At 42.8% G+C, this 63,126-nt stretch overlaps 2 protein-coding genes and 2 pseudogenes across 2 annotated transcripts; 2 read left to right on the forward strand and 2 right to left on the reverse strand.

Moving 5' to 3' along the window:
* Positions 1-18,891: 18,891 nt before the first annotated feature.
* On the reverse strand, positions 18,892-24,014 carry LOC136461319 (uncharacterized). The gene is made up of 5 exons (XM_066460662.1): positions 23,578-24,014; positions 22,967-23,425; positions 19,980-20,602; positions 19,625-19,829; positions 18,892-19,538 (listed from the first exon to the last, which is right to left on the reverse strand). The coding sequence occupies exons 1-5, from the start codon at positions 23,947-23,949 to the stop codon at positions 19,347-19,349; spliced, it is 1,851 nt and encodes a 616-aa protein (XP_066316759.1). The 5' UTR covers positions 23,950-24,014; the 3' UTR covers positions 18,892-19,346.
* Positions 24,015-38,700: 14,686 nt separating this feature from the next.
* LOC136459803 (esterase PIR7B-like) lies at positions 38,701-40,051 on the reverse strand. The gene is made up of 2 exons (XM_066459650.1): positions 39,412-40,051; positions 38,701-39,306 (listed from the first exon to the last, which is right to left on the reverse strand). Exons 1-2 carry the CDS (start codon positions 39,904-39,906, stop codon positions 38,836-38,838), a joined length of 966 nt encoding a protein of 321 aa, XP_066315747.1. The 5' UTR covers positions 39,907-40,051; the 3' UTR covers positions 38,701-38,835.
* A 7,673-nt stretch (positions 40,052-47,724) lies between these two features.
* On the forward strand, positions 47,725-51,294 carry LOC136459804 (uncharacterized; annotated as a pseudogene).
* A 2,069-nt stretch (positions 51,295-53,363) lies between these two features.
* Positions 53,364-56,171, forward strand: LOC136461320 (uncharacterized; annotated as a pseudogene).
* The last annotated feature ends 6,955 nt before the right edge of the window (positions 56,172-63,126 follow it).

Below are 63,126 nucleotides of genomic sequence, written 5' to 3' on the forward strand. Positions count from 1 at the left end.
AATATATCAGTAAGCAGCACATTCAGGTAGAGAGTAGCCCTTTTTGATTTTTGCAATATATTGTGGTACAGTCATCTCTTCAACTATATATCAAATAAACCATTGAACAAGCACACCAAGCAAAAACCAGTTCTATAGATCAAGAGCAATCAGATTCAATAGCTGAGCTAACCCAAGAAAAAAAGCAAGCACCATTGCTGACCATAAAAACCATTGCACACAAATAATAGTAACAAACCACCCTAATGCTCAAGCTGCTACACCATGGCGTGTAGCACAGGCCATAGCTAGCTCGCTTAACCCAACATGACAAACATAAACACCACCAATCTTTGACACTATGACCTCCTCACGCTAGAAGATTTTACCAATCAAGCAAATTGACACCACGTCATGTAGCAGCATAGGCAAAGCAGAACAACACAAACTACACGAAAGTTTGGCTTGGTAAAATAAAGCATCCAAAATTTGGCTTTGCTAGATTAAGCACTTAAGAAGCAAGCAGCGTAAATGTCTCCCCACCATTCTCCACAGCCAAATGCCCTCAACTACAAGGGTTGGTGCAGTACGACAGAGAAGGGGGTTGCCCAGTCATTCTCACCACCAATTAGAATTTTAGGGAAGTGATGATATCAGTTCAGTCAGACAAACATTCATATAGGACACAAGAAACATATATAAAGATTAAAAAATACATTTTCTGCTTCACGGCGTGCTTTGCCAGCCGACATAGCAAAGTGAACACTAACAATTATCTCATACTCATACCACAGCGGTTCAAACAGGATAGAAACAATAAATAATCAAGCAAATAGGTTAATCTTGACTTATAACTCAAGAAGATGCTTGAGATCATCAATAGTAAGACAAACTCGTCCAGAGAATTCATTATAGGAAAGAGATCTCTGTGCCACAATGAAGGAAGAAGCTAGTTACCATATTGAACCGCATGGAACGGGACAAACGCAACAGAAAGCAGGATCTATATTCCACGGAAAATGCATAAAAATGTCACACAAAAATCACCAATAGATCATAGGGGTGTGAGTACGAGACGGAGAAATGAATCGCAATGCGCAAATATTGTAACACCACTGGTGTTTTAAACACTAAAATATGCCATGTCATCATATGCATTGCACATCATTCTTGTGTTAGTGAAAACTTTGATATGCATTCAATAAAATAAGTTTACTTTTATGATTATATGTGTTGACTTATATGGGATGAATCAAGTTTAAAACCTTAGTATTAAATTGGAATTCCAAAAACCTAATTTCCAGCATTTAATACTACCCTGGAAAAACCTAATTAAAAATCTAAGCATAATTTGGGGTTGAGCCTAAAAGAAAAAGTGTAGAGCTTATCAATGTATACAAAGTTGGGTTTTAGAGTTTTTAAAGTTGTTATATAAAATTTGAAGTAATTTGAAAGGGGATAAATTCTTAAAGTGTCCCCTTTTGATTTTAAACTTGCATTCTTAAATGTAGATAGATTTTGAGTATGGTTATTAAAGCAAAGTTATAGAACTTTGAATTTGGAGAAACTTTTATTTTTGGAGATTTTTGAGTTACCATACAAATTTGAAAGTAATTTGAAAAATGAAGCGAGTGGCAATTCGATAAATATCTTCAACAGTGCAAGCAGGTACCTCTCACCGGCGGCAAGCTTCCACTGGCTTCCACGCGCGCCCGTGAGTGACACCTCCTGCTTCGACATGTCCGCATTGCCATTATGTGTCAAGCGCACATCTCTTGCCGCTCTCCGCTCGCCTGTTTAGTGTAAGAGCGCCCTCCTATCGCTCTCTCCTTTCCTCTATTTCCCGTCAGCATCGCCTAGCTCCGACGAGCTCGCGTCGGAGTCATAGAGCCCTCCCAGCCTTAGCTGAGCATGTCACCATGATCGCCATCACCTAGCGCCTCCACATCACCCACTTGCATAGCTTCTATCCCTCTGGTTTACCCGGCGTAACCTCGTCTTCTCCAACTCCGGCGAGGATCTGCCGAGATCCATTCCACCTTGGACAGGTAGTTTGGGTGGGCTTCTTGCTTCATCTTTTGCTATTTCTTGATCTTCATTATCTTGTGATGTTCATGAGCTTGATCGTTGATCATTTGGTCAATTGCTTTCCTCAGAACGGAGCTTCGTAGTAAGTTCACGCTGCCGCTATCGTCTCCAACACCGACGACTTAGCTCTGCCTCATCTTAGCCATCATTCTCGCACGCATCAGCTTCAGGGTGAGCCACTGATCATGCTTGTGTGATCTATTTTACCTCCACCATGCCATAGTCATGGGACTATGGGACGCCGGTGAGTTTTGCTCCGCCGTGCCGCTGCGCGCGTCGCTGTTAGTGTTGTGGAGTGCTGTTGGTTCAATTAAGTGCTCGGTTAAGTCCGTTAGGAGGTGCTGAGTATGCCAGAGACCTTAGGATTGCCAGCGAGGTCGTAGATCGCCGTCGCCATCTTGGCAGGACACCACTGTGCCACCATCGTCACCGGTGAGGTCGTTGCAATAGTCTAGATGTTCAACCAGTACCTTTATTCAAAGCGCAGCGTTGGGGAGGTCATGTTGGTTCAGTCCTTACCGCCGGAAACCTCACCGCCGGTGAGTAATCACCGATCAGAGGGCCTTGCCATCATGGTCAGCGTGGGCTGACCGGTGGGGTCACCCTATCAGCGGCTGTTTAAGTGTAAATGAATTTTTCTATTTTGCAGAAATGGTTAAATAGTGCTATGATTTGTTTATTTTGTGTAGAAATAAATAGAGCTACAAAAATTATGAAAATTTTTGTGTGACCTCTCTAAGATGTTAACTATTTAGGAAAAATATTAAATATTACTTTTTAGTACATTTTGAATGTGATAAAAATTGCTCAAATTAATTAATAAATGGGATTCCATGATTTTTCTAGGCTTAAATAATTATCCAAAAATTATGAAAATTGTTTTTACACTTAGTTATCATGTGATGAGCCTTCACAAAAATTTGGAGCTCATTTGGAAAAAGTTGATTTATTTCATAATTTTGAATTAATTAATTAATTAATTAAAACATATAGTAAACCTTAATGACTTAGGTTTTGTTTGAATTTGGGATTGAGTGATGACCTTGGGTCATTAGTATAAAATGATCCTTGGCACTTTAAGTAAGTGTTTGAGTTTATGATCAAGTTGTGATTAAGAAATGTTAATTAGTATAACCCCACAAAGGTCATTAGTGTTAATCTAAGTAAACCCTAGAGAAGGTTTAGTTAGTTGTTAGTTTGTAATTATACCGTGAAGAAAAGTTGTATTCAAGTTATTAACTTTTGTATCCATCGTCAAGCATCATGTTTTATATCTCGCATCATATTAAACATGACATTGTTAATACGTGTAGTAAACGAAAGTGAGAAATTGGTAGTCAACCAAGTTGTTGAGGAAGTCAACCCACCTGTTGAGGTCAGGTTTGATATCTGTGGAACATCTCTAGAACCTGACTATTCCATCAATCAAGGCAAGCCCTGGATGTATTTAAACCTACCTTGTGTTTTACAAATTTATATCACTTTTATTATTAAATGTTGCATTAAGTGATTAGGAGTTGAGTGGAAACCTAATTGGTGCATTACCAACCTTGTTTTTCCATATCAACCTTGTTACCAGCTTCAATTCAAAAATGCCTAATTATGCTTAGCCATGCTTAGACCGATAAAAGTCGGGTGATTACCTGTCACCTACGAGATATAAACGGATTTTTAGATACGACTGGTTATTTATGTTATCATGAGATATAATCATGTGGAGTAATAAATCTAGACTGGGCGAACTCGGTGTATGTGAGCCACAAGACATGGATGTCTTGTGAGTGGGTTCTTTCCGCCTATGTCGATTAAGAACTGTCCATTGTTGAATTGCATGAAGTGAGACTTTATAGTACTGGCCACATACTCCGGTAAGCCTTAACTCGGCTATTCTATTACGAGAATGGCTACTTGCGCACTGGGAGTGGAGAGATGGTGAGAGTAGCATGTACCCACGTGGCAATGGGCTAGATTGGTGGAGTACTGTGCTCTCGGGTGGCATGGACCCGTTCTTGTTTTAGAGGATCTGAGGGTAGGTTGATATAGGTAGGTCAGGGACCTGCATATGTCATGTGGTTGAGAATCCCTAGTTGGGTTATTATCGGTTCGAATCATCGTTGCTCCTCGGTTATGGAGACTCAACTCACTGTTCATCATCGTAGTTAACAAATAGAACTTGAGTAAGATTTTAGAAAGAGTTTGATATGAAGTTCATGATCTCAATATGGATCATGTTAGCTTTATATATGATCTTTATGAAGATTTAAATGTTGAAAGAAAGAATCTTGTTAGAGAGCTTTTACGTAAAAGAACTTTGATTCTTGCTAAAGCCTTACCTTGAATCCCCGAGCCTGCATTCCTAAGTCTTCTCTATTTTTACGCTGGTTAAGTCTTGTTGAGTACTTTTGTACTCAGGGTTCTTTAACCCTTGTTGCAGGTGAACCTCATGAGCAGGTCTGCTTTAGACCGTGCTGCATGACGGTTGTTCAAATTGAAGATGACAATTAAATGTGTGGCCCTTGGGCAGGGCACTTTAATTATGTGTTTTGTTTTATGTTACTAATGCTACTCCACTACTATGGTTTGTAATAATAATTGTACTTGGTTTGTAAGCTTTGAAACAACTGTTTTATAACTAAGTTATTATAAGACTTCCGCTATTTTACTCTGATATAAATTATTGAATAAACTGTTGTAATACTGTAATGACTCTATAATGGATCCTGCTCGGAAGAAATTGTGGATGATTTGGGTTTCTCGAGGACAGCCGATATGCTTCTTAAGTTACCAAGAACATATGCATAGTCGTCTAGGGTCATTAGACAATGACAGATGTATATGGGCCCTATAATTTAGGAGGTTCTGCTACATACTGGTATCAGAGCGACCATTACAAAGATTTTTGTAGTATTGTTTTACAAAAACTTCAAAACGATTTGGGGCAAATAAATTTAACTGTTAATTTGGTCCAAATTGCTTCTGACTTATCTTAATTTATTCTCGCAATTCCTTATTTGATTAATAAGGCTTTATATGGTGGAGTAGTAATCTTATTATGCCCTATATATTGAGAACTATTGTTTATGTACCTTAGGAGCTTTGATGTTTAAGTTTCGTAAGGACGATTCATGCATCATGATTAATCCACTTGTTAATTACTTTCCCTCTTAGTTTGGGTTGAGTAGTATAAATCCCTTTCTTACTACTCTTTAGACTTTTCTCAGATTGTCTTACTATTATTAAATCTTGCTTTCTACAGTATGGCTCGTACCAAGATGACACCACGTAAGTCCGTTGGACCCAAAGGAGTTCCTCATCACCAGCTTGCCCCTAGGAGTGATGGTGCTAGCAGTAGCAGCTCTAGGCCTAATCCCAAGGTTGAGGTATAGAGGCTTTCAGCAGAATTAGCACATGCTACTAGAGATAGGGCCTTGAATGCCATCCAGATGGGCGAGTTACAGGATCAATTGAGGCATCTCACCGCCGCTCATAAGAACTGTGAGCGTATGTTAGTTCGTATAGTGGAAGGAAGAAATGAGGCTTGGCATAGAGAAGATATAGCTAGAGCCCGAGTTCATGAGTTAGAGTTCTATGTGGAAGACTTAGAAGAATATTATACGAATCTGCATAAAGAAGTCCATAGGCTGAACAATCTCATGGATCCAAATCATGAGCCTCAAGCAAATGCAATGGACCCAGGTGTCATCATTGTAGATGATAATGAACCTAAAGAGGAAGAAGAAGAGGATCCAGAAGAAGTAGTGGTGGTCAAGTTTTGAATGTATTTGCTTAACACATTTCCTTTCCATTACTTTATCCTAGGACTTTAAATCTTGGGACGAGATTTCTTTTAGGGGAAAAGGTTGTAACACCTCTAGTGTTTTAACACTAAAATATGCCATGTCATCATATGCATTGCACATCATTCTTGTGTTAGTGAAAACTTTGATATGCATTCAATAAAACAAGTTTACTTTTATGATTATATGTGTTGACTTGTATGGGATGAATCAAGTTTAAAACCTTAGTATTAAATTAGAATTCCAAAAACCTAATTTCCAGCATTTAATACTACCCTGGAAAAACCTAATTCAAAATCTAAGCACAATTTGGGGTTGAGCCTAAAAGAAAAAGTGTAGAGCTTATCAATGTGTACAAAGTTAGTTTTTAGAGTTTTCAAAGTTGTTATATAAAATTTGAAGTAATTTGAAAGGGGATAAATTCTTAAAGTGTCCCCTTTTGATTTTAAACTTGCATTGTTAAATGTAGATAGATTTTGAGTATGGTTATTAAAGCAAAGTTATAGAACTTTGAATTTGGAGCAACTTTTATTTTTGGAGATTTTTGAGTTACCATACAAATTTGAAAGTAATTTAAAAAATGAAGTGAGTGGTAATTCGGTAAATATCTTGAACAGTGCAAGCAAGCATCTCTCACCGGCGGCAAGCTTCCACCGGCTTCCACGCGTGCCCGCGAGCGACACCTCCTGCTTTGATGTGTCTGCATTGCTGTTACATGTCAAGCGCACATCTCCCGTGGCTCTCCGCTCGCCTGTTAAATCTGAGAGCGCCCTCCTGTCGCTCTCTCCTTTCCTCTGTTTCCCATCAACACCGCCCGGCTCCGATGAGCTCGCGCTAGAGTCGTAGAGCCCTCCTAGCCTTAGCTGAGCACATCACCATGATCGCCATCACCTAGCACCTCCACATCACCCACTTGCGTAGCTTCTATCCCTCTGGGTTGCCCGACGTAACCTCGCCTTCTCCAACTCCGACGAGGATCCGTCGAGATCCATTCCACCTTGGACAGGTAGTTCGGGTGGGCTTCTTGCTTCATCTTTTGCTGTTTCTTGATCTTCATTATCTCGTGATGTTCATGAGCTTGATCGTTGATCATTTGGTCAATTTCTTTCCTCAGAACAGAGCTTCGCAGTGAGTTCATGCTGCCGCTATCGTCTCCAATGCCGATGACTTAGCTCCGCCTCGTCTTAGCCATCGTTCTCGTGCACATCAGCTTTAGGGTGAGCCACTAATCATGCTTGTGTGATCTATTTTACCTCCACCATGCTGTAGTCACGGGACTATGGGACGTCGGCGAGTTTTGCTCCGCCGTGCCACTGCACGCGTCGTTGCTAGTGTTGTGGAGTGCTGTTGGTTCAATTAAGTGCTCGGTTAAGTCCGTTAGGAGGTGCTGAGTATGCTGGAGACCTTAGGATTGCTGGCGAGGTCATAGACTGCCATTGCCATCTCAGCAGGACACCCCTATGCTGCCATCATCACCAGCGAGGTCGCTGCAGTAGTCTAGATGTTCAACCAGTACCTTTATTCAAAGCGCAGCGCTGGGGAGGTCATGTTGGTTCAGTCCTTACCGCTGGAGACCTCACCGCCGGTGAGTAATCACCGATCAGAGGGCCTCACCGTCGTGGTCAGTGTGGGCTGACCGGTGGGGTCACCCTGTCAGTGGCTGTTTAAGTGTAAATGAATTTTTCTATTTTGCAGAAATGGTTAAATAGTGTTGTGATTTGTTTATTTTGTGTAGAAATAAATAGAGCTACAAAAATTATGAAAATTTTTGTGTGACCTCTCTGAGATGTTAACTATTTAGGAAAAATATTAAATATTACTTTTTAGTACATTTTGAATGTGATAAAAATTGCTCAAATTAATTAATAAATGGGATTCCATGATTTTTCTAGGCTTAAATAATTATCCAAAAATTATAAAAATTGTTTTTACACTTAGTTATCATGTGATGACCCTTCACAAAAATTTGGAGCTCATTTGGAAAAAGTTGATTTATTTCATAATTTTGAATTAATTAATTAATTAATTAAAACATATAGTAAACCTTAATGACTTAGGTTTTGTTTGAATTTGAGATTGAGTGATGACCTTGGGTCATTAGCATAAAATGATCCTTGGCACTTTAAGTAAGTGTTTGAGTTTATGATCAAGTTGTGATTAAGAAATGTTAATTAGTATAACCCCACTAAGGTCATTAGTGTTAATCTAAGTAAACCCTAGAGAAGGTTTAGTTAGTTGTTAGTTTGTAACTATACCGTGAAGAAAAGTTGTATTCAAGTTATTAACTTTTGCATCCATCATCAAGCATCATGTTTTATATCTCGCATCATATTAAACATGGCATTGTTACTACGTGTAGTGAACGAAAGTGAGAACTTGGTAGTCAACCAAGTTGTTGAGGAATTTAACCCACCTGTTGAGGTCGGGTTTGATATCTGTGGAACATCTCCAGAACCTAACTATTCTGTCAATCAAGGCAAGCCCCATATGCATTTAAACCTACCTTGTGTTTTACAAATTTATATCACTTTTATTATTAAATGTTGCATTAAGTGATTAGGAGTTAAGTGGAAACCTAATTGGTGCATTACCAACCTTGTTTTTCCATATCAACCTTGTTACTAGCTTCAATTCGAGAATGCCTAATTATGCTTAGCCATGCTTAGACCGATAAAAGTCAGGTGATTACCTGTCACCTGCGAGATATAAATAGATTTTTGGATACGATTGGTTATTTATGTTATCATGAGATATAATCATGTGGAGTAATAAATCTAGACTGGGTGGACTCGGTGTATGTGAGCCACAAGACATGGATGTCCTGTGAGCGGGTTCTTTTCGCATGTGTCGATTAAGAACCATCCGTTGTTGAATTGCATGAGGTGAGACTTTGTAGTACCGGCCACATACTCCGGTAAGCCTTAACTCGGCTATTCTATTACAAGAATGGCTACTCACGCACTGGGAGTGGAGAGATGATGAGAGTAGCATGTACCCACTTGGCAATGGGCTGGATTGGTGGAGTACTGTGCTCTTGGGTGGCGCGGACCCATTCTTATTTTAGAGGATCTGAGGGTAGGTTGATATAGGTAGGTCAGGGACCTACATATGTCATGTGGTTGAGAATCCCCAGCTGGGTTATTATCGGTTCGAATCGTCGTTGCTCCTCGGTTATGGAGACTCAACTCACTGTTTATCATCGTAGTTAACAAATAGAACTTGAGTAAGATTTGAGAAAGAGTTTGATATGAAGTTCATGATCTCAATATGGATCATGTCAGCTTTATATATGATCTTTATGAAGATTTAAATGTTGAAAGAAAGAATCTTGTTAGAGAGCTTTTACGCAAAAGAACTTTGATTCTTGCTAAAGCGTTACCTTGAATCCTCGAGCCTGCATTCCTGAGTCTTCTCCGTTTTTACGTCGGTTAAGTCTTGTTGAGTACTTTTGTACTCAGGGTTCTTTAACCCTTGTTGCAGGTGAACCTCATGAGCAGGTCTTCTTTGGACCGTGCTGCATGACGGTTGTTCAAATTGAAGATGACAATTAAATGTGTGGCCCTTGGGCAGGGCACTTTAATTGTGTGTTTTGTTTTATGTTACTAATGCTACTCCACTACTATGGTTTGTAATAATAATCGTACTTGGTTTGTAAGATTTGAAACAACTGTTTTGTAACTAAGTTATTGTAAGACTTCCGTTATTTTACTCTAATATAAATTATTGAATAAACTATTGTAATACTGCAATGACTCAGTAATGGATCCTGCTCGGAAAAAAATGTGGATGATTCGGGTTTCCCGAGGACACCCGACAGGCTTCTTAAGTTACCAGGAACATATGCATAGTTGTCAGGGGTCATTAGACAATGACAGGTGCATGTGGGCCCTATAATTTAGGAGGTTCTGCCACAAATATTAGGAGCTAAATAAACAACATGCAAATCATAGGTGGCCATGCACACCAAGCTGCTGCTTCGTCAATCCAAACTTGCAAATCACACACACATTCTATCGACTCAAGCACCAGGCACTAGCCAGGCCTAAGCACAAAACAAGCGCAGGCACAAAAAACCAGGAGGGATTTTATTGGACACACCAACTAAAAAAGCAAACTAGGGCATCTAAGTTACCTGAAACAACTTTAACAACTATCCAGATGATTAAGTAAATCCGCACTAAAAAAACCAAAAGCCAAATGAAAAAAAATTACAAAAGATGCAGCTACAACAGATACAACTACAACTTTGCCTCCTAGTACACATGCAGCTAGACCTCATCATTGCAAAAAAAAGCAAATAATTTAGCAAAGTTACATCAAAGATAACTATGAATTAAACTAAATCAACAACTGTAAGTACAGTTGAACTCTATTGTAAACTATGAGCAATCACAACTGAGCATGATAGCTGTTAGAATAATAGGCAATTCCATGTCATTTTAATTCCATAATTTAACAGCATGATGATGACATATAAAGAAATATTAATCATTGAAATCATGATATCGATTATATCCATGGTGAAAATACATGCTAGATCATGTATCATGTGAAACATATGAAAATAAAAAATATGTGAACTTGACTCATAAATCATAACACAGAGAAACTGGCATGATATACATCTCATATTTGTAACAAGCATAAGGCTACATATGAAGCAACATGACTGTAACAATAAAGCACATACGTAGAGCATATATTTGACAAAAACAGACATAAGACATCTCTTAAAATGGCAATTCTGGACATATGGAACAAACTGAGAGAAGATGAAACGATCATACCCTCCCGTCCGTGATTCCGAAGTCAACATGCTTTACTCGAGGAAGGAGACGCCGGTGATCGGGAAGAAGACGACGTACGCAGATGGAGACTCTTGGGTAGTCGCGTAGATGCTCCCCAAAAACCTAATTGCCGATCCCCCGTGCAAGGTCCTGAACGACAAGGGCTTCAGAGGCACCTGCCCTCTCGCTCCTCCATGCACGTAGAGTTACGAGATGAGGAAAGCTATCAAGCAACTGAACTTTGTTTCTGGAATATGTTCTCTCTTTTATCTGGAGTTGGAAGAATCGCAAGGGAAGCCGAGAAGCCTCGGAGGCATGCGCCGGGAAGATCGAGAGACTCAGGGAGATCAAGCGTCAGGTCAAGTTAGTGGGTGCTAAAAATTAACACACCACACCACACCATGCTCGCCTGCCTGTCTGCCTTGCCTCGCCTCGCCACGCCACGCAATGCCTTGGCCCGGCCCGAGCCCGGCCCGGCCGGCGGCGGCGCGCGCGCGCATGTGGCACGCCCTTGTCCGTTTCTCAACTTCTCAAATTAGACGGATCCATTCCAATCATTTAAGTTGAGTCAACGTCCTTTTAACTTCCAATCCGGTATAAATAATAATACCCACAATTACAAGCCATAGAGTTATTAATTTATTAGATATATAAATGGGCCTAGCCCATAATAAATCCAATAATCCCCACCAAACTCTAGGGTTTGTAACTGTATAGTTCCAGAATCACAATTCTTTGATATATCAGTGTTTCGATGGAGACTGTTAAGTTGAACATCCACCTAGAACAAGAGTTTCACTCAGTCATAACTGAACAATGGACTATGCCTTGAATTGACAGTTTTGTGTGAGGTGAGATTCACTCAAGTCCTTTGCTGGTACTAGGTTGCAACAAGCATCCCCGTTGTTTGAAGCATATAAGTCACACTTCTATGCCTTTCATGAGTGTTTAGGGATAACCCAGGTCCCATAGACTATGACCAGCAGTCTAACTCATATAGGTGTACTTCTCAAAAGATGTTCTATAGGACAACATCTCATCTTTATAAGACTCTCGAAATACATTAAGGTAAACACCATCCTGCCTTACAGAAAGAAAGATATGCATCAGAGATAGGTTCATAGGGAACTTTCCTCTCAATCTACTTATAGCTTGTTTCACCACTCTACTTCATGGGATCTCCGATCACATAGAGCAGGTTACCACTACAGTAGACTCTCATGTGGGTCTCATACCCATCTCTCTTGATGCACTTTCTATCACATTTCGTGACAGTCCCTTAGTGAATTGATCTGCCAGATTATTCGACGTGTGAACATAGTCCAATGTTATAACTCTGGAGGTTTTCAACTTTCTGACAGTCTTTAATCTTCTTTTAACATGCCTTGTGGACTTCATGTTATTCTTGGAACTATTGACCTTTGTGATCACAGTCTGGTTGTCACAGTTCATTGAAATAGCCGGTATCAGTTTTTCAACTACCGGTAAATCCAATAGGAAATCACGAAGCCACTCGGCCTCAGCTCCAGCAGTGTCCAATGCAGCGAGTTCTGCTTCCATTGTAGACTTCGTTAAGACAGTCTGCTTGCAAGACTTCTAGGAAACAGCGCCACCTGCAAGTAGAAACACATATCCGCTCGTGGCATACAGCTCATCAGCATCAGAAATCCAGTTGGCATCACAATAGCCTTCCAGCACTTTTGGATGTCCAGTATAATGAATACCATAAGTCATAGTACCTTTCAGATAACGCAACACTCTCTCAAGAGCATGCCAGTGATCATCTCCTGGGTTTGACACAAACCGGCTTAGCTTGCTCACAGCATATGAGATGTCAGGCCTTGTCGCACTCGCAAGATACATGAGTGAGCCAATGATCTAGGAGTATGTCAGTTGATCCCTTGCTATTCTTCGATTTTTCCTCAATAGCACGCTAGGATCATAAGGCGTGGGAGTAGGATCACAGTCACTAAAACCAAAGCGACTTAATACCTTTTCCACATAGTGGGACTGTAACAGAGTTACCTCACCATCACCTTCTCTAATAAGCTTGATGTTTAAAATAACATTAGCTTCTCCCAAATCTTTCATTTTAAAATTGCTCGACAGAAGTTTCTTTACTTCCTTAATCACATTGAGATTTGATCCAAAGATCAGGATGTCATCAACATATAGGCACAGCATAACAGCTTCACCCCCACCATATCGATAATACACACACATGTCAGCTTCATTCACAGAGAAACTGTTAGATGTTAAAGTATTATCAAACCTTTCATGCCATTGCTTAGGTGCTTGTTTTAGGCCATATAATGATTTTAAAAACTGCACACCTTGTTCTCTTGACCATCCATAATGAACCCTTCTGGCTGATCCATATAGATCTCCTCTTCTAACTCTCCATTCAGGAAAGCTGTCTTAGAATCTATCTGATGAATGATAAGACCATAAGAGGCAGCCACGGCAATTAAGGTGTGAATTGTAGTCAATCGAGCAACTGGTGAATAGGTGTCAAAGAAATCTTCACCCTCTTTTTGAGTATATCCTTTGGCCACAAGCCTTGCCTTGTACCTCTCAATTATACCATCAGGCCTAAGCTTTTTCTTGAAAATCCATTTGCAACCTATAGGTTGACAACCATAAGGACGGTCAATGACCTCCCAAATTCCATTAGACATAATAGAATCCATCTCACTCCTTACTGCTTCCTTCCACAAGTCAGCATTAGAAGAAGAATATGCCTCTCTAATAGTGGTTGGTATATCTTCCACAAGGTACACTAAATAGTCATCACCAAAGGATTTTGCAACCCTCTATCTCTTGCTCTTTTGAGTGACTATAGTGTCATCCTCCTCAGGGATGTGCACATGAGAATCTTTAGCATGATCTGTTGGAATAGACAGTTCGTGTTCATGGGGAATTATAGTCTCATGACTTGTTTCACTAGGTGTATTCTTCATTGGAAATTCATTCTCAAAGAATGTAGCGTCTCTAGATTCCATGATTGTATCAACATACATATCAGGAACTTCAGATTTTATAATTAAGAACCTATAACCAACGCTGTGAAATGCATAACCAAGGAAAATACAATCAACAGTTTTAGGTCTAAGTTTACGCTTTTTATTGATTGGCACGTTTACTTTAGCCAAGCAACCCCAAGTGCGCAAATATGATAGATTTAATCTTCTCTTTTCCCATTCCTCAAATGGTGTGATCTCTTTGTTCTTTGTTGGAACTCTATTCAGGACATGACATGCTGTCAAAATTGCCTCACCCCACCATTCCTTAGATAATCCCGCTGTACTCAACATGACATTCACTAACTCTGTTAGAGTGCGGTTTTTTCCTTTTAGCAATCCCATTGGATTGTGGTGAGAGTGGCGGTGTCCTCTCATGAACAATACCATGTTCCACACAAAACTCATCGAAGACATTAGAGAAATATTCTCCACCTCGATCGGACCTTAACCACTTTATTTTCCTCTCAAGTTGGTTCTCAACTTCAGCTTTATAGGTCTTAAAATAATTAAACGCTTTATCTTTTGTTTTTAAGAGATACGCATAGCAAAACCTGGTGGAGTCATCTATAAACGTGAGGAAGTATCTTTTATTGCCTTTAGTCAAAATTCCATTCATTTCGCACAAATCAGAATGGACAAGTTCTAGAGGTGCTAAATTCCTCGCCTCAGCAGCCTTGTGAGGCTTGCGGGGTTGTTTTGATTCAACACATACATGGCACTTAGACTTTTTGACCAAATTGAATTTAGGAATTAAATTTAGATTTGCTAACCGCATAAGACAGCCAAAACTTGCATGACAAAAATGTGAATGCCATAAATCTGACTCATCAGAAATATTAACATAATTCACCATTTTATTACACACATCATGCAGTGATAAGCGAAACAAGCCTCCGCAATCATATCCTTTACCAACAAAAGAACCATGTTTCGACACAACACATTTATTCGACTCTAGAACAATTTTGTAGCCATCTCGACATAGCATAGACGCACTAACAAGATTCTTCTTGATGGAGGGCACATGCTGCACGCTCTTCAATGGCACCGTCTTTCCCGAAGTAAACTTCAGAATGACCGTACCAACACCAAGAATATGAGCACGCGACCCATTTCCCATCAACAAGGCGCCAGACCTCTTGACCTGGTAGGAAGAAAACAGAGAAACATCAGCACATACATGATTGTTTGCACCACTATCCATCCACCACTCAGGTGAATTACATACTAAAAGAACAAATGGTAAAGAATTACCATACCCAGTTGCTCCTTCTCCAGTATCAGTAGTGACAACATTTGCTAATTTCTTTTCCTGCTTGAACTTGCGCTTAGGACACTCACTTGCCCAGTGCTGTTCACTGCCACAAACAAAGCAGCCTTCATCTCTCTTGTTGTTGTTCTTCTTTTTAAACTGTGCTGTTTGAACAGGCTTAGTTGTGTTCTCTTGCTTGTTCTGGTTTTTATTCTTTTTATACTTGCGGAATCTAGAGTTTCTCTTCTGTACCACATTAGCAGTAGAGGTCTCAACACTCTTTCCATTGTCTTTTGCTCTCGCTCTCTCCTCAACATCAAGAGTACCAATGAGCTCTTCAACATTGAACTCTTGTCTCTTATGTTTGAGTGAGGTAGCAAAGTCCTTCTAAGAAGGTGGTAACTTGGCGATTATACCGCCAGCCATAAACTTGTCAGGTAAGACACATGGAAAGAGCTCAAGTTCCTTAGCTAGTGCCTGAATCTCATGAGCCTGTTCCACTACAGATCGGTTCTCAACCATCTTGTAGTCATACAGCTGTTCTATGAGATACAGCTCGCTACCAGCATTGGTAACTCCAAACTTTCCCACAAGTGCATCCCACAGCTCTTTCCCTGTAGGAAGGATGATATAGCTTTTCTGGAATTTTGGATCAAGTGCGCTAATCACTGCACCTCGAAAGAGGTTGTCATCAGCCTTAAACTTAGCCTCATCCTCAGGAGGCAAGTTAGCAGGTTTGCCATCAGAGATATGATAACATGACATTGCAGTGAGCCACAATTCCATCTTAGCTTTCCTAACCAAGAAGTTTTTACCATCAAAAGGATCAGGCTTTAACACAGCAGCAAAACCTCTGATAGAAAAATGCCTAAAATTAGGTTTTTGGATTGTTAGAATAATAGGCAATTTCCATGTCATTTTAATTCCATAATTTAACAGCATGATGATGACATATAAAGAAATATTAATCATTGAAATCATGATATCGATTATATCCATGATGAAAATACATGCTAGATCATGTATCATGTGAAACATATGAAAATAAAAAACATATGAACTTGATTCATAAATCATAACAGAGAGAAACTGGCATGATATACATCTCATATTTGCAACAAGCATAAGGCTATATATGAAGCAACATGACTGTAACAATAAAGCACATACGCAGAGCATATATTTGACAGAAACAGACATAAGACATCTCTTAAAATGGCAATTCTGGACATATGGAACAAACTGAGAGAAGATGAAACGATCATACCTTCCCGTCCATGATTCTGAAGTCGACATGCTTTACTCGAGGAAGGAGACGCCGGTGATCGAGAAGAAGACGACGTACGGAGACGGAGACTCTTGGGTAGTCGCATAGACGCTCCCCAAAAACCGAATTGCCGATCCCCCGTGCAAGGTCCCGAACGACAAGGGCTTAGGAGGCACCTGCCCTCTCGCTCCTCCGTGCACGTAGAGTTACGAGATGAGGAAAGGTATCGAGCAACTAAACTTTGTTTCTGAAATATGTTCTCTCTTTTATCTGGAGTTGGAAGAATCGTAAGGGAAGCCGAGAAGCCTCGGAGGCATGTGCCGGGAAGATCGAGAGACTCAGGGAGATTAAGCGTCAGGTCGAGTTAGTGGGTGCTAAAAATTAACACACCACGCCTGCCTACCTGCCTCGCCTCGCCTCACCACGCCACGCCCCGAGCCCAAGCCCGGCCTGGGCGGCGGCGGCGCGCGCGCGCGCGTGTGGCACGCCCTTGTCCGTTTCTCAACTTCTCAAATTAGACGGATCCATTCCAATCATTAAATTGAGTCAACGTCCTTTTAACTTCCAATCCGGTACAAATAATAATACCCACAATTACAAGCCATAGAGTTATTAATTTATTAGATATATAAATGGGCCTAGCCCATAATAAATTCAACAATAGCTACGAGCTACTACAGATAAAGTATGGAAGGACCGAAAATCAATTCAGATAAACAGAGAAGAGTAAACATAAACTGGATCTACGAAAATTAGAAAACAAACACTACAATCATTCAGGATCCATCTATATAGATTCAAAAACAACTACAGAAAGATCACATGGTTTTAGCAACCAATGACTAAATATAAACCATATCTATAAAAATTAGAAAACAGACAAAATAAACAACTCCATTCCCAAGAAATTTGGTCATCTTACCAAGGTGAAATTGTGCATTACCCAGGAATTTACCTTACATCCCATGAAATTGTGCATTCCCCAGGAATTTGATGTAAGCCCCCACCAGGATATGCAAAAGCACCATTTGGTATGAGTGTAACTAGCAGTACATGATTGTTTACTTAAAAGATACAATCCCTATCAAGCTGTCCCTCCCCGTCACTACATCTTGCTGTCTCCTCCTCTATGACCTTTCATTTTTCGACAAATCCCCACTACCTATCCTCAATCAACCACAAATACCCCATCAAATACTAGAACAATCCATCAAACCAAACCCTAATTAACAAGGACTAACAGAACACCACCCCATTTGCAAAAAAAGTTCACCAAAAATCGCTCATCAGTAAAATACAGCACAAACCCTAGAAGCATTCGAACCTCACCCACACAAATCTCCATCCACGTGCCCTCACCATATGTATCCACGAAATCTACACCGCATTAAGAAATCGGATCGAGTACACACATGAGCAAAAGAGCAACAAATAGGAAGGAGATGTAGCGGGCACATATAAGACCTTCAATAGCGCACCATGACGGAAATGTGGGACGACCGCTAGGGTGCACTGCTCCACCGCCGCTGCCCCGCGCACGCTGCTCCCCTGTCGCTGCAGCGCGTGCGCCGCTCCTCCACAGGGGGCCACTGTGGTGCTGAAGGGAAGGAGAAGGGGATGCGCCAGCGCCAACGCCACCGCAACCGGTGCTCCACGCGTGGTGGGGACTGCCAGGGAGCCAGAGGATACAGAGGAGCGACAGATCTGGACTGGGTCACTGGGAGAGTGGGAGGGAAAGCTAGAGAGCAGATTATCCTAGAAATCGTCGGTCGGCCGCCCAAGCAGAGCGGCGCGTCGCCTGGAAGAAGCCGAAACAAAATGGAAGTGGGGGGGTGGGGGGGGACGCCACAAAATCGGACGCGACTCCCAAAAAAATCAAAACTGTAGCGCCGACATCCAGGATCCACAGGTCAGAGAAACAAAACAGAAGCGCCACATCGAACAACCCATGAGACGCACGCGAGACGGATCCGACAGACAGAAAATCCATGTGCCAACGAACCAAGAAACACACATGTGTTGTATAGCATCCCTGATTTTTTTTGGGTACCCAACCAATTAAGCCCTACAAGCCCCTGGCTAGCGTGCGGCTATGACAGCGGAAAGGCGAGGCGCCGACCAACGTGCACAACGATGACGACGCAAAGGCATAATGGTCTTGTCAGGCCCACGGGCCGGCACGACACGTCTAAGGCAGGCACAGGCCATGCCTGGGCGCGCTTGGTGAGCCCATGGGCTGGTTCGGCACAACATGATTAAAGGCGGGTCGTACCTAATTATGTATGTGTCGTGTAGGGCCAGACCGCCTATTTGGTCATCTATACGTATGCATACATCGACCGCAAGGAATTTTGTATATTGTCTACTTACGCTACATAAGACTCCACTAATCAGCGAACATTCACCAGATTAGAATCTAGGGAACAATCAGATAATCCCATTACTTTTCTTTGCTTTTGGAAAAAAATGTTTCCACAACTTTCTATTTTTTAAATGTTATAAAGTTACACTCCAATTTTTATGCATAATATTTTGCAGGACATAACTTATTACTATACCTTATAATTTTAAATTATTTTTAAGTAAAACTATTTGGAGATATTAATGTTGATATTATTTTTCATAAACTTGGTCCAACTTGAAAAAAAATTGTTTAACTTTAGAATTGCATTCATTTTGGATCGAACGGAGAGCAAGTACATCATAAAAAAAACTCATAAATAAATCAACCATTCCGGTGCCGGTTTGAACATTGATTGACCACCATATCGAAAAATCACACCCTTATATTAAGCAAACGTGATATAACAATGTTCAGATTTGTACATCTTATTTGATGATGTGTATGCAAGATTTGTACATCTCTCCGATCACCGATTGAGCAACCATCGTCGCTGATACTATGATCAGGCAGGGTTCAAATCAGAAATGCCTCTCAACTGTACTTGTTGGCTACCTCAACAAGCAGGTCCGAGAGGTCCGTTGGCTTGGAGAGCATGGCCATACGTGCTCTGTTCGCTTTGGCTTATAAGCCGTATTTTTCAACTAACGAATAGTATTTTTTTCTCACAACAAATCAGTCAACGGTACTTTCAGCCATCGCTTATCAGCCAAATGGATAGGGCAATGATCAGCTCCCTGCAGGCTCCTCACCTAGGTGCCGGGGCTCCACGAGGCCATGCGCCGCTGGAACTCCGCCGACCACGACGCGTCGTCCTCGGCGACGACGCACACCCGCCTCACAACGCCGTACCTGTCCGCCGTCAGCACGTTGTTCCTCTTCAGCATCCCGTCGTCCTGGAACGCTCGGGATGGCCTCACCATCGCCTTTGCCAAGGTCAGATCCTGATGCATTGCACTTGCACCGTCAGGCCGGGGAAGCAGGAAGGAGGAGACCAGCGTCGTGTCGCCATTGTTTGTCAGTCGCCTACCTCAGGAGGGCTGAGCTGGTACAATCTCTTGGCCAAGTACTCTGGCCCTAGCAGAAGTGTCTCCACCGGATACTCATGATTGCTGCTGGCGCTGTATGTGCAGTCCATGTAGAAATCTGGCCCCGTTTCTTTCGAAAACTGGCATATACACACAGTAGTAGTATACGTAGTTGCGATAATGGTTGAGCAGCTAGAGCAATGTGTTCTTCAGAGTTCAGACAAAAGAGTGAAAAATAAAGAAAGAACAAGCTAAGATCAATGGGGCCGTTGTCATTTATTAATGCCGATTTTGAGCTTTTTGGAGAACACCGGAATGGTATGTCACATAGGCAGAGCCCACGGATCGGAGGCGTACCTCTTCCAAGACGAGCGCCATGGGCTTGCCGGCGGCGGGCATGGCGGCGGAGACGAACACGGCGACGGCGACTCTGTCATGGTACCTCTCCATGGCCAGCGCGAGGCTCTGGCCGCCGAAGCTGTGTCCGACGAGGACCGCTTGCTCCCCGGGCGGCAGCGCGGACACCGCCGTCCAGGAGCGGCCGGCTGTAGTCCTCGAAGGACGCCACGTCCTCGCCGCGCCATGTCCAGCGCCGTGACGCGGTGGCCCGCGGAGGTGAGGAGGGTGGTCACCCTGTACCAGCACCACGCGCTGTGGCAGACGCCGTGCACCTGCACGAAGTGGTGCTGCGGTGGCCCCCTGTCGCTCTGATCCTCCATCGTCGTCGTCCCTGATGAACTCATGGTCTGATGGCCGGGCGAGCGATCGAGGAAGTCAACGCAGCTCGGCGAAGAGAACAGCAGCAACTCCAGCAAGAGCTGGTGGTGCCGTCTTCTCCTTTTTTTTCTCTCATTAATCCGTCGCAATGATAGGACGAGGACGGACACCGACCCGCCCGCGCCTGTAGCTGTACGGTCCGCATGCGTTGTCGTTCGCTGGTTTGTTCGCGACTTGAAAAATATCAGCCACCAATCCCCTCTCTCTCTCGCGTGCCTCCAGCGTTACTCTCTACCTCTCTCTCGGTGCGGGCGAGCGTCCCAGCACGGCGGCGCAGCGGCGTGGCCTAGCACGACTGGGCCATGACGTGGAGGCCGAAGCGGCCCTCGACACGGCGGCGCAACGTCCCCAGTACGAGCGGACTAGCATGGCAGGGCTGGTACGAGTGGCTCCCCGTCGGATCTAGCTTCCTCTCCTAGTCGTGCGGGCGCTGCCTCATAGCTTGCCGCGTCGCGCAGCCATCGCCTCCAGGCCGCCCGCCTACGAGCATCGCCGGACCGCCGGGCCCGCTGCCTACATGCACCGCAGCCGTCGCCCGGTCGCCGCCACCGGGGACCACCTACAAGCGCTCACGTCGACAAGTCTCTATTCTCTCGAGCAGCAATAAGATGTTGCGCTGAAAACATACGTTGTAAATATATGTTTCAAACACACGTCGTAAATATATGTTTCAAATGTTTCAGAGACATATTACAAGTGTTTAGATGTGAATGTTGTATACATTGCAATAGTTGTACACATATGTAGCAAGCGTGTTTATCTGGATGTTAGGTATATTTCATATATATATATATATGTATATTATATATATATATGTTACAATAGTTTTATCTAAATATTATGTATATTTTGCAATGTTTTCAAGCGTTTCGGGTATTTTTGCAAGTGTCTCATCCGTCTTTTGTATATTGCAAGTGCTGAACGTTTTAAAAGTAGATCGGACGTTGCACATGGAACGATGGAGCCCGAAAAAAAATATAGGTGGGGCAAATTTCAACGAGAAAATGATCCAAAATGCATCGTATTCACAACACACCGATTCACGTGCTGCAATCACATAGATCATGGCAAAAACGCTGCAATCACACGTTACGGCCAAAAGTAGACGAGAAACACAAGATGGAAAATAATTCTTCAAGTCTGCACAAAAATAATTCTTCAAGTCTACATAAAAATTACTTGTCAAACTGGCAATTGACATACTCTATTAATGTCTTGCTAATAATTTGAGATGCTTATGATTCTTGAACTGAAAAAATCATAAAAAATACTTTTTTTTGTTGTTCTTGCCAATGCCACTCTTGGGGACGCCTCTGCTTGAACCTCGGCCTCGGCCGAATCCAGATGTTGGCGGAGCTGCTGCACTTGTTCCTCTGCCGCTAAGCTGTCTGCGGCCATGGCTGGCCCCAGCACCAGGCGCCAGCTCTTGCTCCTCCTCTCCTCCTCCCTCCATCGCCAGGCGCAGCCAGCTCCAGCTCCTGCTCGGCGGCCGGCGGGCGGGCGGATGGGCACCTCGGCGACTCGGCCAGTCGGCCCTGGCGGTGTTTGACAGGCGGACCGCGGATGGGCGCGGGCCGGCCGACAGATGGGGTAGCGCCTGGCGGCGGACGACGGCGACCTCGAGCACTCGATGCCGAGTTGCGGTGGCTGCGCTCTAGGACAGGGGTAGCGGACGGATTGGGAAATTGGGGATTGGGGAACTAGATTGGGCCCTTACTGGGCTAAACTAACTGAACAAAAAAAAAGACCCAGTGATGCAATACACAGGCTCTGCTCGTTGCCTCGTTTCGTCGTTCGCCGCCGTCGCACAGAGGTTCGGCGCTGCCGGTAGCGTCCTCGGCAGCCGGAGATAGGCAAGAAGAAGGGGTTGGGGGGGTCTGAGGCTACGCCGCCGGTAGCTGGGGCGGCCGCCCCACCACGCCCCCTAGGGCAGCTCCGTCGTTGACATGGGATTCGCGTGGAAAGCAGAGAAGAGGAGGAGGCGCGAACAGTCCCCGCACGGGCGGCGCGGGCCTCTGCGTTGGCGCGCTAAACACAGGTGCGGGTGGGCGATGTTTGGACAGCGTAGGCCCCCGCATGGATGCGTGAAACGGGGGGCGCAGGCGCAGGCGTCCGAACAGGACGTCCGGTGTCGTTTAACAAATCCATATGATAATCAGGGTCAGGTACGCTGCACGTTCGTCCCGTCCCTTCGTTCGCTCATTTAGCTTGTGTTATAATCCATACTTTTTAGCTTATTTTTTAGCTGGAATAATATTTTTCGCCCACAACAAATCAGCTGGAACAGTATTTCGATTTATTTTTTCAGCGAAGCGAACGAGCATTGTACCCGTCGTGTGGTCGTTGGGTTACCGAATAATTAGCATCACGTTAATTAACCTGAAAAACCTCTGATGGCTGGTAAACTGAGAAATTGGCTGTAACTTGTAATTCGAGATAATCAATGGCATTTTATTTATTCATAATCATATATAATATAAAATAAAATATATAACCAGTAATCATCATCGTGACATATATAGGTATAGGTACTACGCGCGGCAACAATAGTCGTCGTCATATTCTCAGTCGCATCTGCTGGCTATCCTTCCAAGGACCTCGCAAAGTTCCGTGGCCTTGGAGTTCATGACGGCGTGGTCGGCGCCGGCGATCTCCTCGACCTCCGTGCCGGGGCTCATTTCCACCATCCAGCGCTGCATCTCCTCCGTGCTGGATTCGTCGGCCTTGGCGACCACGAACACCTTCTTGACGGACCCGTAGTTGGCGGCCGTGAGCAGCGCCTCGTCCTTCATCACCGGGTCGTCCAGGAACTGGTTCCCGGGCCTCACCAGCATCTTCGCCAGGGTCAGATCCTCCGCCGGGCTCTCCTGGTAGTACTTCTCCTCCATGAACCTTGGACCCATCACGATCGCTACCCCTTTCTTCCCGCCGGCAGCTTCACTGCCGGGGCCGGTGTCGGCGCCGTCGTTGATGGGCACCACTTGGCAGTCCATGAGCAGCCCTTTAGAAGCAGTTCTTCTCATGAACTGCAGTGCATCCATCACAAAAACAAAGAAGAAAAATTCAAGTTTGACATATATGTAAATATTTGCAAGTTGTTGTGACGGGCCAGTTTGGAAGGGAATACAATGATGAGACAATGTTTGGTGGCTGCTGGTGCACATGCGTGTGTACATACCTCCTCTGTGGTGACGCCCATGTGCTTGCCGACGCATGGCAGCGCGGCAGCCACGAACACGGCGGCGGCGACCTTGTGCGGGAACCTCTCCATGGCGAGCGCCAGGCTGAGGCCGCCGTGGCTGTGGCCGACGAGGACCAGCCTGTCGCCGTCGGGGGCCGCGGCGACCGCGTCCAGCAGCGGGCGCGAGTAGTCCTCGAAGGAGCGCACCTCGTGGAGGCGCGCCGGGTGGGCGCCCGCCGCGGCCAGGTCCAGCGCCGTCACGCGGTGGCCGGCGGATTCCAGCGCGGTGGCCACCTTGTACCAGCACCACGCGCCGTGGCAGAGGCCGTGCACCAGCACGAAGTGCTTGCCGCCGCCGCCGACTTCCATTGCTGCTAGCCTGCTACCTGTGCGTCGGTGTGGAGTGCTAGCTGGACAGTTTGTGATCGATTGATCTTGTCTGCTTCGGTGTTGGTCTGCAGAGCCTGCAGGGCGTGATGTTTATTTATATATAGAGGCGCGGTGGTGATTGCCGCTGCGTTTCTTCTTCTTCAAGTTGATCATCAGTCATCACCTTCTGCTGCAAGAAGCAAGTGTTGACTCAATTCCTGGAAGCTGGTTTGCCTTTATTGGATAATGGAACAATTCTGAAATGAGTTGGTAACGCGAGAGTTAGTTAAGTGAGGAATCAAGATTCGCTTATCATTGTAATCCCTTCGTCAAGAAAAAGATAATACAATTTTAGAGTAGCAAAAAATCAAACTTTAGAATTTTATCTTTAACAAACAGCGGTAGTGTTACCTTTCCCCTCCCGTCCGTGTCGCTCGCGCCGAATTTTTTACTTTTTAGCTCTTTTTTTCGAAAGTTTCTCACAAATAGACCCCAGGCGGAAAGAATTCAGAAAATGGACCCTAGCTCGGCGCCATCGATGCTGGCGCCGAGCCCCTGGGCTGGGGCGAACTTACATGGAACGAAGCTCGGCGCCAGTCACTCTGGCGCCGAGCTCGGCGCCGTTGACGCTGGCGCCGAGCATGCAACCCCTCGCGGCGGCGCTTCGGCCTGGACAGTGAGCGTCCGGTCGTGTGCCGCGCCTCGGCGAGCATCCCGAGCCTGCTGAAGGAGCGTACCCCGTGGCACGCATCCTTGGTGAGCCTTGGCGAGCATCCTTGGCGACGAGCAGCGCGGCCGCGTACCCCGTGGCGCGTGGCTGAAGGAGCGCGCGGGGCTGGGGCCGGGGCGAGCGCCGGGGACGACGACGAGCGGCGAGGGCGAGGCTCGGGCGCGCCGCGTGAGGAGCCTGGGCGCGGGCCTTGGACGACGTCACTCTGCCTGCGCTGCGCCGTCGCAGCCGACGAGGCCAAGGACGAGGCCGCCGTTGCTGCTCGTCGTCCGCTGCGGCCACAGCTCTGTGCCGTTCAGCAGAACATCCAAGTCCGGTTCGCAGCCGACGAGGCCAAGAACGGCCTACGCAGGTAGCAGCTGGTGCGCTCCTCGGACAGGGTTGAGCGGTGCCGTTGTGGTTGGATCCTATGGCGCTGGTCAGAGTCAAGGCGACGCGGGCGTCCATGGCGGTCGGCAACTCAAGTACAAAGTCGTCCATGGCGGTGAAATTTTTGTATTTTGGTCCCTTTTGAAAACATTTTTTACAAAAAGACCTATGCCAAAATGTTTGCTGAAAATAGACCATTTTTAGGCGTCTTAGAACATGACGCCAAGGTATGAGGGTCGGCGTCGACTGACACGACGCCGAGGTCTTGTCACGTCATGGACGACCCCGGTCGACGGCGACACGGTGGCGCATGGGGCCCACTACGTCGGCGTCGTGTTAGCCAACGCCACAGGCCTAAATTCGGCGTTGTGGGGAGTCACACCGAGCTATTGCCACCATCCGGCGCGCGGTCCAGGCGGCCCAACAACGCTTCGTGGGCCAAGAGGTCGGTGTGCGATCAGATGACGCCGAGACGCTAACCTCGGCGTGGCCCGACTCAACACCAAGGTTCGGTTAGAACCCCACCCCACGCATCACGATTCATGAGATTAGAGAAGCATGCATGCAGCTCGATCGGTTTCATTCCACTAGTGATGGAGACATGGCATGTTCGTCTGCGGGTGCCGGGAGACCATTCAGAGCGGCAGAGACGATGCTACCGGAGGTAGTGCATGCTCGCTGCCTAGCCTGTTGCGGGATTGCAGCAAGCCGAGGTAACGTCTCGGCGCCATAGGTCTTTAAATTTACCGTGAGATGGATATATAGAATTTTGGCTAAGTCTTTAAATTTACCATGAGATGGACATGCTGAAATTTGTTAAATTCTTTGTTGCCCATCTTATGGTATATTCTAAGTTGCCCATAAGTCTTTAAATTTACCATGAGATGGACATGCTGAAATCACACTTGTTCATCATTGATCATCATGAACAGTTGTGATTTTTCTTTTTAATCTCTGGATAAAATTTGTAACTAGTCTTTCTCCCTCATACTAACTCCAAATGTGATGGTTTTTTCCTAAAATTTTCTAAAATCATACCCTATCAAGTTAGTGTGTTGATTTAGTCATCCTTTTCATTTGACAAAGTTTGAGCACTTCAATTTTTAAAATTTAAAAAAATAACAAGTTCGAATGAGATTTTCAACCATTAAATGATTTCAGCTGAAAAAGTGATGAATACCAAAGTTGTATAACTCATCAAGATCTACAACTTTTATTTTGATTATTTCTTCATCTGATAAAGTGATAGTAAACATTTTTCACAAATCAACATGTTTGTCGTATAGTTCATAAAACTATGAGTCATATGTGGATTTATGAACAATATTTTCTAATACTTTGTCATATGAAGAAGTGACCAAAATAAAAGTTATAGATAGTGATGAGTTCAACAACTTTTATGTTCATGACTTTTATTATTGAAATCATTTAAGGTTTCAAAATCTTGTTTGAAGTTGCCATTTATTAAAATTTAAAATTTCAACTGTCCAAATTTGGTCAAATGAAAATATGATCAACATAAAAGTTGTACATATTGATGAGTTCTACAACTTTGGTATTCATGAGTTTTTCATCTGAAATCATTTACTCTTTCAAAATATTGTTTCAATTTAAAATTGTTTGAATTTTAAATTTTGAATCATTTAAACAAAGATGACCAAAATAAAAGTTGTACATATCGATGAGTTATACAACTTTTATGTTTACAATATTTTCATTTTATTTCATTTAATGTCATAAAATTATAGTCAAAGTTTTAAAATTCAAATTTTTAATTTTTGTTTTTTTTGTTTTCTATATTGTTTTGACTACAATTGTTTTTATATATATTTCTGCATATATAGAATAATAAAAAACATTATATTTGTGCATATATACAATTGTTTTTATATTACTTTGTGTTTTTGTGATATAAAAATACAGAATTAATAATTTAAAAAATAGAAAATATTTGTAGGGGGGTTGGATCAGGAACCGCCTCTACAAATGCATTTGCAGGGGCAGCTGTATCATGAACCGCCCCTAGAAATCGGCCTGAGTATAAATACAAGGGAGCACGGGTGAAAACCTGTAGGGCGCTCTCTTCTTCATCCGACGCCGTCAGGCTACCCACTCCTTCCCCGGCGCCCCGCCGATGCCGCCTCCCGGAGCTCTCCCGATGCCCGCACCCCCTCTCCGCACCCCCGGACCTCTCCCGACGCCCGCGCCCCTCCCCGCACCCGGGCGCCCCCTCCCCGCACCTGGCCGGCGGCGCTAGGGTTTCCAACGCTCCCTCTCCGACCTCAACCACGGAACTCGCCGACGTCGATGCGGGGGTCGCTCTTGGGCGCTCCTCCACCACCGCCGTCTCCGTTCCCCAATCGCCGCCTTTCCGTAGGCCGCCGAGGCTAGGGTTTGAGCTCCGCCGGCTTGGCCATGTGCTCTAGCTGGTGTCCCCGCCACCGGCGCTCCCTCTTCTACCTCGACCCCTAAACTCGCCGACGTCGACGCGGGGGTTGGTCTCGGGCGCTCCTCCACCGCCGCCGTCTCGCTCATCGTCCGCCGTTGCCATCCATCTTGAAGGTCAGTGCACTATCATGTCGTCATGTTCAATCTTACTTCCTCCAGATGGAAAAAGTTGTTGTTTTTGAAATAAGTACAGTTTGAAACCATGACTATTGATATGTTTCAAAATTTTCATGTTTAAAACATGAGAATCATGTAAGTAGAAGATGTATCTCCAGAAGTACTATAATAATATTATATATCATTCGGTTCTATTGTTGCACTACAATTAAATTATTTATTTGAATATAAATTTTTGGAGAGCATGTCAATGTCCAAAATAACATTATTCTTTCGTGGTGAGTGGTACTGAGGGGTTATATACCTGCATGGCTCTCCAGTAATAAGGCAGGAAGGATACTGCATAAGTGAGGTCTCTAAAGTGTTTAACTCTTGTGCAATAGCCATAGTCTTGTGTCATGTAGCTGCCTGTTATGTAGTAACATGCCAAATACTCCAAGCTCCTGAGCACTGGTACCTGTTTGTCAGAAGTCATTACATGCTTAGTCATTTTGATACTAATACAATCATTTATGCTCAAGTATGTAGTAGCCTATCGAGTTGTTATACTCCGGTCTTTCTTTTGTGAATTTTACAGCTTGGTATTGGGTTAACAATCTACCAGCTTACTGTTATATGGTAGAAGTAGAAGATCTCTCTCTTTTTCTCCATAGGTCACACTAGATGCCTCCCTGTGATGGCATTTAGCAAATTTTCCAACCATTTTGCTTGCCTATTGGCCTCCAGCATGGCTTCTATCGGCTACTAACACTTGTCGGCTTCCTACAGGCCGATTTATTTTTGCTTCCTACAGGCTTACCGATAGTACTTGCCTATCGGCTTCCTGCATGGCTCCTATCAGCTACTGTATGATTGACATGATCCTATCGTCTCCACTCTATTTCTTATCCTCTCCTCTATGTTTGGCAGCAGCAGCAGCTCTATTTGTTTTGACAAGCTGGTGCTGCTCTATTTGTTTTGGCAAGCAGCAGCTGCTTTTTTTGGCCTCCTCTCCTCTCCTCTTCTCTCCTCTTCTCTCCTTTTTGCCTATGATGAAATTGTCATCTCCATATATTATCTGAAATGAGCTGATGATCAAATTCTTGTGAGGAGCTGGGCATCATCTACCTTACCTTCATGCACTTCTTTGTTACGATGCCTTGATGCTCCAAGATCATTATCAAATGATTATTGACATGTTTCGAAGGCCTCTTACTCATACTCCTCCTACTTCTACTACTACTACTACTAATAGTACTACTACTTCTACTGCTCTTACTACTACTTCTACTATTGACCTACTACTACTAATTTCTGCCTTTTGCTTATAGCAGTAAGTGATTTCCTATGTTTTCACATTGGGCGGTTTCTACTGTTAACTATATTTGTGATATTTTCTTGGACTACTCCTCCTACTACTACTACTCTGTTTTTTGCTTATATAATGCTAGTGTGCAGTGGCTGTTGCTACTACTACTACTTAACTACTACTACTACTACTCCTACCACTACTCCTACTAGTACTCCTCCTGCTCCTACTACTACTCCTTCTCTGTTTTTTTGCTTATATACTGCTGGTGTTCAAGATCAGATGATGATTGACATGTTTCTGAGGCCTCTACCACTGCTACTACTCGTTTTTTATATATTGTTGTTTTATAGGACTACTTTGGTTTATAGACCTTTTTTATTTCTTATATCTTCTCGCGTACCTAAAGCACACTTTCTTGCATGTATTAGAACAAAGCGTGAAATAATGTCGCGGACACCAGATAGTGCACCCCGATGCCCTGAGCATGATGAGCACCCAACCTATGAGGAGCAAGTACTAGAGGACCAACTTACTTAGGAGCAGTTCGATAATGAGTTAGAAATGGATCTAGAAGTGATGCTTACTCAGGAGCAGTGTGATGAGGAGGAAGGGGGAGCAGAAGAAAGAGTAGGAGAGGCTGCTAAAGGCAAAGAAGTTGATGATGATGATGATGAGGACTTGGAAGAGGGATATGTAAGTCCCAAGGATCCTTTCCCACGTGAAGCCAGAAGGAGGCCAACGGAGGAAGATTTGGACAAGGATTTTGACTAGAACAAGGAGGTAGGGAAAAAGCCTTAGCTTGTAAATTTTGTAAAGCTTTAGCTGTGTTACCTCTGCTAACACTTTGACCTATCGTATATACAGGTCCCTCCTAAAACTTAGAAAATACGACATTGACGTCTGCGACATCTCGCTGGACAAGACGGAGTAGAGGAAAGGAGAGCAGAGGCAACAACCACAGAGATGGATCACGATGCCTCTGCTCCATAACCTCAAGACACAACCACGACTACCAAGCATAAGAGGAAATGAGGGGATAGAAAAGGAAATCTATATCCAGATAAGGCATGCTATGTGATAACGGAGGTCGGGCCAACAGGGGAGATCCTTGAGTCGAAGGAATTAAGAGGATGATTCCGTAATGCGATTGGGGCCCTAGTAAGAGATAAATTGAACCCAATAATTCCTAACTAGAAGAGATATGAGAGAACAAAAAGAATGAACTATGGGATAGGCAGCTGAAGCTCAATTTTAGATTTCCGGAGGGTAAGCAAGAACTAATAAAAATGCTTTCAGGATGATGGGAGAGTCATTCCAACATTGGAGGTCGGAGCTCAACACGAAGTATATCCAAAAGGGGTTAACTCCCTTCAACGAGTTCAGCAAAATAACTCCTAGTCAATGGGAGGAGCTTGTGGCTCAAAAGACTTTACCGGAGGCATTGGAGCTCAGTGCCCGTAACATCGAGCTGGCGAAGAGAAACAAACACCACCATCATCTAGGCCCCGATGGCTACTATGCCAAGGAAGAGCAGTTTAGGAAGATGGACGAAGAGGCCGCAGCTGCTGGGAATATCGATGTGACAAATTTGAAGGTATGCTCAAGGAATTGGATATATGCGAGAAGTACAGAATTATTCAATGGTAATCTTAAGTTTGATAAGCTGGAGACCCAAGAGGCAGTATCAAGGATACTGAAATATACTGAAGACAAGGAGAAGGGCTCATTCAATCCTTCCAGAGAGAGGGACGAGCTTAGCCTTGGCTTGGGAAACAAGGAGCACACAGGCCGCACCAGGGGGCTAGGGAAAAGGATGACCTAGAAGTAAGGATTCAAAGAGGATAGGCACATGTACAAGAAACATGGTAGAGACCGGAAGACTAATCTTGACCTCCAAGTAAAGGCTCTAGTTGCAAAGGCGCTGGAGGAGCAAGGACTGTCTATAGAGCCACGGATATTAGTGATGCCGCCAGAAGAACTAGCATTAGTTGGCAGCCCTCTAAAAGTTCCTAGCAGCCAAGGTTCCACTGCAGCCACAACCCTCGTCGATCACATACATGAACCAACTAGTTGCACCTTGGTGTTTCTCAGCGGTCGGTAGAACACTGTGATGGAGATGGTAATGGGTGTGGCACATCATTCTGGTGGCTTACACCACAATAATAAGATACTGCCGAACTACACTAGGGTCGAGGTGCATACCGTGAAGCCCGAGTTCATGCTGTAGAGGATAGACTACGCAACTCTCGAGGGGCTGGTGTTACTTGGAGACATTATGGGGCGGTTCATCCTCTGGCACAAATGGGACATTATATTGACTCCTTCGCCGCCTCTCCCTCTCCTAAATTTGGAGCAAGTTGTTGAGGTCAGGGAGATATTTTCACCGTCTTGTGACCACCACATTCCTGAGATGCCACATTCTTCCCCACCTCCTAGCGAGCATGTGCCTGATGAGATGCCACAACCTTCTCTAGCTCGTACCGAGCAAGTGCATGATGAGATACCACAGTCTTCTCAACAAGCACAGCCGATACATGAACGACGAGTGCCTCCTGAAGAAGCTGATGCACAAGAAGATGAGGACGTGCCTGAATGGGAACTTTGAAAGAAGCATCCAATCACCATAAGGCCAGTTTATGTTCCGATCAAAGATGTCTCATCGGTGTCCAAGTGATTTTCCCATGACCAGTTCAAGCCTGAGAACCAAGTTAAAAAAGTCCCATCACGGGGTTCTGAGGAGGCCGTCACTAGCAAACTCCACCAAATTACAAAGCAGTATCCAAATGTTGATGCCATCAAATGGTCAAAGGATTGCCCGAAAACATATGAAAGAAGCAAGCCCTTCCTACCAAACCATGACATCCAACGCCTACCACTTGGAATGAGAAGGTTCCATGATTGGTACTTACGTGTTCTCCCAACGAGCATAGATCTCATACAAGCATGCTTCCCCACCGGCACATTTGGAAGCCCAGCCGGAAAAATTGTCTTTGACTTCAATGACATGCACACATGTTTTCACCTGGGAGAAATGGAGATGAATCTAATTCGCATGTGGTGTCTATAAGTCCTTGTCCTCCCGATATGATATGAATGTAATCTTTAAATTTGGTTATAACTAACCCACGCCGTGATTTGTAGAATGTAAGTGCACATTGTCAAACAAATGCCAAGTGTGAAAGCCGAGTATCTAGACCCTCAAGCTATAGCCCAAACACATTTTAATTACCCTAAATAGTGGACACTGGATGCCAAAGAGCTAGCTGCTGCAAAGACTCTTTGGAAGAAAGAGCGCATCCGTACGGTGAAACTAAGGGAAGAGTCCCTTAAGGTTGCGGCATACATTGCCCTAGCTTTCAAAAATCTCCAACAATACTCTACTATATGGCTACCATATAACTTCGAGTAAGTTTAATTCTATACTTAAGGCTTTGTTTGATATATTTTATTCGATGCAAAAGAGCTTATCTAGTTCTATGATTAAATCCATGCAGCAACCACTGGATTTGTATAGCCATCGATGTCGGGAGGAGCATGGCATGGGTCTTTGATTCAATAGATAGGGACCCGGTGACATACAAAGACTTTATATCGATTCTCAAGACGTATACATATCGACAATCCTCATTAGCTTATATGTTTGTATACATACTTGTAACGTTCACTTTTGGATACTAACAAGTTGTATTTGCTAAAATAATTCGAACAGGGCATTTAGGTTCTATGTCACTAATCATCATGGAAGACATGATCCAGCAAGAAAGAAAAAGCTGGCTATAAAAACACTATGTGCGGTAAGTGTAACTTACTTCTTCAGTACTCCATTACATGGCTGTCAAAAGCATTACTTAACATTTTCATATGCAAAACACACAGTGCCCCAAGCAGAAGCCTAGGAGTGTACATTGTGGATACTATATATGTTCTATGATGAGTAACACTGGTGCCTATAGGAGACACCCCTTAAGGGTAAGTTTAAACCTCTTCACCCATAGTATAAAAACTTCGTACATGGTATGAAATACTAAACCGAAACTTGTTCTCTTGTAGTGGAAAGAAGATAAAGGAATGAAAAGAGACTCATACAAGGATGACCAACTCTTAGAGCTCATCGACGACCTTTGCAACTTCATATTGGACCAGATTGTACATGTCAAAGGCGCCTACCATGACCGAGAGTCTGACTTAGGTAGAAATCCTCAGTACCAACACCTTCGTGAGACTGAAAGGCTAACTTTAGGACGTTGATAACAATGTGTATATAATTTATATATTTAATGATGGATTGTATATATTCTTGTGAATTGGATTTGTAATTGTAGTTTATATAATACTCTTGTGCTTGTAGTCTAAGGAGTTCGGAACGCTGGTCGCGGGGCGTTCGGCAACGCGAACGCGGTTCGGAACGTTGGTCGCGGGGCGTTCGGCAACGCGAACGCGGTTCGGAACGCTGGTCGTGGGGCGTTCGGCAACGCGAACACTGGATGGAAGACGCGGAAACAAACAGTGTTTTGGTTGAATTTGAATTGTAAATTTGATTTTTTTGCGGAAAAACGTACTGTAGGGGCGGTTCTAGATTGAACCGCCCCTATAAACAGGTATTATTTAGGCGGCTAGTACTACAGCCGCCCCTATAAATTGATTTGTAGGGGCGGCCGGCACTACAGCCGTTTGTAGAGGCGGCTGGTAAAACGAGCCGCCCCTACAAATCGATTTGTAGGGGCGGCCTGAGAACCGCTCCTACAAATGCATGATTTGTAGAGACGGTTCGGTAGGGGCGGCTGGCCAAACCGCCCCTACAAAGGGTTACGAGCCGCCCCTAAAAATGGTTTCTGTAGTAGTGTAGGGCGGGGTGTGATGTTTATATAGAGGCACCGGGCACGGTGGTGATTGCCACTGCTTTTGCTTCTCCAAGTTGATCATCAGTCATCACCAAGCTGCAAGAAGCAAGTGTTCACTCAATTCCTGTCACCTGGTTTGTGTTTACTGCATAACGGAACAAATCTGAAATGAGTTGATAATGCACGAATTAACTAATTGAAGGATGCTTTGTCAATATCTTTTCTCTATGAAAAAAAACTCTTTCCATTCCAAATTATAAGTCGTTCTAATTTTTCTAGGTAAGTTTTTACTACGCATATAGATATGCATTAATAGAAGTTATGTATTTAGGAAAGACAAAACAACTTACAATTTAAAACGGAGGGAATACAATTTTAGAATAGCAAAGAGTCAAACCACCTTCACTTTGACCGATTTTATAAAAAAAATCAATATTTATGATAAAATAAAATATTTATGGAAGTGTCTAGTTATCTGTCGACAGATTATATGTGGTCAAGTCTGTCAAATTTTATAGTACATATAATGTTCATATATAATACATGTTATGTTCTATGATGCATTTTGTGATGTTCACATGGTGTATAAGTGATGTTCTATGAAATCTGATAGGTTTAGTACCAAATAATCCGTCAACAGATAAAATAGCACATAATATACGTGTGATATTCATATAGATGTTTTATGATGTATTTTATGATGTTCACATGATATATAAGTGATGTTCTAATAAATATGACTAATTTAATACAAAAAAATCTGTCGATAGATAAATAGCAAAAGTCAATATTTATATAGTTTGTCTATTTTGGTGTCATAAATATTAATACACTCTTTAGTTTAGTCAAGTTTTAGATAGTTTAATCGGAGCTTTAACAGATAGAGATATGATTCTCTATTCATCCATCCGCATACACCAAGCCGTCAAAAAGAAAGTACTTGTAGGCGGTGGTGCTGTTTGTTATCCTTTTCGGAGGAAGTAATAATGTTTCTGACGTCTTCAATATGATGTATTTAAAAATAAGAACAAAATTGGTTCAGATAAAAGGAAATAAAAAAAAACTCGAGCCCTACTTAGCAGTTGTCATTTCGGTGTGTAGAGGTTTTCTCATGGTTATTGAAAGACTCTGGGTTTGCAGTAGAACGTTGGGACTAGCCTCGTATAGCACGGGTTTGCTTGATATGGGACATCATCATCAGTGACGACGGCACAAGCAATGATGATTGTTGGGACAAGTGTCCAGAACAGGGTTGAGAGTAGAAGGCTCTTTGGTGAAGGCTAGCTGGAAAAGATCTCCTAGAAAGGCCGGCGGGAGAACACCCCCCGAGAAGACTGGCCAAAGAAGGTCCGTGACGAAGGCCCGGCCGGACAAGATCTCCCGACGAAGGCCCAGGCCCGAAACGAAGGCCTCGGACGAAGGCCCGATGATTATTTTGTATAAGGGCTTTGCGGAGAAGGCTTCGCAACAATGGTTTAGTGTGGAGGCTCCACGGAGAAGGCCTTGCGATGAAGGCTCCAACATGTGAGAGGGGAAAGTGAGGTGACGGCTAGGTTTTGCGAAAAATGAGTGGAAGAGGAGAGAGCCCCCTGCCCTCATGCTCTTAGCATTATATAGGCAAGTGGCAATTTACAAGCGACCCCTTGGTGAGGATGAGTTTTACATGCCACTCCAATAATGCTAGTTGGCCCTTTTTTAGAGGGACTTGGTCCATATGAATCTGGACTGTCCAACAACGACGATGTTTTGACTTGACGATTTTTTTTAAAGGAGATTTACTCTGCTTTTAACAAAGCAACTTGACGATTTTATCTTTCAGTGCTGGTAGTATATTGTGATGTTAGCAGTGATGTAGATCTTGCCGAGTGCTAGATTAAGTCTGAAACGGTGTCGTAGAGGAGCTCTCATCTCCCATCTCTGATTAGCTCATGGACGGACGATGAACTCAGTTTCTGCGGTCTGTCACTATTCACCAAATTAGCCCGACTTTTCCTCTCTGGAATAACCTTCCATATATCTGACTTTATTAAAAAGGCCGCTTGCTGTGATTTTGGAAGATGTCCGCCCACCCTATTGGACTTGACGTCTAAACTGAGAAGAGTCAGGTCCTTCTTTTTCGTTCCCTTTTCCTTGCCTCAGCAATTAATTTCAACATATATGTTCAATGTTTTTGTTCCACCTTCACAAGAAAACATCTAACAATGTTTCTAGAATATATAAAAATACATGTGATCTGCTTAAAAAATAAACATAAAAAATAATATTCAACTTCACAAACAAATGTTCTAGCTTTACATAAAATAGATATACCTTAGGTTTACGATTATAATGTTCTACTCACTTCATTCCAAATTATAAATTATTCTGACTTTTCTAGATACATAGCTTTTGCTATGCACATAGATATACATTATGTCCAGACACGGCAAAACCTATCTATCTAGAAAAGTCAAAACAACTTACGATTTGAAACGAAAGAAATATAAAATATAAATATTATAAACCAAGCAAGAATTTATAATGCCCTATAAAATGTCGCTGAAGGGGACAATTCACTGCCTGGATGAATGCCAGGTGGCGAACTTTGGAATAGTCAGCCTTTGATCCAGCCAAACAACCAAGAAACTTGAGAGCAACTCCAACGGAGCCCTCAAATTAGGGTCTTGCCCTTGATTTGAGGGCTTCCTTTACTTTTACGGATCTAATTTTTTATCTACTCTAGCAGGAGCTCTCAAATCAAGATCTTAGGTCCATTCCAATAGACACTGATATATAGGATCTACTTGTCATTCCCTATCCTTCTCTCTTTCTCGCTCTCCACAACTGAGCTACGCCCGGCGCTGGGGCAGAGGAGCTGCGCTGAGGGAGGAATATGGTGGGGAGAGCCACGTTGGGGGAGGTGGCAGACATGGAAGGAGCCCCATCGTGTTGAGGGAGGAGTATGACGGGGCGAGTCGTGCCGAGGGAGACGGCGGACAGAGGAGGATGGCTCTAGTAGCCTTGGACCCTGATTTGTTTATGACACTTCTTCCGTGACTACGTTGAGGATTTTTTTTTATTTTTAATCCTTTTTAATTTAATATTTTAATAATAATCGCTTCTAAGTTTTTTTTGTGGATCTGACCTTTTGGTCGCGCCATTGGGGCTGACGTGACCAAATAATGTTGTCGCGTCACATGCATTGGCGCGACAACATCTGCCATATTAGACGGCGTTTTCGACATGGAAAACTTTATCGCGCCACTCCCGCGGGCGTGACAATATGGTTCTGTCGTGCCACCGGGAGTGGTGTGACAAGACTGAAACTTTGAAAAATCATAACTCTTTAATACGACGTTGGATGAAGATGAAATTTATATGAAAATTATAACCCTCAATGAGTTCTACAACTTTCTAGTTTTGAGTTTTTTCATTTGAAGAAGTTACGATGCTTAAAAAAATAATATAAAATTTTAGGAGCATAATAATCACGGACAAGGGTTGTCACATTAGAAAAATAATATATTTTTTTATGTTATCAAATGAAGATACTTTTTACATCAAAGTTGTAGCTCTCAGTTAGATCTGCAACTTTATGGTTTTCAGTTTTTACATCTGAGGTCGTTAAGATGCATGAAAAAATAATATAATATTTCAGCAACTTAATAATCGCATACTAGCGTTTGTCGGATTAGAAAAATAATATCGTTTTTGCATGTTGTTAAATGTAGATACATTTTATATCAAAGTTATAGTTCTTAATGAGATCTACAAGTTTTATTTAAAAAGTATTTTTATGCGACATCAAATAAGAAATATATGATTTTTCTAAAAAGATAAGCTTTGAGAAATGATTAATATATGCTATTAAATTTTGTATTATTTTTTTGGGTATCTTAACTATCTCAAATGAAAGACCTCAAAATTAAAAAGTTGTTGATCTCATAATTTGCTACAAGTTTAGTATAAAAAGAATATTCATTTGACATAAAACATGAAAAAATTATAATTTTAGTAAAACGACAAGACCTAGCGCATAATTATTATGCTGCTGAAATTTTATATTATTTTCCGTGCATCTTAACAACCTCAAATGTAAAAACTGAAAATTATAAAGTTGGAGATGTCGTTGAGAGCTACAACTTTGATATAAAAAGTACCTTCATTTGACAACATACAAAAAAAGATATTATTTTTCTAATGTGACAAGTACTAGTGTGCGATTATTATGGTTATGAAATTTTATATTAATTTTGTGCATCTTAACGTTCTCAAATGAAAAAACTCAAAACTAGAAAGTTGTAGATCTCGTCGAGAGCTACAATTTGCATATAAATTTCATCTTCGTCCGACGTCATATTAAAGAGTTATGATTTTTCAAAGTTTTAGTCTTGTCACGCCATTCTTGGTGGCGCGACAGAACAATTTCTACATCGGAAACGTCGTCCAACGTGGCTTATCATATCACGCCAACGCATGTGGCGCGACAGCGTTATTTGGTCACGTCAGCTCCACTGGTGCGACCGATTAGATCAAAAAATTGTTTTTGGAGCAGTTATTATTAAAATATTGAATAAAACGTGATTAAAATATAAAAATTCTCCGTTGATCAGGCGACGCCGCTTCTTCCCCGTTTAGATGGATATGGAGATGGAGGGTTGTAGGTGGTGATGGCGTTGGGGAGAGTCGGATGGGAAAAAAAGACACGCAGGAGGGAGTTGATGAGAGAAATTTTTTTCCCGTACAGAAAAAACATAGAGAACGGAGCTCCCTACGCACCCTGGAAGAGGGGCTAAAGGAACTGATTTGAGGGCCTTCATAAAATACGGACTTAGTTTGAGACGCGTTAGGTCAAGGTTTTTTTCTCTCTAGCCTAAAAAATAGAGTAGCGACTCATGCTACGAGAAAAACCGATCGAGAATTTGCAAGAGAGAAGGCAATGGCCATAAACTTGTAATTCGAAGGAAACGCAAGTATTTAATTTACTCATAATATAGCAGTGTTTACTGACAATTTGACATACATAGGTACTTGTCTACTGCACGTAATTTTCGGGAAAAAAACATTAGTCTACTAGTACACGCGCAAGAATAGTCGTCGTCATCATATTCTTAGTCGTATCTGCTGGCTATGTCCACAAGGACGTCGCAAAATTCCCTTGGCTTGGAGTTCATGACGGCATGGTCGGCGCCGGCGATCTCCTGCACCTCCGTGCCGGGGTTCGTGGCCTCTATCCAGCGCTGCACCTCCTCGGTGCTGGTGCTGGAGCCATGGGCGGCCTTGGCGACCACGAACACCTTCTTGACCGACCCGTAGTTGGCGGCCGTGAGCAGCGCCTCGTCCTTCATCACCGGGTCGTCCATGAACTGGTTGCCGGGCCTCACCAGCAGCTTCGCCAGGGTCAGGTCCTCCGCGGGGCTCTCCTTGTAGCACTTCTCCAAGAACTTTGGACCCATCACGATCGCTGTCCCTTGCTGCCCGCCGGCATCTTCACTGCCGATGCCGATGCCGGTGCCGGTGCCGGTGATGGCCACCATTTGGCAGTCCATGAGCAGCCCTTTAGAAGCAGCTTTTTTCATGAACTGCAAGCATTCATCACAACAAAAATTTCAACTTTGACATGAGCTGATCATGGTAGAGGCGCATATATATACTTGTGAAATAATGGCTGGTGCGTGCGTGTGTACCCCCTCGGTGCCAACGCCGATGTGTTTGCCGACCCACGGCAGCGCGGCGTCCACGAACACGGCGGCGGCGACCTTGCGCGGGAACCTCTCCATGGCGAGCGCGAGGCTGGCGCCGCCGTGGCTGTGGCCGACGAGGACCAGCCTGTCGCCGTCGGGGGCCGCGGCGACCGCGTCCAGCAGCGGGCGCGAGTAGTCCTCGAAGGAGCGCACCTCGTGGAGGCGCGCCGGGTGCGCGCCCGACGCCGCAAGGTCCAGCGCCGTCACGCGGTGGCCGGCGGATTCGAGCGCGGTGGCCACCTTGTACCAGCTCCACGCGCCGAGGCAGAGGCCGTGCACCAGAACGAAGTGCTTGCCGCCGCCGCCGGCCTCCATGGCGCACTTCGCGTTGGCGTAGAGTACTGCAGAGTTTCCGATCAATTGGTCTTGTGCCGCCTGCAGGGCCTTCTGTTTATACAGAGGCACGGCGCTAATTGCCACACTCTGCTTTTTTATCATCAGTCATCACCTTCTGCTGCAAGAAAACAAGTGTTGATCAATTCTTGGCAGATGGTTTGCGTTTACTGGATAAGAGAACAATTCTGTTATGAGTTGATGATGCTTGAATTAATTAATTGAGGATCGAGATTCGCTTATCCATGTCAATTCTATAATATTATCAAGTCTATTCTTAACTTTGACTGATTTTATAAAAACAATATGAGTACTAATGATGGATGTTTGGTTGCTAATCACACTTTGCTACTCTTCACCTTAGACTAGTTTAATCAAATTGTCAAATGTTTAGTTCTCAAATAATTTGTGACAAGATTGTTTTAGATTTACATGTCATATAGTGAAAAAGTGTGGCAATATTCATTTAGCCATGACACTTCTTCAAATCAGTTTTGTTATGTGGAGGGGCGACTCGCCCCTGCGTGCCTACAACCTTTTCGGTCCTGCAGTTCTCCTGCCGCTGCCAGGACATTACCAACCGTCATGCTGTGGCAATACCCCGAAACTTCCTTCCCTCCCCTACTCTCTCCTTTCTTTCTCCTGTGTTTTGTGCGGCCTTCTTGCCATGGGATATGGAGCTCGAACGGTGGTTCCTTCTTGGCCATCGGCGAGTCAGCGGCTTGGTTGTGTTTTGCTGTTCACGGCCACATGCACCTAGCTGACGTCTTTGGTGACCAATGTAGCCTGCGGGGCTGCCTGACTGGTGTCTCCAAGATCGGATCCGGTCCCCTCTCCCTCAACAGAGCTTTTTTTTTTTCAAGATAATAGAAAGTTTCCGGCTTCAGTCTTCTTTGAAGAAGAAGCATCAATCCAAACTTATTACAGTAGCACATCCATAATTAAAACTTATTACAGGTTCAGAACTAAAGTCCAAGACGATAAATGAAAGACCATCCATGCGATGCGAAGAACTCCATGGCTCTCGATTATAGTAGCTTGCAAGCGTTAAGAATGTGTTTCTTGCCGTCATCCGAGCGCTGCAATAGAGCCCAAAACTGTAACCAGTGTGCCCCCTGAAAAGAACCTGCAAATTTTTTTGGGTGGCCTTTATCAAAAACCACATCATTCCTTGTGATCCATATTGCCCAGCAAAACGCCGCAGCCCCGTCAATAAAAGATGATTATGGTTGGAACCTCCTAGCTTAGACCAACTATTAAAAAGATGGTTCGTGTTCCTTGAAGAATTAATGCCAAACAAAACAAACACAGCACGCCAAAGAAAACTGGCATAATGGCAATAAAAAAACAAGTGTTGGATAGTTTCAGGTGTGCTACAAAAATAACAAGCCTTAGTGCCATTCAAATTCCTTTTAGCAAGATTGTCTTTTGTGAGTATCACCCTCTTCTTTAAGAACCAAAGAAAAATCTTAATCTTCAAGGGCACTTTCATATGCCAAATTTCCTAGGTAACCTTAATTCCGTTATTGACTAGGTATTTATACATGGATTTAACAAAAAACAAGCCATTATTATTTAAGTTCCAGATGAAAGTATCCTGACCCTCATTTAAGTTAATAAAAGCAACTCTCGCAACTAGACTTTGCCATTCCAATAGCTTGTTCCCAACTAATGCCCTTTTAAAAGACACATTGAAAGGGGTGGAATTAGGTACATCAGCCACTCTCCCTCAACAGAGCTAAGCACTGGTGGTGTGGCGATGCAACCGCTTTATGTTGCTCTCCTTGGCTAGTTTTAGCCTTTGGCAAAAAATTAAGTCCTTCTCATCACTGACTTAAACCCACGACCTATACTACTTAGCAATAACATATCCTTACCACTGCACCACACACTCAGTTGTGAGTATATATATAGGATTCTACATTTTTATAGATGTTTCATAATCTTGTATTGAATAATTTGGCTACTAAATAAACTCAAAAGAAAAAAATTCAACTATAAAGTTTTAATCTTGTCAAGCACTACAACTTTAGTATACGATGTGTCTCCATCCCAAATTGTTTGAAAAAAAATCAAAAATCTGGATATCAAAATATGTGAATTTAAAAACAAATATTTGAGGCGCTTAAAAACTTTAATAAAAAGCCTATCAACAACAAACATGTAGATTAGATCGGCCACTACGTTTTTAGTATTAGTTATGTGAACATTTAAGGTTGTTAGAATTTCTCAATTTGGAATTTGAAAATCTATGAACTTAAAACACATATTTAACACTCTAAATGACTTTAAATAAAAAAAATTAAATACAAAGTTATAGATTGCGTTGTGCACTACAACTTTAGTATAGACCATGTCAACATCCGAGATTATTTGAAAATTTTAAACTTGAAATTCTAAAAACTTAAAACAATATTTTGGACTCTAAGTTTCAAATAGAAAACTTGTCAACCATAAAGTTGCAGATTACGCCAAAAGCTACAATTTTAATGTAAAGTATGTTTTCTTTCAAGCTCATATGAAAAAGTTATGAATTATTTTTTATAAAACTATTTTTTTACAGACAAACATCTTAAGTTGTCGTCTCTATTAATCGATTTTAGAGGCTGACGCTTAGGATGTCCAACTATTAATAACGATTTTCAGAGGCGGGCATTTGTCTGGAGGCTGTCTGGCCATTTTACGAATGCGGTCTCTTGATGTCTGCCTCTATATCATAGAGGCTGACTCTTAAAATCATTTTTGTGGTAGTGGGTGATCAAGTCCCCTTTCTCCTTGATGTTTGCACAAGTTTCTAATCGGCGAGTATTCACTATTATTTTCTTTGCTCTACCATCATCCGTGATCCTTGATTGCATTGTCTCCCCTCTCTTGGATCTTCTTGCTGTCCTTTTGTCGGTCCTCCATCATTTGAGGTTATTTCTCCTCTAAATGAGCGTTGGCGGACGTCGATTGGATCTCGGATATGCTTTAAAGTCAATGTAATCGTTATCTGTCATACTCGACTCAGAAACTTATACGCTTGTAAAGTGAAGGTCAGAGTAGAGGCAATCGACGGACGGTGGTGTTAGCTGTGAACAACGATATGTCCTTGTCATGGGAGATTTTTTCCCCTCCTATGTGTGGTGTGGTTGTACACTTGTCCTCCACTAGTCCACTCTCTCGTGTGCTTTCTACGCTGTATCCTTTTGAATAGCAATTCATACTGATACGGGCTTAACAGAAGACAAGGAAGATGCTTGTGTGGGCAAAAGAAAAAAAGGCAGGGCACCAACTTGCCAGTCAAGTTTGGTTTTTGCTTGGGGATCTCGGTCGCAAACACGCGTGGTTTGACTGCGCTCCAAATTGTACACGTGCGAATAATCTCAACAGGAGATGAACTACTATTGTGGCTTGATGATTACATTTTTACAATTGATGGTATAGTGGTAGTTTTTTTTAACCGGTCTTGAAGATCGTTTTTTTACCGTTTGCAGAAATCTTTTTTAGTAGTGCGGCACGCGGCTCGCAGGAATGGAACATTCGCATACATATCGCAGGTCAGCCCATCTTGCCGAGCAAGTCCGTTGCTTTCCCTGTCGACCAGGAAATAATAATAAAGCAGGGTCATGGTTTGCCGTGCAGTGCTAGCACAGTGACCTCAAGAACAGTCGTCCGTCCTTGGTATTTGTAGTAGTTAGTCCTCGCTTGCTAACTTGGTCCCGAAGCATTTCCATTTTGTAGCTGCACACGAGCGCGCGTTGGCCACAACTATATATATATATAAACCCGTCCGCGGCCATAGCTAGTACATCCATCGTCAGCACACAGACTTGACGAAAAACTGTTCTGCTCATATACTTTTCAGCCGATTTGTACTTATTTCGGCTTATTCTTTCTCACAGAAACACTATTAAATCAGTCGAAATCAGCCGAAATACTACCAGCAGAGCAGAGCAGGGCGTAGCTGATAGTTCATCCCTCGAGTGAAGCGAGAAGATGGAACCTGGAGCCGATTTCTGGTCGTCCGTGGGTTCGTGGTTTTGCTCTACTACTACGGCAGCGGGCTCCGGTAGGCGCACCGGGAGTGATGGGGCGGCCGGAATTGCTGCAGCGGCTCAACATTTCTCCAGCGTCAATAATACTGTTAAGTTCTGTTAAATAGGATGAGTAGTGGTAGCATGTAAGATGTCGGGCTAAGAACCGGATTCTGGTTGTATAACTGTAAGAAATTGCGGTGAGACCACCTTCCTGTTTAATAATAATCGGTTGTCCAGCCTAGTCTGACGCAACTGCGTAATCCTTCTCAATGAAACTCCTCACTCGTCGGTAATTCCACGCCAGTAGTACTGGAAAATCGTACTTAAATTATGAATTACCTAATCGAGAAAAGTGAATTACCTAGAATTATTCACTTCATATAGGTATTAAGCTCCGTCAGGTATATTTGGGCCCTGATTAAATCAGTGGGCCTAGTTATTAGTCCAACGAAAAATTATGTGAAAGTTCATGCAAGATTTAGGCGACTAAAGTTTAGTTCTATGTTGTTTGGATATGTAGAGTTATAGACTGTTGAGACCGGTTGACAACTAGTTGAGGAAGATTAAAAATTAGTCTATCTTTTAGTTAACCCTTTTGGATGTTCTAACTAAACTTTAGGTTTAGGTAATGAAATTTTAGTCCAGTGATCCAGATAAGCCTCTGATCAGCCATGTCAGCAACCTTGACTTCACGTGTGAGACGGTTTGAGAAAGTAGGTAACCATGCATGATTGCTATATAGCGTTATATACAGTAGCTAGGACTTGGAACGTGGTACAGTATGATAATTTTTTTTTACAATACTGATAATATCGTCAAAGGGCATGCTTGGGCTGGTAAGATTCGAAGTGGATCAACATGCCATGGATGTACTTGTACTAAGAAAAATGATCGTTGTGCCGTGCTTAATTAGAGTCACTGCCTCAATGCAAGTCTCTCATTTTTTTTTCTTTTCGAATCTTAGCACGACGCAGACATTTATACTTACTCGTACACTCATGAACACACGTACACACTATCTACCCCTATGTACATTCAGTTTTGTAATAAGTTTATGGTTTATATGTCTCAATTTGCCATGTTATCTACCCTCTCTCTCTATATATATATACATTTAATAGTGTGATAAGTTTATGTCTCAATTTGCCATGTTGTCTACCCTATATATATACATTTAATATTGTGATAGTTTACATCTCAATTTGCCATGCTCATGGCTAATATACACGTAACAAACAACAAGACACTAGTTGAAACCCTTTCTTATCATGTCAAACTTGTCACGCGCTGTTGGCTCCTCTTTTCCAAATCCGCATCCCCTTATAAGATGTGTTACGTTGGCCACATCCGGCTGAACGAGCCACTCACTTGGTCAAAAAAAAAAAAAAAGATTGAACGAGCCACAATAATAGTAGCTGTCGTTTGACACACAAGAATGCTCTACAGCGGAACAATATATATATATATATATATATATATATATATATATATATATATATATATATATATATATATATATATATATATATATATATATATATAGTTCTATATATAGGGAGAGGCTATTCAGTAGCCGGCTACAAAATAAGTTATTCTGTAGCCACCTCCATTTACGATAATTTTATATACTAAGTTACGATAAAGTTAATACATATTTACAATAGTTGGGTTACTATAACACAAGGAGATATTTACCATAACGTTATAGTATACCACTTAGTAAGGAGTTACTATAATCTCGTAAATTAACATAGTAATTATCGTAGCTCAAAGTGGCTACAAAATAAGTTATTTTGTAGCCAGCTACATATATATAAGAGATCTTTTAAAATGGTTGGGAAAGTACCTTGATATCTCCAGGTACTTTCATTTTTTCTAATTTTTAGCTAACTAATTGAGGAAGATTATTTATATAATGAAATTTAGATTATAAAGGGTATACTGGTAATTGAGGATGTGCTCTTTTTCAGACTAGATAGAATCCTCTCGTGGGTTTTTGTTTTTCCTCGGTTTGGCTCCTTCGTGACACGCCTTCCGCTCGGCATCCGACGCCGCTGCCCCGAACTCCCGATAGGTCATCGCCGCCGGCGTCGCCAGGCCCTAGTCGCTGCCGCTAACCCCCACGGGGCAGGGCTCTACTTGGCGATGGCAGCTCTACAGGATCTGCACCACGGAGCTGCTCAGTGCGTGCCCTGCGTCCGCTCGTTCAGCTATGTTTTCTAACTTTCTCTGATGATGTTTTCAGGACTCAACCCTATGGCATTTATCTCGCACATTCCGCCTTTGAAGGGGGCAACTATTGCGTATGGCGAGAGAAGTATGAGTTGGCACTTGCGTTGTCCCAGAATGACCTAGCACTTACCTCTCCGTGTCCTACTGAGCTAGTGGACCCGGTGAGGGCAGAGAATGAAACTGATGCTGATTTCACTGCTCGGCAGCGAGATCATGCAGAAGTGAGAATGAAATACGATCTTGATCGTAAGAAGTGAGACATTTCGAACCGCAAGTGTTTGATGGTGGCTAAGTCCACTATTTCAGATACAATAAGGGGATCAATCCCAGATTGTGACACCGCCAACAAGTATCTCAAGAAACTGGAGAGTCAATTTACTGGCTCTTCAAAGGCTTATGCAAGCACCCTGATCAAGAAATTATTCAATGAGAAATACTCTGGTGGAGGGATAAGAGAGCACATAGTGAAGATGAGCAACACGGCATCCAAGCTCAAGCCAATGGATTTGCGGCTCAAAGATGAGTTCCTGATTCATTTGATTTTTGCTTCTTTGCCTAAAGAGTATGAATCTTTTGTTGTTAATTACAATATGCAGCCCGATAAATGGGACATTGAGAAGCTCATTGCCATGTGTGTGCAAGAAGAGGAGAGGCTTAAAAGCTCGCATGGTGACTCTGCTAACCATGTGAAGGACTATAAAAAGAACTTTAACAAGAATGCCAAACCTCATGGGAAAGCCCCTCAGAATGATCATCATCAGAAGAACAACAATATCCAAGTTGACAAGGATCAATGCAAATGGTGCAAGAAATATGGACGTCGTTAACCTTGTAATCTATGATGAAATTTTTGTGACGATTTCTGAGAACGTCGTTAATTGTCACAATCTATGACGATTTACATTTTCCCGTCACGAATCTGTCAGAGTGGATATGAGGCCCATAATATAGTGACGTTTTATCAGTTTCGTCAAAGCGGCCCAAAACCTGTGACGTTATGATGAATTCGTCACGAATTGTTCCAAAACCTACGACGTAATAATAAATTCGTCACAAATTGTTCCAAAATCTGTGACGTTCTAATAAATTCGTCGCCATTTTCAGTCCACGTCATCACGTCACGTCGCCGCTCCGCCACGTCAGCCGCACCGCCACGTATCCCGGCTACACATCGCTGCTCCGCCACGTCAGCACGCTCAGCTTGGGCTGCTAGGCCTGCACGCTCGGCTTGGGCCTGCTTGCACGCTTGGGCCGCTGCTGCTCGGCTTGGGCCTGCAGGCCTGCGGGTTAATGGCAAAAAAAAATTGTTGCGACCAGAAATCGAACCCGAGACCTCACGGACGAACGAAACCTGCCTTACCACTAGGCTACTAGTTCATTTGCGTTTTGGTATTGGACTATTTCATTTTATACACAGAGAGTTGCGGCCGAGCTAAAATAGCTAAAGCAGATGGATCGAGAGATTCACATGCGTCGCGCTGTGCCGTCCCTGACTCCTCCTGCGCCGCGCCGTCCCCGCCTCCACCTGCGGCGCGCCACGCCGTCCCCGCATCCTGCTGCGCCATTGTTGAGTGTCCACAGTATGTATGTGCCGGCCGCCATTGTTGAGTGTTTCTTTCGACTTGGTGTAGATGTACTTGTTCATTTTGGTTGCTGTGCTATGGATGAACAGATGGATCGAACTTGGGTGCATAGAAAATTGTTTTCCCCTGAATACATTGCTGGTGTGAAAGAATTTATGAGCTTCGTTCACAGAAAATTCAGTGAGAATGTTGAAATTTTGTGCCCATGTGGTAGATGCCTTAATCAGAAATACATGAATCAGGCTGGAGTGAAGAAGCACATATTGATGAATGGAATGGACAGTACTTACACTCGATGGATTCATCATGGAGAGAACTTGGATGTAGATGTTATTGATGATCCTATTCATGTGCATGATGTAGAAGATTGTTCCCTACATGATGTAGAACTAACAGAGGATGACAATTATGGTGTTGATCCTTTAGAAGCGGTTTTAGGAGACCTGCACACTGCAGAAGAACAAACAAGACATGATGGACAAATTGACGAAGGTAATGCAGACCATCAGGATCAAGATTCATTTTTCAAAATGGCCATGAGAGAGGCAAAGCGTCAGCTTTATCCTGGTTGTGCCAAATTTTCAAGGTTCTCCTTTGTGGTGAGGCTCCTTCATATGAAGTCATTATATAGGATAAGCAATTCTGCTTTTTCTATAGTAATGAAGCTATTGGCTGAGGCGTTCCCGGAATGCAATACACTCCCAAAATCATATAATGATGCAAAGAGTCTTCTTAAAGAATTAGGTCTCGGATATGAATCAATACATGTGTGCTACAATAATTGTGTGCTGTTCAGAAAGAAATATGCCAATTATGATAATTGCTCTGTTTGTGGTCTCTCAAGATGGAAAGATGCAGAAAGGAAGAAGATACCTCAGAAAGTGTTGCGGTATTTTCCATTGGCACCTAGGTTAAAAAGAATGTTTGCAACCAAAGAAGCATCAGAAGAAGCACAATGGCACAAGTTAAAGCGGCAACCCAATGAGACGGAAATGAGGCACCCAGCTGACGGCGAGGCATGGCAACATTTCGACCGAGTATATCCAGATTTTGCAAAAGATCCAAGAAACCTTAGACTTGGACTTGCTACTGATGGGTTCAATCCTTTTTCAGAACAGAACTCAAGATACAGCATGTGGCCTGTACTTGTTGTGCCATACAACCTTCCACCCTGGGCATGCATGCAGGAGTCAAACTTCATGATGGCTTTGCTTATTCCAGGACCTAAATCACCTGGGAAGGACTTTGATGTATTTTTAGAGCCTCTTATAGAAGATTTACTTGAACTTTGGAAGGGTGTGCGTACTTATGATGCTAATACTCGCCAAACATTTAGCCTTCGTGCTGCAGTTCTGTGGTGCATCCATGACTACCCAGCTTTGAGTACTCTTTCAGGGCGTACCACGAAAGGCTATTTTGCATGTACTCATTGTGACAAGCACCCTCTTTCATACAGCCTAAGGAGCAAAATTGGGTATATTGGGCACTTTCGATTCCTTCCAAAAGGACATCGTTTGCGGAGAAACAATGAGTTTGCTGCTCTTCATGAAAGCAATGACCAACCAGGTCAATTCTCTATAGAAGAGCTGCTGGCTGAACTGGAGAAAGTTAAAGATGTTACACCTAGGAAGAGGGAGCGTTCTGACATGGAAGGGGGTCATGTGCGACGAATTTGGAGCCGGATGGTTAGTTTATGGAAGTTACCATATTGGAAAATTTTGAAGTTGAGACATAATCTTGATGTTATGCATATTGAGAAAAACATATGTGAGGCCCTCATTGGGACAATTCTGAACATAGCTGGGAAGACAAAGGATACAACTAAAGCCAGGCTTGATTTGAAAGATTTGGGAATTAGAAAGGAGCTACATTTTAGAGAGGATGGTGAGATGCCTCGTGCTCGATATACCTTGTCCACAAAACAAAAGGAGGCCTTTTGTAAATTTTTGAATGAGGTGAAGTTTCCAGATGGATTTGCTTCCAATATCTCAAGATGTGTAAATGCTGATGGAACCAAGGTACAAGGGTTAAAAACACATGATTGTCACATTATTTTGCAAAGAATCTTACCTGTTGCCATTAGAGGATTTTTGGACAAGGACATTTATGAAGCAATAGCTGAGTTAGGGAAGTTTTTCAGGGAACTGTGCAGCAGAACACTTAAGAAAGATTTATTGGTTGAAATGAAGAAAGAGATCCCTATTGTTTTGGTGAAGCTTGAGAAAATTTTCCCCCCTGCTTTCTTTGATGTCATGATGCACCTTGCTATCCATTTACCTGATGAGGCATTACTCCGAGGTCCTGTGCAATATGGTTGGATGTACCCAATTGAAAGGCGGTTGTACACTTTGAAGCGCTATGTGAGGAATAGGGCATGACCAGAAGGCTCAATTGCCGAGGCATATATTGCTGACGAATGCCTGACATTTTGCTCTAAATACATGGATGATGTTGAAACAAGATTTAATCGGGAACCGAGGAATTTAGGTTTTTCTAATGAAGAGGCATACAATGTTGACGTTTTTGGGCATGGAGTTCATTTTACTTCCGCATCTGAACTGAAATACGATGAAAATGACTTTGATCAAATGGTGTGGTATGTGCTTAACAATTGTAGTCAAGTTGAGAAATTTGTCAAGTAAGTTGTAATTATTGTCTTTATTTTTTTGCCACCTTTGTGTTACACATATGGTAACTTCTCTTTTTTTTTTGCAAAATGTTCAGAGATGAATTAGAGAGAGAAGGGGTGGCCAACATTGAAAAAACGATTCAGCTCAGATTTCAGGCTTGGTTCAGGAATCATGTTAGTTTACATCCACATATTTCAGCTAAGATTTAATGCTTTTTTTCCTGAAATGCTGATGTGTATGTGTTGCATGTGCCAGATCATGAGGTTGCGGGATACTAATCAAGAAGAGGTGGATGACGATATCTTTTCCTTGGCATGTGGTCCTGATTTTAGAGTCGGGAAATACACCTCATGCATAGTGAATGGTGTGAGGTTTAACACTGTTGATCGTGACAAGAATAAGAAAACACAGAACAGTGGAGTAATGACAGAAGGTACACACAATGGTCAGTTCATTGATTTTTTTGGAACCTTGAGAGAGATAATTTAGTTAGAATATAATTTTGCTGAAAGGACAGTAGTTTTGTTTAAATGTGATTGGTTTAAACTTGATGGGAAGAGGACTGAACTTCAATATGATGGCTTCTTTAAAAGCATCAATGTTGGAAGTCTATGGTATAAGGACGATTCTTTAATCTTGGCCACTCAAGCTAGGAAGGTCTTTTATTTGACAGATACAAAGTTGGGTAAAAATTGGCAAGTTGTGCAGACATATGACCATAGGCATCTTTACAATGTAAAGGAAACCGAGTCCGCACAATATAATGTTGCTGTATATCAAGAGGACGAATGTTGTGATGAGGACGGAAGGAGAGAATCAGTGATAGACATGGCATATGATATTCCTTTGAATAGAAATGGTGAACAAGGCCCTATCTTTGAAGCTGGTGAAATTGCTCGATGGGTTCAAGAAAGTGACAAAGGCGGGAATCACACTGATGCTGAAGAGGAAGAAGATGACACAATTTTCGAGTATTGTAGCGATGATGAAGGAGCTGCTACAATTGATGTTGACAGTGATGATGAATAGCTACTACCAATTCATTGTATTTTTTGTTATGAACATTGTATATTTGTTGTATGAACACTAAATATTGTATCTTGTTGTATGAACACTAAATCTGTCATGATAAATGTTGTAACTGATGTTTTAGCCTAGGTTGTGGATTTTTGAAGCTGATGAACTATCTTTGAAGCTGGTGAACTAAATCTGTCAGTTCACCTATCATGTGGCAACACCGGGTTGGTTGAGTTCCTTGAACATGTAAAGTGCTACTTCAATCTTAAAGTATGAGTTGAGTTACTATGAACTATGTGAGAGTTGTCTACATTTGTGAACAATGTATGCTCCAACTTTATCAAAATAGTTATTTTTGTTACAAGCTTAATTATAAACCTAAAATATGTTGCCACGTCAATATTTAGAATTTTTAGAACAAATGTAGATAGTATTGTAATTACTACGTACGTGACAAGTTGGAGATAAAAGTTTGAATTGTCTCCTGAAGACAACATAAGTTGTCTCCATCTCCAATCCATGGTCTCCAATGGAATTTATAAAAAGTTTTTGTGCAAATTTTCGAATCTTATTGGAGGGACAAATAGTTGAACTTAGGATTACTTTCAATTAGAGCATAGAAATTCAATTAAATGATGGAAAAGTACCAAATCTATTGACAAATTATTCAAACTCCTACATGAGAACTTATATTTGTTGCCTGCTACATGAGATAAAAGTTTTTCGATGAAATTATGGAAACAAATTGAAGCTAAATTTGAATGCAAAGTGGGAAGCTAAATTGCGTAAAATGAAGCTAAATTATGTAAATTCCTGGCAAGAGGGCCTCTTCTCCCGGCCATGGGCTGAATTCAGTCGGACCAATGCCACCAGCCCCAAATTTTTCGCACAGTGAATTCACGCTAATACCCTCCTATTCCAAAAATCCCACTACATTCATTAGGGTATATCTGTAATCTCCTCAAATCACCCGCGGTGCCCTAATTCCAAACCTATCTCCTTCTCTCTCCCACCACCCACAAACCAATCTCCCAGCTTCTCTCTCCCCTCAGTCGGCGCGCATCGTCTCCTACGTAGCCGGCGCGCCCCCATCTCCCAGCTTCTCTCTCCCACCGCCTACCTACGCCGCAGCGCCCCCATCTCCTCCTCCTCCATCGAGGGACGCACGCCTCCATTGTCCCCCATCTCGTCCTCCGCCGACCGCCGAGGGCCTCCCCCATCTCCTCCTCCGCCGATCGCCGAGGGCCGCGCGCCTCCGCCTCCACCGAGGGCAACCCTAACCCTAGCCGCCACCAAGCCATGCCGACGAAGGGTCATCCGAAGAAAACAAAAGCACTTGGGACGCCAGGTATATGTGCTCATGTCCACGTTGGTTGCTCATGTCCTCGTTGGTTAATTACCTGTAGTTCTTACTACTTCTGTTCATCACACATGTTTGCTAGTCGCTTCTTTCATGTCACCAATTGTTTAGTATCATGTTGCCTCTAGTTATTTACTGGTTTCATTATTTGTGATTGTAAACTTGTTTAGTATCATGCTATTTACTTGTTACCTGTAGTTATTTACTACTATTATGTCCACGTTGGTGTTGCTCATGTCCTCGTTGGTTACCTGTAGTTATTTACTGGTTTAATTATGTGTGATTGTTTAGTTTATCATGACTGCTCCATATACAGTTTACCATGACTGCTTCATATGTAATTACCTAGCTAACTCTTTATTTTACCCAAATGCTCACTTCCACACCTGTAAAACATTCATGTGAAGTATCAAGCTTAACTTTCACAATCGATGCCATGTCCTTGAGATCTTAATGTACAAATGTTTTGAATTTGGTATGAAACCTGTGCTCGTTCTGTTAGTATTCTGAATCTCAATGTTGTGAGTTCAAATATGTCAATTAGTTTAAATCAGAATGTTCTGTTAGTGCTATAGATATATGTCAATGAGTGCTGCAATATTTTTATTCTGTTGCATACTAAGTTTACAAAGGGTTGGTCACTGATCATTTTTTTCTCTTGTTACATTGCACCTTCGTAGCACCGCTCCATCCGTACGAAGAGTTGTGGCTCCAACAATGCATGAGGAACAGTGCAAAGCTGCAGCAACTTGGTCTTATTCCTTCCAATCCCTTTTGTGGAAGCACAACACCAAATTCTCAAGACAAGAACAAGACAAAACAGAGAAATAGAGAAGATTCTGAATCTAACTATGAACCAGATTCAGTTGATGATGACATTGCTAAGGTGAGAATTCTTCCATCTTGTCAGGGCTTATGTTGTTGTCTTTTTGTTAATGCAATATAATTATCTCGAAATTCTATTCACTAATCAATGCTCCCATTTCTACAAGGGCTCAGATGCAACACCTACTAGAGTCAAGTTTCGCTCTCGTAAGAGAGTGTATGCATCAGTTGCCCCAACTACTACAAGTCCAAAGTCAAACAAAACCTTTTCCTAGCCTGATGCAAGTGTTGAACCAAGTGACATCCATGTGGCACCTCCACAGGCTAGTCTTGCACCAAGTGACATTCATGTGGCACCTCCATCACACCCTGATGTGAGCCAAGCTGTTGATGCTCAAGGTTAGTTCTACTACCTTTTTTTCATTCTCCAATGCCTCTGATTTCCTGTCGAATGCAATCTTACTCCTTTTCTGCTATTTTTTATATGATGGAGCTAATGCCATTCTGCCAGGTGGTGGTCACAACAATTTGCCCAATGAAGGTGAGCCTTTCAAACTATCATTCAAATGTCTTTGATTGCATGATGAATGTGTTCTTACTAACTGTCATTTTTAGATGCTTTTGGCTTGTATGATGACAACAACACCATGGATGACACAACTGATGCCATTGCCCAACCTGTTGGTGGCAACCCAAGCACCAATGAAGGTGTTTGTTCCTCTACCATGTTATTCCATATTCAATATTGCATTACAACTTTGGTTGGTGTATGTTAATTGCATTTTCAATGATCATCTACAACCAGGACGACAAGAGCGAAGGAAGCGAGGAGTTAATATGGGACATGGTCTCCACAGGATCAACCGGTCTCATCGGGGCAAGCTGCCAATTGTCATACCAGAAGGAAATATCAGGCCCTTGGTACCTCTTGTTGCTGCAAAGTTTGCAAGTGAATGCAACATTGCAGTCAGGAACCATGTACCTGTGCTCACGCATTGGAAGAAGTACAAGAAACGCCCAGCAGTGATTGATATTTTTTTGGGAATACTTCGTGTAAGTACATTCTCCAAGGCCTTTCTCCATCTCCCTGTTTTGAACCATGCATGCATACTACCCTGCTGCCTAGTAAATAAAAATACGCACTATTTCTTACATATGTCCTTCCATCTGAATAGGCAAAGTTCGACATTGACACAAATGATGATGTGGTTAAACATGGTTGCCTTGAAATGATGAAGTCTGCAGTTCGCCAACAACGACACAAGCTGAAGCAACAATTTTTTGATCATATTCCACTCCATTTGGTTCCAAAAACTTCTCCTGTGAAATCAACAAGTAATGAAGATTGGATTGAGCTTGTGGAATTATGGAAGACTCCCAAAAAATGGTATGTTTTGCCCAAAAATGAACTCTTGCTCTCTACATTATACTTTGCCACTTCTCTAACATGTATTCTGTATGAGATGTAGGTGGCATGTTAGAAGAACAAAGACAACCGAGGCAACGTTTCTTTACATCAAACAACCGGCTCCCGTAGCTACCCAGTTTTTGTAGAAAATTTGGTAAGTTAGCAATGTTGATGTTTTGCCATGTTAACTACATTTCCATTGTCATGTTGTTGTCATGTCTTAGAAAATTGTGATGAGTTCAGATCAGATCCACACTTGTGAAACATTCGTGTTAAGTATCAAGCATAACTTTACAATCTGTGCCTTGATATCTTAAATGTGTCAACGAGTTTAAATCTAGTTGTAGCATAACTTTACAATCTGCGCAGACCTGATTTCATGCTATCTTGGGCCCATTTTTTGTATGCTGAGCTTGTAGCACTAGTAGCACTTGTAGCACTTTTCTGTATGCTGAGCTTGTAGCACTTGTAGCTCCATTTGACTGCCCAGATCTGATTTCATGCTATCTTGGGCATATTTTCTAATATGAATGCCTGTAAATGGAATGCTGGTTCTGTACTTCATAAATTATATGTTTAGCTGTTAATTTCTGACCGTATTGGTCTCTTTCAAGTATTTGTTTTGTCAAGTGTTTCCATTCACATCCATCTTTCTGACCATAAATGATAACTGAATGCTCCATGGGTTGCTTACTACAGCAAGTAAATGATAACTGAATGTTCCTTTGAAATGTCATAATTTCAGGGAAATGAGTGTGAGGATGAGGATCAGGAACCTGATGCATTTGATTTGTTCAAATTGTGCCACTACAGCAAGAAAAAGAAAGGCTTCGAACCTGCTGTCCAACCAGTTATTGTAAGTCTGTTCACTAATGGTGTCATTTTTTTGGATAATTCCAAGTGCCTCGTGATCCTGAATCATATTTTCTACTTGATTGATAGACTGAAATGGAAAGCCAGATGGTTGCGCAACCACAAGAAGGTGAACAACCCAAGTCTAGGGCTCAGGTTGTAGCTGATGTGCTTTAGCGTAACAACAAAAAGAGCATGTTTCTTCAGAATGTGGGGATGCAGACTAAGCGACCAAGGTTGACTGCACAACTGGAAACAGAGAAGAGGGACAATGTTGAGCTTCGATTGATTGTCAGCAACCAGCGCGCACAAGTGGAAGACCTGTCAAAACAACTACTAGAAAATGAGCAGATAAGGATAAGAGACAAAGAAGAGATGAGCAAAAAGCAAGCTAAGTTGGAGGCCAAGTTTGAGTTATTTTTGGGTCAAAATCGAGCTGGCTAACTGTTGGGGCTGTTTGTTTATGCTTTTGATAGCTGGATTTTGGTTTTTTGGTCGCTGTTGTTTTTTTGGGTCAAAATCATAACTGTTACTGGTTGTTTGGGCTGATTGGTTGATATTACTGTTACTAGTTGGTTTGGCTGAATCATTACTGTAATTTTCCGTTGAATGGTTGATATAATATTATTGTGATATGTGGGCTGAAATATTGATTGTCATATGTGGGCTGAAATGGTGATTTTGATGTGGGCTGAAATGGTGATTTTGATGTGGGCTCAAATTGTATTTAGTGGGCTCTAGCTTGTTTTGTGGGTTCCATATGTGGGCTGAAAATTGGCCCAATTTAGTAAATGCCACGTCATCAGCCATGTCACCTGCCTCGTCATCACGAATGCCGCGTCAGCTGCCACGTCAGACGCCACGTCACCGGCCATGTCATCACGAATGACACGTCACCTGCCACGTCAGCTTCCACGTCAGGCGCCACGTCATCACGAATAACACGTCAGCTGCCACGTCACCTGTCACGTCATCGCGAATGACACATCACTTGCCACGTCAGCGTCTAGCTCAGCTTCCACGTCATCATACACATCAAATCGCCATCCACGTGGACAACAATCTATGACGTTTATTTTCGTCACAAAACAATGGACTTGGGCTGGGCTGCACGGGCCTGAGGATGATTTGTGACAGTTTAAAATCGTCATAGATTGTGCTGATCTGTGACGAAAACGAAGAAAACGTCACGAGCGTTAATCTGTGACGCTCAATACATGACGTTATAAAAAATCGTCATAGATGCAGTTTTATGGCGGTTTTTTAGCAATCTGTGACAATTTTGGTCCGTCACAAATGACAAGGTTTCTTGTAGTGCTATGTGTGGTGTGGTTGTACATTTGTCCTCCACTAGTCCACTCTCTCGTGTGCTTTCTACGCTGTATCCTTTTGAATAGCAATTCATACTGATACGGGCTTAACAAAAGACAAGGAAGATGCTTGTGTGGTCAAAAGAAAAAAAGGCAGGGCACCAACTTGCCAGTCAAGTTTGGTTTTTGCTTGGGGATCTCGGTCGCAAACACGCGTGGTTTGACTGCGCTCCAAATTGTACACGTGCGAATAATCTCAACAGGAGATGAACTACTATTGTGGCTTGATGATTACATTTTTACAATTGATGGTATAGTGGTAGTTTTTTTAACCGGTCTTTTCATCGTTTTTTACCGTTTGCAGAAATCTTTTTTTAGGCTGCGTTCGGGTTTTGCAGCCTGTTCGTTTGGCTGTGGCTTGTCGTAAACGATCGTAAATTTTCAGCCGGAACAGTATTTTTCTCTCACACAAATCAGCCAGCAGTACTTCTTCTCGAACCAGCAACGATACGAACCAGCCAACCGAACAAACTGTTGGTGGCCTGGAATCATTCTAACCGGAATTCCTTCCGTAATTTATATAGCTGCCTTCACCGGGAACTATTCCGGTCGAGAACCACCCCTAACCGAACGGGCCCTTAGTAGTGCGGCACGCGGCTCGCAGGAATGGAACATTCCCATGCATATCGCAGGTCAGCCCATCTTGCCAAGCAAGGCCTTGTTTAGATTGTCTCAAAATTCAAGTTTTTTTACTCTCTCTCCATCACATCAATTTTTGGACGCATGCATGGAGCATTAAATGTAGGTAAAAAAATAACTAATTACACAGTTTGGTTGTAAATCACGAGACGAATCTTTTGTGCCTAGTTAGTCCATGATCGGACAAAGTTTGTCAAATACAAGTGAAACGTGCTACAGTGTCCAAATTGCAAAAATTTACAATCTAAACCAGGCCCAAGTCCGTTGCTTTCCCTGTCGACCAGGAAATAATAATAAAGCAGGGTCATGGTTTGCCGTGCAGTGCTAGCACAGTGACCTCACTTCAAGACCAAGAACAGTCGTCCGTCCTTGGTATTTGTAGTAGTTAGTCCTCGCTTGCTAACTTGGTCCCGAAGCATTTCCATTTTGTAGCTGCACACGAGCGCGCGTTGTGTAGCTGATAGTTCATCCCTCGAGTAAAGCGATTTCTGGTCGTCCGTGGCGTCGTGGTTTTGCTCTACTACTACGGCAGCGGTCTCCGGTAGGCGCACCGGGAGTGATGGGGCGGCCGGAATTGCTGCAGCGGCTCAACACCGGCGCACCGGGAGTGATGGGGCGGCCGGAATTGCTGCAGCGGCTCAACATTTCTCCAGCGTCAATAATACTGTTAAGTTCTGTTAAATAGGATGAGTAGTGGTAGCATGTAAGATGTCGGACTAAGAACCGGATTCTGGTTGTATAACTGTAAGAAATTGCGGTGACCACCTTCCTGTTTAATAATAATCGGTTGTCCAGCCTAGTCTGCCTTGACAATCTGACGCAACTGCGTAATCCTTCTTAATGAAACCCCTCACTCGTCCGTAATTCCACGTCAGTAGTACTGGAAAATCGTACTTAAATTAAGAATTACCTATTCGAGAAAAGTGAATTACCTAGAATTATTCACTTCATATAGGTATTAAGCTCCGTCAGGTATATTTGGGCCCTGATTAAATCAGTGGGCCTAGTTATTAGTCCAACGAAAAATTATGTGAAAGTTCATGCAAGATTTAGGCGACTAAAGTTTAGTTCTATGCTGTTTGGATATGTAGAGTTATAGACTGTTGAGACCGGTTGACAACTAGTTGAGGAAGATTAAAAATTAGTCTATCTTTTAGTTAACCCTTTTGGATGTTCTAACTAAACTTTAGGTTTAGGTAATGAAATTTTAGTCCAGTGATCCAGATAAGCCTCTGATCAGCCATGTCAGCAACCTTGACTTCACGTGTGAGACGGTTTGAGAAAGTAGGTAACCATGCATGATTGCTATATAGCGTTATATACAGTAGCTAGGACTTGGAACGTGGTACAGTATGATAATTTTTTTTGACAATATCATACTGATAATATCGTCAAAGGGCGTGCTTGGGCTGGTAAGATTCGAAGTGGATCAACATGCCATGGATGTGCTTGTAGTAAGAAAAATGATCACTAAGTTAGCTTGTTCGGCTGGGCTTATACGATCGTATACGATCATGTATTATAAGCTAGAATAGTATTTTTCTCTCACACCAAACCAGCCAAACCAGCCAACAGTAAATTATCCACGATCGTTCACAACGAAACGAACATGCTGTTGGGATGTACCGGTGGTACAAATGCCTCAATGCAAGTCTCTCATCTTTTTTGCTTTTCGAATCTTAGCACGACGCAGACATTTATACTTACTCGTACACTCATGAACACACGTACACACTATATCTACCCCAATGTACATTCAGTTTTGTAATAAGTTTATGATTTATATGTCTCAATTTGCCATGTTGTCTACCCTCTCTCTCTCTATATATATACATTTAATAGTGTGATAAGTTTATGTCTCAATTTGCCATGTTGTCTACCCTATATATATACATTTAATATTGGGATAGTTTACATCCCAATTTGCCATGCTCATGGCTAATGTACACGTAACAAACAACAAGACACTAGTTGAAACCCTTTCTTATCATGTCAAACTTGTCACGCGCTGTTGGCTCCTCTTTTCCAGATCCGCATCCCCTTATAAGATGTGTTACGTTGGCCACATCCGGCTGAACGAGCCACTTGGTCACAGAGAAAAAAAGACTGAACGAGCCACAATAATAGTAGTTGTCGTTTGACACAAGAATGCTCTATATAAATATAAATAAAAGAGATCTTTTAAAATGGTTGGGAAAGTACCTTGATACCTCCAGATACTTTCATTTTTTTTATTTTTTTAGCTAACTAATTGAGGAAGAATATTTATATAATGTAATTTAGATTATAAAGGGTATACTGGTAATTGAGGATGTGCTCTTTTTCAGACTAGACAGAATCCTCTCGTGGGTTTTTGTTTTGGGAAAAAGTCTACTTAACCCCCCACCTTTTATACTTGGTCTACTTCACCCTCCAACTATGAAACCGTCTGTTTTACCTCCTGAACTTTCCAAAATAGTCTATTTTACCCCTGGGCGGTTTTCAGCGGCGGGTTTGCTACAGCAACAGCGGGGTTGCTACAGTGTCGTTGTTTTGAATTTTCTTTTTTTTATTTATTTTCGGTGAATTTTTGAAAAATCTAATTTTATTGGACTCCACGTGAGTAGATCTACACAGTAAATTTATAATACGGTATGCTTTAGTATAATTTTTTTTGTAGCTTTAGATTAATTGGAAAATTTAATTTTGTCTGTAATTAATTAGAAATTATCTATAACTAAGTTATACATAGTCCAATGAGTATGAAATTTTTATTATAGTTCAAGCATACAATAATTAGCGTACCATAAAAATTTCACCACAATTGGACCATAGAAGCTGCAGCTATGAATTATTCCAATTAATTACAGACAAAATTAGATTTTCCAATTAATCTAAAGATACAAAAAAAATTGTACTAAAGCATACCGTATTATATATTCACTGTGTAGATCTACTCATGTGGAGTCCAATAAAATTAGATTTTTCATTTTATGATTTTTCTATGATTTATTATGATTTTTCAAAAATTCACCAAAAATAAAAAATTCAAAAACACTGGTACTGTAGCAAACCCACCGTTGCTGTAGCAAACCTGCTGTTACTGTAGCAACCGCCGCTGAAAACTGACCGGGGGTAAAATAGACGGTTTTGGAAAGTTCAGGAGGTAAAACAGTCGTTTCATAGTTGGGGGTGAAGTAGACCAAGTATGAAAGGTGAGGCGGTTAAGTAGACTTTTCCTTTTTGTTTTTCCTCGGTTTGGCTCCTTCATGACACGCCTTCCGCTCGGCATCCGACGCCGCTGCCCCGAACTCCCGATAGGTCATCGCCGCCGGCGCCGCCAGGCCCTAGTCGCTGCCGCTAACCCCCACGGGGCACGGCTCTGCTGGGCAATGGCAGCTCTGCAGGATCTGCACCACGGAGCTACTCAGTGCGCGCCCTGTGTTCGCTTGTTCAGCTATGTTTTCTAACTTTCTCTGATGATGTTTTCAGGACTCAATCCTATGTCATTCATCTCGCACATTCCGCCATTGAACGGGGCAACTATCGTGTATGGCGAGAGAAGTATGAGTTGGCACTTACGCTATCCCAGAATGACCTAGCACTTATCTCTCCATGTCCTACTGAGCCAGTGGACTCGGTGAGGGCAGAGAATGAAACTGATGCTGATTTCACTGCTCAGCAGCGAGATCATTGAAAGCTCTAGCTTGGTTTTGGTGAATTGATGAAACCCTAAAGTGTTAACCTAGTTTATCAAGTGATCATGAGATAGGTAGCGCATTCCAAGTAATGAAGCAAATGAAGACCATGACATGATGATGGCGATGCCATGGTGATGATCAAGTGCTTGTACTTGAAAAGAAGAAAGAGAAACAAAATGCTCAAGACAAAGGTATAAATGGTAGGAGCTATTTTGTTTTGGTGATCAAAACACTTAGAGTGTGATCACATTTAGATTTAATAGCCGTACTATTAAGAGGGGTGAAACTCATATCGAAATGCGGTTATCAAAGTGCCACTAGATGCTCTAACTCATTGCATATGCATTTAGGATCTAGTGGAGTGCTAACACCCTTAAAAAATATTTGTGAAAATATGCTAACACATGTGCACAAGGTGATACACTTGGTGGTTGGCACATTTGAGCAAGGGTTAGGAACTTCACCGACGCCCTAGACAGAAAAGACAGAGGTCACTGTAAGTGACCAGACGCTGGTCTCGGTTGGACCGGCGCGTCCGGTTAGTGGCAGCAGAGGACGCGCAGCGTCGGTCTCTGACCGGACGCTGACATGGTACGTCCGGTCCTGCTAACGTGGCAGTGGACAGAGGAGTCATTGAGTGATCGGATGTTGTGTGTGTCCAGTCAAGCTTGACCGGACACGTCCGGTCGTAAAAAGTCATCTCTGGATGCTTACTAGAAACGACCAGACGCTGAGATCCAGCGTCCAGTCACTTTGAGCTGTTGCGTTCGGTCATCACTTGACCATTAAGATCGGGCGATCAACATTTGAAGAGAGGGGACACGTGGCACGCATCGTGTGACCGAACGCTATGGTCCAGCGTCCGGTCGATATGACCGGAGCGTCCGGTCACCTCGTGTTGTATCCAGTGAAGGGATATAACGGCTCTATTTCGTGGAGGCTTCTATTTAAGCCCTATGGCTGGCTCAAGCTCACTCTCTTGGCCATTTGTATTGACATAGCAACCTTGTGAGCTTAGCTAATGCCCTCCCACTCATCTCCATCATTGATTCATCATCTTTGTGAGATTGAGAGAGAATCCAAGTGCATTGCTTGAGTGTTTGCATCTAGAGACACTTGGTGTTCGTGTTTCGCTACGGGATTCGCTTGTTACTCTTGGTGGTTGCCACCACCTAGATGGCTTAGAGTAGCGAGGATCGTCGAGCGGAGGGTGGTGATTGTCTTCGGCTCCGATCGTGATGATTGTGAGGGGTTCTTGGTCTTTCCCCGGTGGAGAGCCAAAAGATACTTTAGTAAATTGCTCGTGGCTTGTGTGATCCTCAACTTGTGTTGGTTGTGCGGCACCCTATTGAAGTTTTGGCGTGTGATGCCAATTAGCGCGTGAACCTCCAAGTGAGTGAATCGCCACAATGAGTACTAGCTTACCGACAAGCATGTGAACCTCGGTAAAAAATCACTGTGTCATCATTTGATTCTAAGATGATTGGTCTTCATTGGTATTCATTCTTGTGATTGATTGGTCCACTCCTCGACTCGGCGGTATAACCATCTTGCTCACTCTCTTTACATTATCGTAAACTAGTTATCAAGCTCTTTAGTGTAACTAGTTATGAGAGCTTGTTAGTTTGGTTAGTGTGACTCTTTAGTTAGCTTTTGAGAGCACACTAACTTAGTGTAGTGACATAGTTATTGTGTGGATAGAAACTACAT

The sequence above is a fragment of the Miscanthus floridulus genome, chromosome 6, assembly GCF_019320115.1.
Source record: "Miscanthus floridulus cultivar M001 chromosome 6, ASM1932011v1, whole genome shotgun sequence".
In the NCBI taxonomy this organism is placed as follows: domain Eukaryota; kingdom Viridiplantae; phylum Streptophyta; class Magnoliopsida; order Poales; family Poaceae; genus Miscanthus; species Miscanthus floridulus.

Excerpts from the sequence above, each read along its gene's own strand:
- LOC136461319 (XM_066460662.1), bottom strand. The coding sequence starts at position 23,949 with ATGGAAGTCGGCGGCGGCGGCAAGCACTTCGTGCTGGTGCACGGCCTC. Across the intron at positions 23,426-23,577 it reads TGGGCGTCACCACAGAGGAG|TTCATGAGAAGAACTGCTTC; the intron begins GTATGTACACAC and ends GATGCACTGCAG. Across the intron at positions 19,539-19,624 it reads ACCAGCTCAGCCCTCCTGAG|GATCTGACCTTGGCAAAGGC; the intron begins GTAGGCGACTGA and ends GCAATGCATCAG.
- LOC136459803 (XM_066459650.1), bottom strand. The coding sequence starts at position 39,906 with ATGATAAAAAAGCAGAGTGTGGCAATTAGCGCCGTGCCTCTGTATAAA. Across the intron at positions 39,307-39,411 it reads TCGGCGTTGGCACCGAGGGG|TTCATGAAAAAAGCTGCTTC; the intron begins GTACACACGCAC and ends GAATGCTTGCAG.